The following is a 61,733-nucleotide window of genomic DNA, read 5'->3' as shown; positions in this document are numbered from 1 at the left end:
GAAAGAATGTAATTTCACATGATTGAATTTGACAAAAACATGTAAAATTGTTGGTTATATGAATAGTCTAATTTACATTATCTGTTCTCTAGGTGATAATGAGCATGATAAATGTGTGTGTGTTAAAAAAAGAGGTTGTATGTACAGTATGAGGAATGAAAGATAAACTTCTGAACTGATCATGGGTCCATTCTGACTTTTCAAGACAACGGTATAACTACATATCACACTAAAGTGTAAAAAAAATTAATCTAGTTAAGGCATTAGGCTTGCTCTTTCACATTTGACCATTTTCCTAACACCAGAGTGACTGCTTAAGCTTAACCTAGAGGTCTCGTAAAGCCTGTCAGCTGGTTAATTGCTTTCCTGTACATGTTTTCACAGTTTGGTTTTTGCGCAGTGTAACACTGATATCTTCACAGATATAAAGATACCTTTCGGCCACGGCTTTACATAAAAAAAAAGGGTGTGGAAGTTCATCATCACTATCTCAGACACTGGTGTCTTTAGTGCCTAAAGTCTCTGTATGAATCTGCTTTGCATGCTATTTATTTTCTCTCTAATTGTGATTGCTATCATTTTTCTTCTTCTTTCTATTATTATTATTATTATTATTATTATTATTATTATTATTATTATTATTATGTTATGTTCCTTCCAATGGCTGCATGGTTGTACAAAATAACTTTAATGTTCACAGTTTTTACAATAGGCATACAGTTTCAGATTTAAATAATGCATTAACAGATTTTATTTCTCATGTCATTTTTTTTATAATAATAATAATAATAATAATAATAATAATATTTTTTTTACATTAGGCTGACAGCTGAATTGACACAATACTGTAGTCCATGTGAGCAACATATCAGGAGTATGGAAGAGGGTGGGCTGGTCCCATTTTTTCCCCTTTGAAAGCGCTCAATTTTTCTACGTTTTTTTTTTTTTAAGTGTCCCAAACAATTTGAAAGGGTATTCATTAGAGAAAATAACTTTACCCCAGCCCGCAGCAGTCCAATCCCTGTATCTTTGGCAGGATATCAGTGTGTCAATGTGTTTTCCATGGAGAGAAGCGGCTTCTTTGCTGCCCTTCTTGAAATCTATAAAAGTGAGCGCTACTGTACCATCAGTATTGTGTCATGCCAACTGGAAAGCATCCTGAGATTATTCATGTGTGCGGTTGCTTCTCAGCCAAGGAAGTGGACTTACTTACAATTTTGCCTAAAACACAGCCATGAATAAAGAATGGTACAAAAACATTCTTAGAGAACAACCTTTCCCAACCATCCAAGAACACAGTTCGGTGACGAACTGTCAGCAGTTCCAGCATGGGGGAACACCTTGCCATAAGGCAAAAGTGGTAACTAAGGGGAAACAAAACATCAAAGTTTTGGGTTCACGGCCAGGAAACTCCCCAGACCTTAATCCCATTGAGAGCTTCCTCAAAAGACTGCTGGACAAACAAAAACACACAACTTCTGACAAACTCCAAGCATTGATTATGCAAGAATGGGCTGCCACCAGTCAGGATGTGGCACAGAAGTTGATTGACAGCATGTTGGGGCAAATTGCAGAGGAGTTGAAAAAGAAGGGTATTGACTAAACTTAATGTGATTGTCATTAAAAGTCCTTTGTCACTTATGAGATGCTTCTACTTGTACCCTAGTAACATCAGATAAAAAGATCTGAAGCTGAAAATGAATATTGGTATCAGTCTTAAATCTGGACATGATAAAGCGGTATAGATGATGATGATGGTGATGATGGTGATGATGAATGTGGTGTTAAGATTTTAAAGTCAGATAGCACAGCACACCTCCAGGTGACACAACGTACAGGATCAGACAGCTGGTCTTAATGTTATGGCTGGTTTACAATGCACCAGCTGAGTGCTGATAAAAATCCCAAATAATTCCAACGAACCAAGATAAAAACACACGTGTTCTGTTTGAAGTCAAACAATGAGGAGAAAAACAAAACAAAACAAAACAAAACAAACGCAGCGACTGAACACTGGTTAAGTACACATGCGTCAGTGGAGATTTGCGGAAATGGGCGGGAACGGGTATTTCCATGGTTGCGCAACATGTATACGGTGCCAAAGTCGGACTGTTTTACACACACACACACACACATGAAGCGGGATCTCACCGCGACTGTCAGCGCTTTGTGGAAAACATGTCCGGCAAACTGGAGCCGTCCACGTATCTCTTCGACGTGCCGCCGCTGATCATGGAGACGTTTTGTAAAGTGATGGACAGCGGCTTCGACAGCCTGGGATGGAGAGGTTTGGGTGAGAGAGCCGCTCAGGCACTGTGATGTGATGTCTGATGCAGTTCATATGCTCTAACATCTCTCTCTCTCTCTCTCTCTGTCTGTCTCTCTGTCTGTCCTTTTCTCCAGCGGCTCGTATTCTGCCCACATGGCTGGAGGTCAGGTGCTCAGAGACACACGCAGCTGCTGGGAAGAGCCCAACTCATGAGCTGCTCTGGTCCTGGGCTCAGCAGAACAAAACTGTAGCGGATCTGATGAGGGTTCTGGAGGATATGGGACACTACCGAGCTCTCGATCTGTTCCGCTGTGACGGTGGGTACACTGTATGAGACATGATCAGCACTGACAGGTGACGTGAATACTATTGATCACAATACTTTACCCCCAGTGGCATCTTGAAGTGGGTAGGATATGTTAGGAAGCATGTGTGTCTCTGAAGTTGACGTGTTGAAAGACACACACACAAAAAAATGGGCAAGTGTAAAGATTTGAGCGACTTTGACACAGGGTCAAATTGTGATGTCTAGACGACCGGCTCAGAGCAAGCCCGCAACTGCAGCTCTGGTGGGATGTTCCCAGTCTGTGATCAGTGATCAGGACCTGATTTAAAAGTCATCCAGTGACAGGGTCATGGGCGGACAAGGCTTACTGATGCATATGGGGATTGAATTCTGGCCCGTGTATGCAACGCAAGAAGTCAAAGCAAGTCAAGTCAAATTTATTTTTAAAGCACATTCAAAACAACCCGGTTGACTATACAATCCTAAAATAGCTGTAGACATAGACTAGAAAAGCAGACAATAATACGCAAATAAAATGAAATTAAATCCGAATCCACATAAAACAATAAACAACAATAAAAAGTCCACACTAATTGCATAAAACAAACAAATAAAACAATAAAAAAAACAGAGAATAATAACTCATTAATAGAAGACCTACTGGAGCTCAATTTGCCGAAAAAGTTTCTGATAGAAACATGTCAGAATACACAGTGTATCACACTTTGCTGCATATGGGGCTTCAAACAGCGTGGCCATACTCATACACCCACCACAGAAAGCTCTTACAAAGGACACAGTTGAATCAGAACTGAACCATGAAGCAATGGAAGAAGGTGGCCTGGTCTAATGAATTATGTTTTTTTTTTTTAACATCATGAGAATAGTCAGGTGTGTGTGTGTCACTTAGCTGGAGATGAGATGGCACCAGGATGCACTATGAGAAGAAGGCAAGCCAGCAGAAGGAGTGTGATGCTTTGAGCAATGTTCTGCTGGGAAACCTTGTGTCCTACCATTCAAGTAGATATTAATTATGGGAGATGGTATATATACAGCCGAGTCACTGGTAATCTTCAAGCCATACCTCTATGTTTCTTAAATAAAAAAAAACCTTCCCAACCTGGTTAGACTTATGGTACTTAGTTAGTAATCTTTTAACCAGTTTAAGGATCTGTCCAGTGAACTGGAAACTTCAAAGCACTTTTCTAAGTCTCTCTGGATACGAGTGTGTGCCAAAGGCCTGAATGTATCTCAGTGTATTTTGACATGTATCACCCACCTAAACATTGTTGCTGATCAAGTACATCACTTCATGGAAACAGAATTCAGTGATGGCAGTGGCTTTCTTTCAGCAGCATAAAATGGGCTGCACTGGATAGCAATGATTTTTAGGTGTTGACTTGGACAACAAGTTCTCCAGATCTCAGTTCAACTGAGTATCTGTGGGAAGAGTTAAAAAAAAAGAAAAAAAAGTCTGATTTATGAAGACCACACCTTGCAACTTACAGGACTTTAAGAATCTGCTACTGACAGCTTGGGAAAAGAACCACAGCACACACTAGAACAGAGGACTAGTGAAGTCCTTACCTTGATGGGTCAGGGCTGTTTTGGCAGGACTTACCCAATATTAGGTGGGGATCATAATGTAATATATATATATACTTCTATATATATACACTATATATATGTTATATATATACTTCTCTTATTTTCTGTAGCAGCATTATTATTAAAAGCTTAATATCTAATGATTTAATGTCTAACATTCATATGTTTTTCAAAGTCATTTCAGGATGATCAGATAATAAATAAAATATATATTACCAAGTAGACAGCAATAATAATTAGAAAGCCATAGAATAAATAATAAAAAAAAATTTGACTGATAAATTTGAAGGAAGTTGTCTGTGAAAAAGGACAAAACAAACCACTAAGTGTTCCTGTGTTCTTTATATTTAAAGTAGAGGCCAGTCTGTCATGTGATAGAGATCAGAGTTATGCGTACCACATCTGGTGTTGTGAGGTTACGCCACACTTCAACACTAACGCTTTAACAAAAGGACATCACTATAATAGAACAGAGTTTTTTTTTTATTTCGGTGAACTTATTTCCATTAACACTATAAGCACAGATTTGTTTTACAAACATTAAATACATGCTCAAATATTTATCATTTGAGTCATCATTTGAAAGTGTATAATAAAAAAAAGATATTTATTGAAGTCATAAAAGAGATTTTTATTAAAAGATTTTTATTCATTATCTTAAACTGTAAAAGCACATTAGGCCCATGTTGATATTTTATATAAACCCATATGGTTGAGTTAGTGAGCTTTAAAATTTAATTTGATTCAATCCAAGTGACCAGTCAAACAGGCTAGATTTGCATTTACAGACTAATAAATTTAAGACCTGAGTAATAAATATAATGTCTTAAATATATTTCTACCAATAAACACAATGCAAAAATATTTTTTTTCACCTATCTACACTAATTATGTTTGTAATCAGCCCTGCTGTACTAGGGGGAGTACTGGGCCTTGAGGGATCTCAGGACATTAACTAGTGTATACAGTGTAGTGAATCACTCTTTCAAAATTTGAGTCCTGGAATATGCCTGTGCCATCAGGGAAGAAAAACTCCATAGATGTGATACTCTGGTCATTCAGTACTGTACATTCAGCTCATTAGCTGACCTCATTTTATTGCCACATAACGTTATTGAATCTAAACATGACCAACTGAAGCAACCCCAGATCATAATACTTCATCCAGAGGCTTGTATAGTGGGTGCTTGATGGCTGCATTGCTTCATATGCATCCCGTCTTACCCTCACACACCCATCGCTCTGAAATAAGATCAATCTGGACTCATCAAACCACATGACCTTGCTCCGAAGTCAAATCTTTTTTGCTCTCTACCAAACTGAAGGTCTCACTAACAAGTGGTTTTCATATGGCCACATAGCTGTTTAGTCCCAATCCTGTGAGTTCCCATCACATTGATGCTTAGCCCTAACATTCCAACTTATGATATGTTGTATGGTTCTTATCCCAATTCCAGTACGGATTCACTGACTTTTTCGTCATAACATCTACTAGGTGCGATTTTCATCGATTGAAAAGGGTAAATGATGTCTGACATATTATGTGCATAGTCGAATCGAAAATTTCACACCTGCGGAGTGACGCAAATAATCGGAATATTTAAAGAAATGATTATAATGTTAAAATAAACATGTGTCAATGTGTCATAGGGAGGAAAGGAACTTTTTCTGTTTCCTTCGCCCCATCTTGTCATGGCAACACTTTCATTCTTTGTGTTTCACTTCCATGTTGTGTCTATATCTAAATTTCCTCTTCCTGTTTTTACTATTATAACTTTCAGTATGTCAAAATGTTAGCAGTCATACTTGACCTGCTGTGTTTGCTGTAGCAGCATTATTCCTGCCAAGTGTCACTAAATAGATTGAAGGTCACCTGAGCCTTAGCGTAAAAATTTCTCAGCGGGAATCCCATGCTGACTCATCATTAGCTCAGCTAAAGTGCAGTGGAAAAAAGAGATATCTTGTTCACTTGCGTTCATGTGACTGATATTGTCATATTTACATAACCCTCACAAAAAGATAGGAATTAGCATTATTGGAGCACACCAGAGCTGTATTTTTACCCATATGAAAACGGCATAGTGATACCGCACTGACATGCTTGTATATTCTTTTCTTTAGACTCATATGAAAACGCATCTTGTCCTTCTTCGATCCAGAACATTTCTAAGGTAGTGACAATTTCAAAATTTGCAGTATATTTATTTCAGGAATGTGCAGCTCAGATTTAAAACCTGTTAACGCCAACATGCCAGAATGTGCTTAAAATGTGTCGTCAGTGATGTACGTTGTCTTATGTCATTCAGCCTCGACGTCACAATGAAGAACCAATGCCGAGTTCAGATCCTTGCCACAAGTGTGTGTTGGGTGAAGGTAATACTCATATTCAGCATTTCTTTTAATAACACTTTATTAAATGCACCATCTTCTGAAAAGTTGCTTATAATTTCTCTGTGTATTACTTTAAAAAGCTACTGCAATTAAACATATTAATGTGCTCAGATGAAGAGTACTGATAAACTAGTGATGGGAAGTTTGGAGCATTTTAGTTACTCGTGTCTTTGAATCTCCTTCATCAAATTGAACAAATCTTTTTTTGAGTAATTTAGTTCATAATCAGAACAGTTCGTTCTTTTGATCAGAAATAAATTAAAATGTTAATGTTAGTTTTCAATAAACAGACCTGCAACACGTCTACATACACACATATTGGCTCTAGCTCCAGTAATGAAAATATTACAATGCAGCTAAGGACATATGATAAACGGAATGATCAGCTCACCTCTCATATCTTCTGGTCCGAATCGTTCGTTCTTTTAAATCTATTGCACTGCATAGCGTCTATGGGAGTCACGTGACAAAAGAACAAACGATTTGGACCAAAGACTTAAAGGTAACTACTAATTTCTTTTTCTGATACTTTGCGCATGCACGCCCAGTAGAAAACTAATGAATCACTCTCTGAGACTAGCGTTCTTTTGAGTCAAAAAGAACTAATCATTCATGAACGACCCATCACTATGATGAAGTCAAAGCTAGACCTGCTGACAATCTCTGGAAGTTTAAGGTTGAAGAATCAGAAGAGTTTAAACCCTAGCTCTTTCTTTATCTTCTCATCATAGGCAGATGCAAGAAGACTGCAATCACTTACTCCGAGGTCAAAGTGGGAACCAGGAACTTCCATCAGGATTTGAAAATAGGAGAAAGCACATTTGCAGAGGTTTACCAGGGAAGACGTGGAAATGAAAGCTTCGCTGTAAAGGTTTTCAAGCAGGTGCTGTGGACAAATCTACATCTGAGGATATCTTGGTATTTTTGTCTAGATACTCAATGATTAGAGGAAGCTGATTGTCTTGATTTTATTTCATTCAGTGGTGTTATGTCATAATAATTATGTAGTGATGCAATGAAGTAAGAACGCCATTTATTGACATATCTTTTAAGTAAGATGAAGTATTCAAGGAAACATAATAGATATCCTGCATGGGAAAAACACTAGTTCCGTTATTGCATAAAGAAGAATATGAAAATAAAGGAAGTAATATTATGCGTCTTATTTTGAATACAGGGAAACAAGAAGTCTTGGAAGGATCTGTGGGAAAAGTTTAAAACAGAAATCGAAGTGCTACAGTTGTAAGTTCAGCCAGATTTAACGTACAGTACTAGACATCATAAACATTGTACATTGCAATATAATTTGGTTAAAATTATTATATTAAATATGTTGCAATGATTTTTTGTTTTTATTTTATCTCAGCTATGAACATCCCAACATCATGGAACTTTGGGGTAGTTTTTCACAAGATGGGTGCTATTGTTTGGTCTATCCATTCATGTCTAATGGTTCCTTGTTTCATAAACTACATAACGAGGTAAATCAACTGTTTTTATTCATGTGATCCATGAGTTTTAAAAGTGAAATTTAAAACTTAAATGGGTAAAACCAACATTAAGACCAAATATCTGTCTATGGGACAAGGGCAAGTTGCTCAAGCATTGGACATATCCAGTAAAACATGAAAAATACAAAAATACGGGTGTACTATTGTGGTAACCAGACAGGGAACTGGTCACCCAAGAAAAGAACTACAGTTAAGGACAGACATTTGAAAGCTGTGAAAAAAGCCAGTGACAAAGAAACCTGAAGGTGATGAAATTTCTCATGAATAAAGGCTTCAAGCTCAGTATGGTGACGAGATTCTTAGTAAAGCATTTTAAAGAAGGCCATATGTCTGTGAATGATGAGTCTGGCTGACGTGAACATTGCGAAAAAGACACATCTGTCTGTGGGAACTGTGCATACAATCAATCACGCACACCACTTGCACATTTCGGGAACTCAGCTGGGAGTTCTCACCACATCTCCAGTTTACTTCTCAACTTGCTCTAAGCCATTTCCACATGTTTGGGCTGACATGAAGCAGGCAGACCAATCATGGCTCTGGTGTACTGAGAAAAAAATTCTACCTTGATGGTATTTGAGCACTGGTGAAATACTCTGTTAAATGCGTTAATGTAGGAGAGGATTATATAGAGAAATAAGCGGAGTTTTTACTCTCATTGTTATTCTGTACAACCAAAAGTCTCACTCACTTGAATGCCCCTTAATAAACCACTCAAGGATGTGGGGCCTCAGTGACCTGCTTTAGTACCATTTAAATGTTTTTTATTTTTTATTTTTTTTTACATGACCACATTGACTTCCCTTCTCGATTCGGAAGCGTAACGCCCATGCCACAACATTGACAAAGAAAGATAGGAGGGGCCAGCAAGGCGCACACTTGAGACTAGTAAAATCCTTGGTACTAAGCAGAAACTAGCATGAATCGATTTTCTAAGTGGCGTACATTAGCTAGCTCCATAAATCCTAGTTTGAACACAGTAAATCCAATGCATATGAAATATTTTACACATATTAATTATTTCAAAATAGTCGCTTACAATTATAAATGAAATTTATGTAAGCTTACACTGATGTGGTTCTGAAGTCTTCGTCATTAGATGGGTCAACTAGTAAAGTTTAAATGAGTCAATACAGAAATGAAACCGGCTCTAAGATGGCATCCAGGGTTCCAAAAGAGGAAATTGTCAGGGCGAGTGAGCCAAGGCATGCTAAAAACTGTACTGAAACAGGGTAAAGGTTAAGTTAAGTCTTTATTAGTCACATATCCATTACAGCACAGTGAAATTCCTTCTTCGTAATTGAGGTTAGAGCACAGGGTCAGGCATGATACAGCGCCCTGGAGCATATAGGGTTAAGGGCCTTGCTCAAGGGACCAACACTGGCAACCTGGTGGAGCTGGGGATTAAACCGCCGATCTTCCAATCAGTAACTTAGCCCTCTGAGCCACCATTGCCACTTATGGGTAACCTCTTGCTTTAAACTAAAACGCTGCGCTACAGTGACATTTTCAAGTGTGATATGCAAAAGTATAAAGTACATTACTTTTTATCTTATTGTGCATTGCTTTTCACATGTAGCCAGCATTCCAACAGTACATTGCTTGTAGTGTAGTGCTTTTGACTCGTTCCAGAAAAACAGGGGACCTCAAAGGTTGGGTGATTTAATGATCATAAATGCCTTATATCACACAGCAGAGTGAGACACCTCTTACGTGGCAGGAGAGACTCAACATTATCAAAGGCACAGCAAAAGCTGTACATTACCTGCACACTGCCCAGCCTTGCATGGTTATCTGTGGAAACATAACAAGGTATTATTCAATGGCTATTACACCACCATTGAGTAACATACAGTACACAGCTTCAGCTGTTATACCAAGTTACGAGTTCCGTTTTTAACCCTGCGCTTGTGTTCTGCAGTTCAAACATTCTCCTGGATGAACGTTTGCAGCCCAAGCTGTCTGAGTTTGGAATGGCTCGTCTCAGACCTCATACTGTTAACCAGAGCTGCACCATCACCATGGACACGGGTCCCCGCAGCAACCTGGCCTACTTACCAGAGGAGTATATACGTGATGGAAAACTATCTGTCAAATTAGACATTTACAGCCTTGGGATGGTGAGTTGGTGATTCCCTCTTCCCACGCATACACACCTTTGTCTTACTACACTTAGACCGAGCAGCTATGTAATGCTTCGCCTATATCTAATACTAACCCTTAGTAACTCCATAAACAGGTCATTCTGGAGACCTGCACAGGCAAGAAAGTGATCCAGGAGACACCCAAGCAAACATTACTGGTAAGGCAAAAATGTTACCACCCTTGATACACCCTTTGTGAAATGAGCATAAAAGAATAAAATGATATTTTGAGCTTGGATTGGATTTTGTACTCATATTGTTGTAGAACTTTTTTTTTTTTGTCTCCGCAAACCACTGGCCTTAAACGATCTTCCTGTTATGTCTAATGAGGTTAGAGACATTTTCAGCTGATTGCGAAACATTTTAAGCTCCATTATATTGTTTTTATGTGCATGTGCAGTTCAGTTATTTCAAAAATAGATTCTCAAATCTGGAGTGCAAGATTGCCATTGTAAAACACTGATTTGTGTTGGGATGCAATTGTCGCCAAAAAAAGCTTAAAACGTGAGGAATGTACCACCATAATTTATCATGGATTTACAGGATTTATATTGTAATCTCATAAATATTCTCATCTGTATGTAGCTATTGTGATACAGTTGTGTGAGAAGACTTGTGCCTTATTTTAATAGGACGAAATAATAACTCTAGATTTTTCATTGCATTGTCTTAGAGGGACGTGTTGAGTTTAGCGGCAGAAGAGAAGGGCTGTATAGATGCCTGCCTGTGCTTTTTGGACTCCAGAGCAGGACCGTGCTCCACTTCAGCTGCCCTCTCTCTGCTGCGCCTGGGCCTGGAGTGTACAAGCAGCCGAGCCCGAGCCAGGCCAAGCATGGACAATGTGAATACCTCATTTGTGAAAAATGCATGCTACACTTTTCAATACAATTTTACACATACAGTACTAACAATAAGCTGTTTTTTTGTCTTAGGTCTTAGAGAAGCTTAATGCACTTCTCCCTTTGCCTTGTGACTTGGATGAGCAGCCACGGACCTTGAATGACATGACATCACCATCCATACCTCTCCCTGATCATGGGCTGCACTCCAGCCTGCCTGAAGAGGATGATGAAATCATAAAGCCTAAGCTCCTTGAACTGTCCGAACCTCGAGAGTGCAGTCAGTCAGAGGTCATTTTCGTGGGTAAGAAGGAAAATGGCTTGTGCCCGACCAGTGGATCTGTCCTGAAGGGTAGGAGAGATGATGCAGCCGTGCAGTGCCTTCAGACAGAGTTTGCTCCTGCACTGGATTTATACAGCAGCTGGCCTGTTGAGTGCAGCTGTGCAGCCGGAGCAGAAATGGGCTGCGAGGACTGCTGTGCCAATGGCTTTAGCCACAATCCCTCATTCATCCCTCAAGGCATGTAATAAATTAACTAATCTGTTTAGAAATATATATATTCTTTCTACGGTATATTTTTGCAAGTAGAAAAATCGTATGTGTGTTTTGGGGATGAAAGCCATTTAAACATAACGTTTCATGTTGCACCACTACTCAACACGCCTACATTTTCTGTGTCATACAATGCTTCAATTGGTTTAAAATGAGACGCTGTTTCTTTTCTTATGCTTTCTAGATGACAGAAGACAGACTTGTGAAAGTACAGTTGAAAATCCTGCTAAAACACGACTCCGGTATAAAATCCAGTTGTACAATCAAGGTTTACTCAAGACAGAGGAACTTCTTTCAATGACATCGGACTGATTCACTTTGTATTGTACATATCTGGAATTGTAAATATTTCAGCAATACCTCAATGACTCAATGTCAAGGATTTACGTAAATCACAATTTCACCTATTTAAGTCAAGTTTTAAAACACTGCCATAATAATTTATAGAAAATATTATTTTCTAGGTCATGGAGGATCATAAATATATATATGATAGATTATTATGCTCAGCCCTTTTTTGTAGAACAGAATGTCTATAAATCATATTTTAATTTAATTTTAAGTGATTTTATTTGATGTAACTTCAACTGCCTTAACAATGTATAGACAGTTGTCACTCATCCAACCCATATTACTAATTTATATTTATAAAGCATTTTCAAAAATGTATGAATATTTGTTAGCTTGTTTGTAGCCTTTTTTGTGACAAATATTATTATTATTATAATTATTATTGTCTTTTTATTCTCATGACTGAACTGCAATAAACTAAATGTATTGATGTTAACGAATTTGCTAATTTCAAAAGAAAAATATAGTAAATCCAGTTATTGTAGGGAAAGCAGGTGCTTAGCGGTTAAGGAGCTGGATTACAGATGCTCAAAAGATTCAAAGCCCAGCACCACTAAATTGCTACTGTTGGGACTTGATCAAGGCCTTTAACCCTCAGATGTGTAATGACATAAAATCTTAGTCACTCTGGATAAGTGACTTTGGACTGTGTTTTGGATGTTTTATAGAAGTAAAAAATAATAATAATAAAAAAAAATAAATATATATATATATATATCGTTTTTTCAAACTGTCCCAACTCATAGATTGTTAAGAGATTAATAAGGTTTCATATGTACAAGTCTTATGGCTTAATTGGAAAGCTGGAGCAAGTACAAAAACATTCACATACTACAACATCTCAATGTTATAGTAAGGACTGTTTAGGCTGAGAGAGCTACACTACACATACGAATAACAGCAAGTCATGATCTGCAGGCTCACCTTCACCTTCTTGTTCCTAAAAATTGAAAATGTACCATAGACATCTGGATTCAACCCTAAAGTAATTTGCTCATCAATTCAAACAAGGTGAACCTATAGCCAGAAGAAGTAGTTTACTGTTCCCCAGAGGAATTGCACAGAAAGGACTCCATCCTGGAGAAAGTAAATCAAGCTCAGGATTGAACTCAGCTGTGAGGTAGAAACACAACCCACTGTGCACTGTTACTACCCATATCTGTTTGTTGTGTCAGTTGAAGTAACTAGCTGGAGGGATTGCTGACAGTTTCAAGCTTTTAATAACATGCAAACCCTGTGCACACAGACCCAAGGTGGGAATCGAACCCTTGGCCCTAGAGGCTACAGTACTACCTCACCAGAATTCTAGTTCAATAAAGTAATACTACTACTAGTAATACTGCTCTGTGCGTGTCTGTACAGCATAGGATCTTTGGCTAGATAAGATTAGAGAAGAAGTCACCTTTGAGATTAGGTACGATTACTTTGGAGTGTTTTTTTCGATCAGATTTCAATCAAATTTTTCAAACAGTGCTACCTACTATGCCCCTGTATTATTACAAATATTACAAAAATTCAATTAAAGTATGCATTAGACAGAAATAACACCTAAGAATAGGAATGATGTACACATTTACACAATGATGTACTTTCCACCTTTAGTTATTTGGTACGAGGGATAATGTAATAAATGTTTGCCCAAAATTTTTTAAAAATTGAAAAGAGAAATGAAGCAAGATTTAAAAAGAGGAAATGAAGATTTGCTGTTTTAAATAATTCTCCACGGACGTGTCTTGAATTTGTGTGAGAAATGTGAGAAACCCTTACTCTCTTCCCCTTTCCAGTGCTGTTTTTGTCTCAGACTGTAATTCACACTCCGCACCAGCTGGTGGCGCAAAAGCGTTTACCAACACGGAAAAAAAGAAGGAGAAGAAGTAGCATGTCACGTGACTTCTCGAGCCGTTGAAGATGAACCGCGAATGAGTCAGCTGTATGTTTTCACTGCTGAGTGTAATAGAGTCACAACAGTATGAAGGGCAGTAGATCCGTTAAGCTGGTGGGTTACATTTTACCAACAAAGACAGATAACGCTGATGAAGTGTCCGAGAATGAAGAAGAGGAGGAAGAGCCAGTGCCAGAGTTCCTGGACATGAAGGAAATGGATTCTGTGTCCTCTGGAGGAGTCATATTCCAGCAGGCTGTCCCTCCCGCGGGTGAAGGTAGAATGTTTGTTATTTGGGAATAAATCAACGTGTTAGTGTTGAATAAATTCCAAACGCATCCTGTCTCTGTGTGCATGGAGTTTGCATGTTCTTTCCGTGCATGGTGGGTTTCCTTCCTCTTCCACAGTCCTAAGATATGCAGGTTAGGCATGTCATTGGCGTTCCCAAATTGCCCGTAGTGTGTTAATAAGTGTGTATGTGTGTGTGCCCTGCGATGGATTGGCACCCAACGTCCAGGGTGTACCCTCCTGCCTCGTGCCCTAAGCATCCTGGGATAGGCTCCAGGTCCTCGCCACCCTGAATACAGGATAAAGTGGTGTAGAAGATGAGTGAGTGAGTAGTGTCTTTCTAGCTATGTGAAAGTGAAAGTAATAGCATTTACACACACACACACACACACACACACACACACACACTCACAATGTGATGGGAACTCTCAGGATTGAGACTTTAAACAGCTGTGTGACCATAAGGAAACTATTTGTTATTGAGACTAATCAGAAAAAAAAACTTGTATTTTCTAGTATGCGTAATGATTGAATTTTGTACCAGTAGAAAATATCATGTGGTGTTATGAGTTCAGATTGACCCTGTTCCAAAGCGATGGACTCATCAGGGTATGAAGAGGGAATGCACATAAAGTAAGCACCTATCATGTATAGTGCCCACAGTACAAGCCTCTGAAGGCAGTGTTATGTGTACCTGAGGTGTTTTAGTTGGTCAGGTTTAGGCTCGGCAACGTTATATCTTTTATCTTCAGCCCTTTTCGAGGTCACTCAAATTCTTATTTTTGCCCGTTTTTTAAATTTTGTAATGGTAGCATGCAGCAGTCAGGATCTGCACGTAGGTAATTCCGTTTGGCTGGCAGTGTTCGCACAGTTAGTTCCATCACAGGCGTGACACAGGTGTTCCAGTAACAGTAGGCAGCGTCACCAGTGGAGAAAACAGGTACGTCAGGCTGAGCTCATAGCTACTAAAACTCCAAATCAGACCATCAGGGAAAACCTTTGTGGTCGTGGGATTTGAACCTTGGACCTTCCGAACCGTAGTACAATGCCTTAACCACTGAACTACCCCTGACCCAGGACTGGCCAACACATTAAGTGCTGTATTTAAAGCTAAGTATATCTTAGTCTACCACATCTTACTTTGTCCCTTCAACCTTCTGCATGTCCACCCTCACCACATTCATAAACCTCCTCTTGGGGCTTCCTCTTTTATCCCTGCCCGGCAGCTCCATCCCTAACATTCTCTTCCAGATATCTCATCCCTTCTCTGCACATGTCTAAACCATCTTAAACTGGCCTCTTTAACTTCGTCCTCAATCTGTCCTACCTGCACTAATATACTCATTTCTAATACTGTCCATTCTTGTTACTCTCTTTTTCACTTCAGTGTGACCACACTCCCCATTTCTTTTTAAGTCTTTCTTTTAAATATTTCATCTCCATTCAACTGCACCTTTTCCCCTTCCATTTAAAGTATACACACACATGTGCTCCAAATATTAAACAAAACAAATACGAAATATGCATTGCATATTCACAATTCAAATAAGACCATAATTTATAAATATGAAAAATGAATAAGGAAAATTTACATTTACCAAAAAAATGCTCAAGGATGAGGTGTGTTGATGCATATAATACGCATCTACACTTTCCTGTAAAAACAAATGCACAAACGCACACATCCGATAACAAATGATGCACATATTGCATTGTTTTGTTGACAAAAATATGACAAGAGATCTGTGCGTATTACAAGTTTGATGATTCCAATCAATTACCACCTTCTGTGTTGATTTACTTTGCTTAAAATTTCTGGTTTAATAGTTTTTTTCCGAATGCTCTTAAGTTTTAAATCCTTCTGCATTGCTTTGTGTCCAGTGGATTTCATGTTCCGTGGGAAAAAAGTATGTGTGAAAGGCCGATTCCCTCTCAGGAACCCATGGTGGGAGATCTCCTGCAATGCCCAGCAATACAGTCGTAAGCTGGTGGTCAACGGCTACCCATCCTACACACTCCGGACAAACCTGAAAAACGACTCGCACACTTTAGTGTCTCTCTTCCTCAAGGAGTGTGATGTGGCGCCTGATTTTGTCACTCGTTTCATGGAATGGCTTCCAAAAGACAGATATGTGGAGCTCATGAATGTTGAGGAAGCTCTGTGTGATTTTGGAAAGAGCATCAACAGCAAGGAGAATGAAACAGATTATGTAAAATCTCAGATTTCTTTATCAGGTATTGGGAGAATGTTATTGAAATGCTTGTTATCTAATACAATGCAATACTTTTTTTCCCCCACTGTACTTTTGTTAAAAAATGTTTTTAGTTTTCTTCAATTATAACACTTTTTAGTGATTACGGATTGCATGTAAAATTTAAAACTCATATCCACTTTGTCAAAAAAAAAAAAACTCCTGGTATCACTTGTGTAGTAGCAGCCATAAAGAGATATTTCATCAATTTCTCATAAAGTTAAAGATGCAACAATGTTCTAATATTGTTTTTTTTTGTCATCAAATAGATGCAGGTTTTCATGTAAGAGCTGCTGCTGTTTATCCTTGTATCATGAAATACCTAACAACGTTGCTGCCTGCGCAGTTTATCAGTCTGCTGGAAAAAGGGAAAGAGGAAGATAAGAAACAGCATTCTGAAAATAATGAAGATAACATGGAGACTTCTCCACAGAAATGTAAAAAGGTTTCCTTATTAGCCAGACTGGAAGACCTCATCAAGAATGATGTGTGGAAGTTTGGCTTTGGCTATGTAAGTAAGACTAAGTACTTGGGGCGGGGGGGGGGAAGAGATAACATACGGTAAAACAATTTATTATTTTTTAACGGCACCACACACAATGTCAACTTTTTGCCAGGCACATCGTAGATATTTTTTAACTGTTTTTATGAAAGATTTTTAAGCTGTTCAAGTGTAACATAATATACTTAAGTAGCTCTAGTACTATATACTTGGATAAAATAAATAATTATTAGATAAATAATTAGCTCTAATTACTAGAGATGGACAAAATTGATTCACATTTGTGCTTGAAGTTAGTTTGTATTTTTTAAATGCAGCCTTAGCTTTTAAGTAAGAAAACTAATACAGTAGAACTTTGGATTGAGAGCATAATTTGTTCTGGAAGTGTGCTTGTATATCAAAACACTTGTATATTAAAGCATATTTTCCCCATAAGAAATAATGAAAATTCTGGCAATTTGTTCCACAACCCAACAATGTTCATATAAAAATAGTTAATAAAGAATATAAAACAAAATAAAACAAATTAACCTGCACTTTAGCTTCAAAAAGAATCGTGGCTGGTGTGATTGAGACCAAAGAGAGGAAAGGAGAAAGGAGGTGTTATAGAAAACAGTACACGTGTGCATGGGTGTTGACTATACAACCGACGCACACGCACTGAGACCGAGCATGCGAGACGATTACCCACAATTCCACACCGCGTGAGTTAGAGAATAACCATTGGCTTGAGTGTGATGCTCGGCGTCAAAACAAGAAGTGAATGTGTGTCACATGAAACGCCATGATATCATATCGGGTGGTGGCTGGTGCAAAACAAAGCATCCACTGTTGATCGTGAAATGCTTTTAAATTTTAAACTAATTTGTTTTCTTTCATTGTGTAGAAATTCAGCAAGGGTGTAGAAAACTGTCTGTAGGCATGTGTGATGGTAGTAGACTCTCTCCCCTGTTAATTAAAGTGACACTAACCAGTCATGTGTGCAGAATAGGGCGCTTAATGCTGCCCTCAGTACTACAGCATGAACAACAGTTTAAAAACAAGCAACGACTGGCTTTATATGTCTTGTTTGGAACACATGCTAACCCTAATCTTTCTTGGGTCGAGGTTATGATGTTGAAAACATGGAGCTAGCTAGAAAAGACTTGCTATATAAAAACAAATGCAGTAAGTTAATACATAAAAGACAAACACCATTGTTGTTTATTATAATAAGTATTTTTTTCCACTCTTTTCCATAAAATTGCAGGCACTTTATTGCATTTTACATCTAAATAATACTGTCTCTCTCCATTAAATGTTTCATTTATTCATTTTCTTAATTTATCAACAGATCATGTATAACGAGTTTCATTTAGTCAGATGTGAGACCAAACTGAGGGACTTTAAGTCATGTGACTTATTCAGCAAAATGTCTTCTGAGCAGCAAAATGCCCTTGAGGTGTACAACGAAATTAAAATCTACTGTAGTCGTTCTGGGCACACCTACATCCCCATGAAGGTTCTGGAAGAGAGGATGAAGATACCAGAAGTGAGCATTTGGGAAGCTGTGGTCTTCCTACGAAAGCATGGAGTACTGGTTAGAGAAAAGGATAAGATTGCTCTGAGGAGCCTCTATGAGTATGAGAGGGACATTGTTGAATGTCTTCATCAGATTATTGTCGGAGACCAATGGAAAATTGATCTGGATGTGAAGGAGGTTCTTCGCTCTATGGCGCGTGAGAGAATAAAAACAAAAAAGCCTGCCACCAAATCAAGTTCTACTGCCTCAGGAACAAATGAAGAAGATGATGAGTTTGGTCAAAACATAGAGTCAGATGACTCCATGGATAAAGAACCAGAGACCACTTCTATAACTTTGGACCTAGACCAAGTGCGAGCAGCAGAGATGATGTGTGCTAATGCCGTGACAGTGATCAGTGGAAAGGGGGGCTGTGGCAAGACTACCGTCGTCAGTAGCATCTTTAAAGCTGCCATGGATCAACAGCAGAATAACAGAAAGGATAATGACGGCATCGGGGAGGAGGGTGAGGAGGAGGAGGAGGAGGAGGATAACAAAAAGCCCTTGGAGGTTCTCCTTACTGCTCCCACAGGTAGAGCTGCAGCATTACTGACAGCGAGAACCCGCTTTACAGCTTATACCATGCATCAGGTTTGTTGTGTCTTAGTTTATCTCACTATGGCTAACCTCACACTGCTGGCCTAAAGTGGCCTAAAACTGTTTATTATTTATTTATTTACTGTATTTATTTTTTTATATGTGACTCAGATCTGGGCCCGTATTCACGAAGCATCTTAAGCCTTAAAGTTGCTCCTAGTAACGTAATTCTAAGAAAATTCTTACAATTATATAATTTTCTAGGAATTTCCCCTTAAATGTAGAACTAAATCTTAGTAAAGATAAAAATGATTCACGAAACATCTTACCCCTATAAACTAAGGTAAAAATTAAGTGTAGAGAGGAGGACTTTTACGAGTCTTAAAAGTTTCTATAGCAGAGGACAAATTGGCAGAAAGAAGAAATATTCTCCAAATACTGACTGTAAAGCTAAAAGTAAACACTACTTATCCAATTTGGTTTTCTTGTTCTTTTACTTCCTTCCATCTCTTTTGGATTGTTGGCTACATACCATCCAAAAGATGCAACTTAAATAGACTTTCCTTCAATCTTGTAACTTGGTAAAAGCTAAGCCATTTTGCTCCCATCAATCTGAAATGGATTACAAATAATAAAATCAGTAAATAAATGTAAGAACTTAAATATAGTAACTACTGTACTGTGTGGAAATCATTCCATTTTCATGATTGACGCTGTTTTAATAAACTTATATTTAGATAAGATATTTAGCCTATAACAGAAACTTTGCATAAAGTAGCATGTAGTCATGTTTATACAATTTCTTTGTATACAAACATTATGATTTCAATGTCTATTTATTATCATATATCGTATTTTCACAAAGCACATTTTAAGACCTTTACAGTTTTTTTTTTTATCAACCAATCACAGTCCTTGAATTGTTGCATCAACCCTAGCAAGGGGGTCATTCATTCTTTGTTAGTACGGGCCCTGATCTTTTAAATTCTGATCTGGGCTACTTTCATATGTAGTCCTTAAATCAGATACAGATTTAATTTTTTGAAGTGTAACCTCAATCTGAACAAAATTTCACACTAATAATTACAAATAACTTTTCCGTCTGTCCTTTAAAACGGCAGGCATACGTACATCGATACATCCTTGCTTGGGCCATCTGGACTAAAAGACTTCATTAGTTGCTATTTTAGTTGAAAAAAAATCTGCTTTTGATTTTGCCTCAGAGGACAGCAAGCAGTTAGTCTGCTGTCTTTGTATGGGTCCAGAACAAGGAAGGAAGCCACATGCCTCACTTGACTCACTAGTTTAAGCAGCTATTGCATTTACATTTACATTTACATTTTCGGCATTTGGCAGACGCTCTTATCCAAAGCGACTTACATTTTTATCTCATTACATTAGTTGAGGGTTAAGGGCCTTGCTCAAGGGCCCAACAGTGGCAACTTGGTGGTTGTGGGGTTTGAACCTGGGATCTTCCGAACCGTTGTCCAATGCCTTAACCACTGAGCTACCCCTGGCCCATTTGCGTTCAATGCTGTGAAAGCCCCACACTGCCGGTGCTGACTGATGTCTGCGAGCACCCCACGCATGTGCAGAGAGGAAAAAAAGTTACATAAATTCCATTTTAACCATTCCCATTCAAGTATCATTATTGCATATCAATTAAATATATAATCTAAGACTACAAATGAAAAGTATCAAGTTGCTGCTGTTAGACAGCCATAAAAATAAGATCACTTTCACATTAGGAGAAAAAATGGAATTAAGTAAATTCAGGAAAATTAGAAGTAGGGCTCCAACAACAAATCGATAAAATCGCTTACTAAAAGCAGTGGCAACGAATTTAATAATCGATTCGTCGTGTCGCGGAGATATTTGATTATTTAAAACAAAAACTTTAGTTGAGCGGAGCGGAGTGGACACACTTGGTCTCGCGCACTGATGCTAGCAGAGTTCGACGCCTTATAGACAGGGCGGAGCAAAAAAAAAACGAGCGGAAGTGGAGGAAAGATACAGAGCGGAGGCTGCTGGGTCTTAGTGCGCGTCTCTCCGTGGTATAATCAACATTCTTGCACGCGTGTACTGTTTACTATAACACTGTGACCACGTGTGTCTGCGTAAAACATAGCGTGTATGTAAAGCAAAAGCAAGTCTTATTAGAGACGTTAAAAATCCATGTTCTCTCTCTGCTCAAGGCTTACCCTGCTCTTTGGCCTTCACACACACACACACACACACACACACACACACACACACACACACACACACACACACACACACATTCTTTCTCTCTGCTTTACACAGTAACATTGCTCTGTCGCGATTCTTTTTAAAGGTAAAGTGCAGGTTGATTTGTTAAGTGTGTTTTTGAAAATTTAATTTGGTTTTCGAGTATGCGAGCCACTTCCGGAACGAATTATCCAAGGTTCCACTGTATATATTTGGCAGATGTAAAGCATACATGTCTATGTTTTTTGTGTTAGTCTATTTTTATTTTATTATTATAACAGCTCAAGGAGCAACATGTTTGTGCATTTTCTAAAGATTTTAGTTCTGTTTTTGAATAAAGGGTTGGAAATGAATGCTTTTCTTAGATTTCTGGTTTATCCAATTAATCAGTAAAAATAATCGGCAGATTAATCGATTATTAAAATAATCGTTAGTTGCAGCCCTAATTAGAAGGCACAAATTGCAACTACTCCACGTTCGATAAGATCTTAAAAAATGGTTGATCACAGCCACAGGAGTTAAGCTAAGCGGTTAAAGGCGGAACCAAGTAAAAAAAACAAGGATGTGAACCAAAAATGGCAGGATTTTTACAGCAATCTTGAGCACATCCTGTGACAGAATGTTTCTTTGCGAATGTGAGTCAGATTAGGAGCCTGATCTTGATCAGATTAGAGCTAGCAGATCCATTACGCATATCACCTCCTACATTATTCGTACAAACCATTTGTCAAATCTTGTGTCGAGTTCAGATTATCATATATATCTTGTCTGGCAAAACATTCATCACGAGCCTTCCTCTTGTACATACATGACGTAGTTACAAGCAGTTTAAACATTTACATTTTTTTTTTGTCTTGTTGAACTTAATGCACGACTACATGTAAATTGATCTCCTTAAGTTGTGCTTAAAACAAAAACTAAGCAAATAAATATATTCTGGTAGGAACCTAGGCAATAAAACTAACATGTTGCATGATCTCGTTCTTGGTTTTTAGAACCGTGCCAATGGTTTTTCAACCATTGGCACAGTTCTAAAAAACAAGGAATGCCAGTGATTGCAGCCATGTTAAAAGAACGAGCAATGTTGAGCAATTTCTCCATCGTTACCGCTTGGCGCTTCTCAGTAGTACCAGCTTCATCGTCGCTGTTTTCACGCATGCTTCCAGACATCCTGGAATGTACGCTGAGCACACTTGCCAGTGAATGCATTCTCATATCTTTGAAAGTTTGTAACTCGAATGTTTGTATGTAGGGGACTTTATTCAGACCCTTGTCTAAGGATTTAGGGGACTGTATTCAGACCCTTGTCTAAGGATTTAAGAATTTTTAAATCAAATTTAGGACTTACATAGATTGTCCTTGTCTCTGCACTGCTTTTAGGTCTTGTGGAGTTACAAGCTTACAAAGAAAAGTCCAAGTGGTGAGCCACTGAACTGGACGTTTGAAAAAGTTCGAGTGCTGGTGGTGGATGAGGGCAGTCTGGTGTGTGTCCAGATTCTTTCTTCTATCCTGTCAATGCTCACCAAACATGCTCAGCTTCAAAAGTTCATCATTCTGGGTGAGACCAGAGTAACTGTATCTGTGCCTACAGTATCGGACAATCTTTTTCAGTGATTTCACTGTAGAGATGTGTTTGATGCCCATATTGATTGTTTTGCTTTTGTGTGATAACAGGTGATCAAAAAACCCATTATGTACTTATTGGATTAATTAGAAAAAGATACAGTGTGTAGTAGTAGTAGTAATTGACTGTTATCAATCTTATTATTTAAGAGTGCACTGTATATCATCATATTATGTTTGTTCTTTTTTTGGGGAAAGGGGATATAAGGCAGTTACCCAGCATTGAACCAGGAAATGTCCTCAATGACCTCTTTACCAGTCTAAAGAAGGTGAACTGGGCCATCGAAATGCGTACCAACCACCGTGCTGAATCAGAGCTCATAGTCCAAAATGCTGGATTGTAAGCTGTTTTGTTTTATCTAAAATTTAATATAAAAAAAAAATTCTTGCTTTTTTTTTCTTTAGTAAATTAATGTAATCTTTGCAGGTCATTTTAAATTCTTGTCTTTTGCTCTTTTAGAATAGCAGATATGGGTGTAACTAAAAGGTTTCGTTCTCTAAACTATGATGCTACTGTGGAAATGGGCAAGAATTTTACACTACCATTACCTGAAAAGAGCTTTATTGAGATCCTTCTCCCAGAACGGCAAAAAGATGATGGTATGTACATTAAAATTATCTCATCCTTCAAAGGTATTAAAACATTCTCTATGGCTTGTGTTCCACATAAAGTACTGTAGATGGACAATAGAAGATCAGATGTGAGTGGTTCAGTAGGAAGTGAATAATTTCTTCTTTACAAATCACCCAAGATTTATTTAAATTTTTTTTTTTTTTTGCAATTAAAATAAATCCCAGATCTACAGACTTCCATAAAAGATTTGCTGAAAGGCCCAGCTGCAGGACTTAAGGATGATTCATCTTCACAATTTGTTGCCTTCAAGAGGTAAAAATGTCTTGCAGAAAATAGACAGAAAATCTTTAAAAACACCACACTGCTCAACTGATAATTATATTATTGTCTATGTACAGTGTCTTGCAAAAGTATTGATACCCTTTGAACTTTTCCACATTTTGGTTTTCAAACGTTTTTACAAATACATTTTTTAAATGTGTGATGTATATTTGTATGCAGCCCTCCTGAGTCAATACTTTGTTTAACCACCATTCACTGCAATTACAAAAAAAATTTTTTTGGGGGGGTATGTCTCTACCAGCTTTGCACTTTTAGATAGAGAAATTTTTGCCCATCCTTCTTTGCAAAATAGTGGGCTATAAAAGGAGTAAAGGGGGCTAAATACAAATGTGAATGTACTTTTCAGATTTTTATATAAAAATAAATAAAATGTTTATAATGTTCCTTCTACTTTACAGTAATGTGCCACTTTGTGTTGGTCTGTCACATAAGATCCCAAAAAAATAAATTTGTGGTTGTAACGTGAAAAAAATGTGAAAAAGCTCAAGGGGTAAAAATACTTTTGCAAGACACTGTAATATATGGACACAGTGCTTGGTTAAATTTAGTGCACTAGAATTGTAGCATTAGTACAGTTGATGCTGTGACTGTAATGTCTGTTCTCACATGTGTTCTTATTAATAGGACTGAATGTGCTCTGATTAATGAGATTTGCTGCAAGCATTACTCAGGCCACATCACTAAGTAAGTTTAGCAATAGTCACTGTTTGTATTATTGCGTATTGTTAATAAAATATTGCATTTTTACTGTTACCGTACTATAATTGCATTATGTCAGTGTGTAATTTTATTTTATTTCAGGAATCATAAAAACAAAATGGACTTTCAGATTGGTGATAAAGTATGTTGCACGAGGAATGGCTACGTGAGAGATCTAGACAAAGAAGATGATGAACCCAAAGACAAGAAGGATGATAAGAATAAAAGCCCAGTTAAAAAAGAACGATTGTGCAATGGGGAGATTTTCTTTATTAAACAGGTATTGTGGAAAAACTGACAAAGAAATTTTTTTTGTACAAAATTGTTTGTAGTAGATACATGTAAAGTTAGTGTTTTTTTTTGTTTTTTTTTAATAGAAAAAATTTGAACAAACCTCTGCGTCAGTACTAGTGATGATTTATGCTGGATTATAAATCACCTAAGCTACAAGTGTGACCTCTTGTGGTGTATACATTTATGGATGTATTAGAGAAATATAGTGCAAGATGATTATATCATGATGATTACATTATGATTATATCATGATTTCTCCAAATTCTACGCAAATGGCCCCTTTGAATTACTATAGTTTTAGAATTATTAAAATAAATTTTTTACACAAATTTGTAAATCAGGTGTTGTCTCACACACAGTTTAGGTGCCTCATGTATACAAGTCATTTAGAAAACTCATCAACTACCTGAACTTTTTAGAGGTTAGTTGTTTGAGATGTTTGACTGCATGTTTGAGAAATACAGGCTAAGTTAAGAGAGTTGTCCACATAGTTAAGAGCCTTGCACAAACAAGGACAAGGATATAAAAAATATTGCAACGGTACTAAATGTTCCTAGAAATACAGCAGAAAGCCTATTTCATGAGTTCAAAGGTAAAGGAACAGTGGCTACACTTCCTGGATGTGGCAGAAGAAGAAGCTATCACCTGCTGTTACCAGATTCCTGAGGAGCCCAGTATTAAAAACACATGATTGACTGCAGAGGACCAACAGAAAGATTTGGTGGCAGCAGGTGCTGAAGTTTCACTCTGCACTATAAGGCGCATACTGAACAGGCCGTCACCCGAGGACGTACCTCGCTAAACATATGCAGAAAAGTGCACGCTTTATTTTTGTGTTTCACATAACTAAGTTGTTGGAATTCTAGCTGAGACTTACTTTAAGGACAAATGTGTGTCTTATTACTGATGCTTAATTGATTATCGATTCTTAATGTTGTAAACTATCAGGCAAAAAACGTAAAAAAAAAACATTTGTTTATATCTAGAAATAGAGGGGTTTTGGTCATTTTTGAAGTTTGCTCATTATGCGAGGAATTGTGCATGTGGATTCTAATTACAGGATGTGACCATAAAGGAAGACACTGCGAAGAAGGGCAAAAAAATGAGACGTCTGACTCTGGATAACAATCACGGCAAGATCCTTACTGTTGATTACAGGGAACTAATGAGAGAGTGTAAACTGCAGCATGCCTGGGCTCGAACTATTCACACTTTTCAGGTACTCGTCACTTTTATAAACTCTTACCCTCAATCACTTTACTCATGCTTCCTCCATGCTGTTTACAAATGTTGTGACTTTCAATGATTCTTTCCTGTCTTCAAACTTTTTATGTTGTGACCTCAATGAATTTCTTCATTTAGGGCTCAGAGGAAAAGACCATCGTGTATGTCCTTGACAGTGGCATCCCTCAAACTTGGAAACATGTTTATACCGCGGTCACACGTGGTCAGAGCCGTGTGTATGTCATAACACAAAAAGATGGGCTTGAGAACGCCATCCGAAGATACGTCATCAAACGCAACACGCGACTAGAAGGCCTTGTTTCGGAATTGATCCACAACTTAGGAATAGCAAAGAATGATTTTCTCAGTCAGCTGAGCCAGTCTCAATTGAACACGCCAAAGCGAGGTTCTGGATGTCAGCATTTTAAATCTGAGCATGAGGCATCATCAAGCCCTGGTCCATTCCAAACTTACTCTGGATTTGGTGACCTCGGTTCGCCCAAGTCTGCAACTCCAAGTCCATGTAAGCGAGAGAGAACCGTGGATGACTGCACTACACCACCCAAGCAAATGAAGGTGAAAATACTGTAGACATTTTACACATACACATCTCATTAAACCACTAAAATCATAGTGAATGTTGCCTGTTGTTTCCAGGATGGTGCAAGGATACTCCACTGTTTATTAGCTTGACAGTTTGATCATATCTGTAAGCTCAAATATACAGAAAATGGCAGTTACTAGTTTCCTCACAGCCAGTGTACAGTATCCAAACTACACTTGCATGCTTAGCCCTTACATGTGGCATATGCTTTTAGGGGGAAAAGAAGATGTGAATGATATGTGAAAATGTGAAAATAATGAGGAAAAAAATGAATTCACTATGAACAAAAGTATCGACACCAGGCCATCACAACTACATGAGCTCATAGATTTAGTCATGTCTGTGCTGTTACAATAACTTCGTATCTCCATGGAAGGCAAAAATGTTTAATAGGGTTTAGGTACTGTATGTGCCATGTGTGAGTTCTTCTTCGCCATCCTTTCCAAGTTTTGTCTTCATCGTCCACTCTTGGTGCAAGACTGGAACAGGTTTGGCCTTTAAGACTCAGTGGAGATTTTTTTTTTTTCATTTATGGTACAGAATACAAAGACCTGCTACTAGGTTTAAAACAAACTGTTTAGTAGAATCAGTTCACAAAAGTCTCACATAATCGTGTTAAATAGTCAGGTGTCCATATACTTTAAGCCACATGGTGTAAATAAAAAAATAAAAAAAATTTTTTTAATTCTGCATTATATTAACATCATGCTGTAATGTGACCTGATCTATGTAATAATCTTTAGCATACTGTAATCTACAATTGTGATGACAGTACCATTCATCTATATTTATAATTCTTTGCCATTTTTGCAGGTGGAAACTCCTTTAGAGTGTTCCCAGCTACAGTCTCTCTCTCTTACCACCATGTCTCCTAGACAGCTCTTCCCAAACGATCCTCAGTCGAACCACAACCAGTGATAGTAAGAGCAAGAAACAGCAGACTGAGCCTGCCAAACACCAAACTACAAACACCTGGTGGAGGGGAATTGTGTGTACGTTGCTTTATTTTAAGTGATTCAACTTTAAACTAGATATCGATCCAGCAAAGTACAGATTGTGTATTTTTATAGATTTCGGTTTGTTTACTTATGGAGTTTCATAAACAGCAACCTTTCATATTTATGGTGACTTTAGTGCATAGTAATGAATATTTTAAATGTTTTAGGGTCTGTATTTCAGTTGTTTTCATCCAAATATTAACTACTGCATTACTATGTGAAGTGAACAAATCATGGCAGAAGCTAGCATACAGTATATATACACAACTTGTTTTCATAAAACTGCATCAAGTGGGGAGACGAGAATTTGGTTATAAATTTTTCTGGCCTATAAGTATTTCAATTTCTGTATTTTCTGCTTGTGCTCATTGCATGTGTCAATCAATGCTAGTGCACATTAAACATGAATTATTTCATTATGTCATTAATTCACACAGAAAGGCTATGTTAAATCTGTTTAAAATTAGTTTAAGCATTACCATTATTGTTTTTCGTGTGCACAACGTTCTTTATTTTATTTATTTATTTTTTTTATCTACCACATCACTGTCAGCATTTATTCATTAAACATTCTATATTTCTCAGTAACAATTAACGCTGGCTGTGCCAAAAAGAAATTCCTAGTAGTAAAATATGGTTCTTTGTGGAAGTCACTGCTCTCAGACGTGTGCTTAAAATTCCACTTGCATTAAAAAAGAAGTAAGTAACCACAACCCGCACTTTAGATGACTGTTACATTGTCAGCCTTCTTAAGAAGGCTTTTTTCTTAAGGTTCTTAACCTCAATAGAATTGCCTCCCCATAGTCATCGTCATCATCATCACTGATGAACATTCTCCATCCTACTGTGTTAGCTTGTCTAGTGTAAGCGCAATAATTAATGATACTGTATCATTATTGCAATTAATCAACTTCGCACAACAGGCAGTGATGTTGCACTGAATATTAGCAAGGCTGTGATGTGGTCGTAGGGACGTGGGTGTAGCCTAAGGTACCTCGAGAGTGATATTGGTTTCATACAAGTCCTACAACAGCCTTTATTAACAAATTATCATTTATTGGTTTATTTAATCAGTTATTTTGTTTTACCAACACAACAAATTCTGTGACAGGTGGAAACGACAGTTACTGTAATTAACCCAGATGAAAGTAGTTTTAAATTCTTTTGGTACTATGTAGCCAAAAGTTGAGACTATGAAGGTGGTGGACAGTCCTGAGAAATTTAAAATTTTTACTTTATATCATTAATTCCAAAGTGGAATATCTTCGGACTTCTGCTTCCTTGGGTAGAATCTCAAATAGTGTTAAATGGAAAGCTAGGGCTCTAGGGTGTACAGTCTCCTCTTTCACACACAGAATGGTGCCCTTAATCAGTGTTTAGAAGAAGAATCAAATTTTTGTCATTATACTGTACAGTGTACAATGAAATTATGAGTGCAATTTCTGTGTAAAAACTGCATTAAGCATTAAATAAAACAGACAGACTATGGTACGAGAATGATACTGGACATGTGTACAGTAATTAAATGATGGAGAGTCGGACATTATTGCACAAGCCAAACACTGTAAACGAGTTGCTTATTTGAGGTATGTAGAGGTAGATAAGTAAGGGATGGTTGTAGAGACAGATTAATTTACCAGCCATGACATATTGACCTTATCATGAAGTAAAATTATGATTAACCTGTTTGATTGCACTGGCTCATGTAGTGATAACGTAATAGGAATAATGGTAATAAATAGACAGACAATTTATTGCACTAGGTCATACAGCTGTAACAGGTCTATAACAATTGCACTATTTTTTTTTTTTTTGGTGGAGCGCAAGAGGCGTACCACACTGAGATACAGTACACCAGAACGCTTTTAATAGTGGAATGGTAGAGTAGTGCTGGTTTTTCCTCTGTACTCTCAGGAAGTGTAGTCACTGATGTGCCTTTTTTCTATGACTGTAGTAGTGTTGGGTGAGCAGCCTGGATCCTTAATAATCTGCCTTACACCTCCAGGGTCCTGCTTTGATTCCCGCATCGGATTTGTGTTAAAGTTTGCATATTTCCCTTGGCATACATACTGATGTACTCTGGTTTTCTTTAACGGTCCAAAGACATGCAGATTAGACTTATTGCTCGTAGTGTGAATGAGTGTAATCCTGTGATGGATAGACACCCTGTCCAGGCTGTAGCCTGCCTTGGGCCCTAAGGGCCCCCACAATCCTGTTACAGGATAAAGCATTATAGACCATTAGTAAGTGAGTCTTTAAGGTGCCTTATGCATTTCTGCTCATAATTAATTTAAATACAAGTACTGGCTCACTTTATACTATAAATATTTTGACCTTTTTTTTTTTTTTTATAAAAAATGTCTATGAATGTATGTTCAATTTATTTGTCATTTATTTTACCCTTTTATAAAATTATTTGCATTTATTGCATATTTTGGTAATCCTACTATCACAGATAAACCCACATGTGTAATGAATTTGTTGCTGATACTGCTGTGGTCATGTTAATTGTTTTAACTTCTGTTGTTCTGCTGGTTTTGGGTCTTTTTTATATTGACTTTACGATATGAAAAACTTTTTCCTCTTCCTTACTATCCTGGGGCAAAAAGGGGTATATGACAGTCTTAAAACTACAACAACAAAAAAAAACAACCACTATTTTGTGATTGTAATGTTTACTTTATACTAATCTATTTTTGTATTATGACTCAAGAGTTTACTAAGAGCATACTGGTTTGCAATAAAACATTATGTGAAACAGTTGGTGTAATTTTCATTTGTATTTGGAGTGAGTCTGATGACTTTGAAGAGGGTTGAATACTTTTACAAGATAAAGTATATACGGTGCCTTGCAAAAGTCTTTACTCCCCTTGACATTTTTCATGTTTTGTTGCCTCACAACCTGGAAATAAAATGAATTGTTAAAAGGTTTGCATCCTTTTATTTACAGAAAATGCCTAAAACTTTAAAGATGCAATTTCAAAATACATATTTATTGTAAACCAAACAACAAATAGGATCACATAAAACTTTAGTGTGCATAACTATTCATCCCCTTAAAGTCAATACTTTGTAGAGCCACGTTGTGCCACAACAATTACAGTTGCGAGTTGCTTTGGATAAGTCTGAGCTTTGCCCATTTCACAAGGCAAAACCGCTTTAGCCCCTTCACGTTGGATGGCTTCCGCTTGTATCCTTGTATTCAGCACCATCCATCTTTCCCCAAGCATGATGCTGCCCTCTTTGCCCATTCTGTGAGTTTTGGTGGACAGCCCTCTCTTGGCAGATTTGTTGTGGTTCCATGTTCTTTCCATTTAAAGATGATGGATTTGATGGTTGTCCAGGGGATCATCAAACATTTGGATATTTCTTTTATAACCCAACCCTGACTTGTACTTCTCAAAAACCATTGTACCTGACTTGTTTGGAGCGCTCCTTGATGTGCTGCCTCTGAGAACTTTCAGAAAAGGTGTGTTTATACTGACAGGTCATGTGACACTTAGATTGCACAAGGGTGGACTTGATTTCACTAATTATGTAACTTCTGAAGGTGGTTGCTTTATAGCAAATAATGTGAATACATATGCACATGCCAATTTTTAGACACACACACACACACATATATATATATATATATATATATATATATATATATATAGTTTTTTTCTCATTTCACTTCAACTTTTTTGTGCATATGTATCACAAAATTTAAATTGAAAGTTTCATTTACAGGTTATAATGAAGCAAACCATGTAAAATCACAAGGGTCGAATACTTTTGCAAGGTACTGTAGCACACAAAAAAGTGTGGTAAAAATGGACTAGCCGGGTAAAAACCTCCAGTCTTTCAAAGGTGAAAGGTAAATTTAATTTATGACTTCTCTTTCTCTCTGTATTCTTAAGCAATATATTTGCTTTGGGTTTGTCCACCGCTTTTGAAAAACAAGCAAATGTGTTAAAATAAATATTTCAAACTTTCAACCTTTCTATATTTTCTTGTTAATGTGTGTTTCTATATGTTGGGCACAAAATTGCAGTCATGACTTTCTGAGCTGGAATTCTTGCATGTGCGGCTCTCCAGATGTTGTCCTTCTGCTAATTCTTCATGGTAGTTTGAGATCACTGTAATTTCCCAACTGCCTTACCATCACACAAACTACATTGAAATATGCCTGCTGACTGCAGTGTGATACATCAAAGTTTCACACAGTAGTATTTTTAATACTTTGATGTTTTTTTGCAAATTAGAACATAAAGAAATTAAAGAAAAGAAGGTACAGTAGCTTGCCTTGGAGTTTTTCACCTCCATGATTTTTTTTAATGGAATTTAACAACACAATTTATTTTGTTTTTTTATCTTAACACCACATTTCTTAAAATGAGATACAGGAACTCCCATGGATCCATTATGCATGGGTGGAAATCATTACTAAAGTCATTATGCCTAGATAATGTCAACCCAAGTCTAATAATTAAATAATGTGCCTAATGGTTGAATAATAAGATAGAAAATTTGGCCAGTAGTTGCTGATAAGGAAAACCAGTGAAACAAAACTTCTATTTTTCCACACAACTGTAAATGAAACACATTTGACCCTCTTACTCTCTGAATATTCTTTATTATTATTAAAAAGTAATAAAAATGTATAATAAAATAAATTTGCTCAGAATAAAACAGAATCCCAAATTATTTAAAAACAAACCCCCCCCTGTTCTCTTTACTACAGTTAAACTGTGTACATTAGCTCTGAAAGGCCGCTCTCTAAACACGTGACTCTTTCCGCCCGTGGAAAGCTATGATGTGATTGGTCCATCGTCTCGTGACGTAATATTATCGACCCGGAAGTAGCTTTTGGTGCGAGCGACCAGTGTACAGTAACAGTTCTTAAAAAAAAAAGGATTTATGAATCATTTCTTGTTGTTTTTTGCGGTTTTATAGTTGTTAATTATGTCCGACAGAAATCCCGGGATGGATCTGGGTGAGTGTTTTAATCAGTCTAAGAGTTTTTCTTCCCTATAATTAAAGTAAATCTGATCTGTCACACGTGACTGTATTATTTTGTAAAGTGATGAATAATAAAGCAGCAATGTTTTGGTGATAAGAGTAATAACAGTATACATTTTAATTTATTATGTATACTCATTATTGGGTGAAGATGATGATGTAGTTTGTATTTTAATAAGTAAACACATGATCTGCAAACCAGATGCACTCTATGACTTTTGCTAAGGTGACTAAACTAATACAAATCATATATCGACTTATTTAATTAATTTTAAATGTCTTAATGTTTTTTTTCAATTCTTCTTCTTTTTTTTTATTTATTTTTTTTACATATATTCTCAACATTAAATACACCCCCAATTTATTTACAGCACATCAGAACGAAGGCAGTACATTGAGATTGGATCAGAAGTGATTGTTGTTATCAGATATTTGCTTAGTAAATCCATATATTTTTCTCTTTAACAGATCTGGAGTGGGTGTCGAAGGTCAGAGTGAACACCCAGGCTGTGCTTAAAAGGGCCCAACAGGTTCAAGGACGCAAGGTGGCCAAGAAAGAGTGGCAGGTAGTTGAATGCTAACAGACTGCATGACCTAAACTAAGCCTGTGCTCATGAGAAGCATGTGACTCTAAATAATCATCCTTTACAGGCGGCCTGGCTTCTGAAGGCTGCGACGTGCATCGACCTGACGACGCTCTCTGGTGACGACACGCCATCTAACGTACACCGACTGTGCATGAAGGCCATGCAGCCAGTCCGCTACGACCTGCTTCAGAGCATGGGCATGCATGACAAAGGTTTATTTTCATGATATTAGTGTTTATACAATATAAATACATTCATTAAAAAAAGAAAGACAGATTCCATGCTAGGTTGCTTAGTGGTTAGCACTGTCACCTTGCACCTCCAAGGTCCTTGGGTCTGTGTGCATGGAGTTTGCATGTTCTCCTTATTACTTGGTGGGTTTCCTTCATGTACTCTGGTATCCTTTCACAGTGCAGAGACGTGCAGAGTAGGCTAATTGGCATTCCCCAAAAAATTATTCATTATTCAGCTATTCATGACAAGGAGCCATATTTTCTTGACTGTCAATCATGTTGTCTGACAAATCAGAAGCAATGTTAAATATGTATGTAATGTTATTTATGTTACAACATAATGTGTAAAAATTTGTATAGACAAACAAATGTAATATAGTGATCAGTTTATTGAGTAAAATGAATGCACTGGAAACTACAGTAATACATGTAATTTTGATGTACATCTTGTTCACAGAGCAGTTTACTGGTAGCAGTTGAAAAACATGTTTAGTGTTGCTTTCTTTATACATTTAGAGATCATTAAAATTTAATTGTGTGTTTCTTTTTTATGTGTGAGACCCCAATCTTTATATGTGCATATGTTTATATGTGCAGTTATACTATTGCTCACAAGAGGGAGACAAAGCACTTGTGAGAAAGGCATCACTGCCTGATCAGCTCCACATTACCACATTACCATTCACTACATCATATTGCAAAAATTATTGGCTCGTCTGCCTTATATATGTGTATACAGTATATGGAGCGTTACCTGAATATACATTTGTGGATATGTGTTGTTGCAGGTATTACAACAGCTGCGGTGTGTGTTTATCCATCTCGTGTGGCTGATGCAGTAAAATCTTTAAAAGCAGCCAACTCCTGCATACCTGTTGCCTCTGGTAAGATCTTAACAATTGAAATTACTCCATAAAGTGCATGTTGTTGTGTTTTATTGCAGCATATAAACCCTCAAAGTGCCCAAATGTAACTTTTGGTCTATTTCAATCTAGTGGCTACTGGGTTTCCTGCTGGTCAGACCCCGCTAAAGACGCGTCTGGAGGAGGTGCGTATGGCTGTAGAAGACGGGGCAACCGAAATTGACATCGTCATCAATCGGACGTTGGCTCTTACTGGACGGTGGGCAGGTGTGTGTTTTTTTTTGTGCGTTAACTTTAATATGCCATCAAGCCCATGTTCTTGTTTACTTTTTGATTTTTATATCTAAAAATAAAATTACCCAAATTTTTAGACTTTTTTTGATAAAATTATAATTATATTATATATTTAGGGATATATATATATATATATATATATATATATATATATATATATATATATATAAGTGATAGGGATGGAAATCTCCACCTGTTGATACGATATTATTACTATAGCTAGGTGCCAATTCAATTTATACTGCTTTTCAATATAAATAGATTTTTATTCAGTATCATTCATCCAGTATTAACATTTTTAGAATTTCTTTCAATTCTAAGCAAACTCACCAAATGATTTACTCCTGCCACACAGGATGCTGAGATTAGAGTGCGCCACCTGTAGGATCATAATAGAACACAAACGTTTCACCACCACAAACGCAAAATTGTATAACTTTAAAAATTATTTAAAAAATTTAATTGGGGTCCGATAGATGACTTGCCACACAAAAGAATTATAATACGAACCTTTTTCCCATTTCTAATATTTTTATTTGATTTTCCACTCATTAAGCAAAAGCTACAGTGTGCTCTCCAGTCGCATGCAAAGCCTTCAAATGTAACATCTATTTAATGTTAAATTTATATATTCTATAATATTATTTAACAATTACTGTCTGTAAACATTTTTATGTTCTAATAAATTACCCAGATAAAAGACAAGTTTTAAATTACTTATGTATAAAATAAACCAAGCAAAGTTTCTAAAACAAAATGTGTTTGCTGCTTATAATTCATCCAACTTTGCTGCAGTGAGCCAAAACCTGTAGTTAGCATTATCTTTAAGATAGCAGGTTAGCATACACTATTCAAGCCAGTTGGCCCTGACACTGTATTTATTAGTTATACATGAACTAGCAAGCATACCTTACACAGAGGAGATTAAGTTCAGCAAGGTAGTTAATCAGAGCAGCATCATAGCAAAACTGCTAGTTCTGTACACACGTTTGTCTCTGATCTACCACGATGTAAAGGTCGGCTTTGGTATAGCCACAGTACTAAACTTTTGAATGTTATTAGGTGGTAATAGATTAAAAAAAATAATAATAATAATAAATTGGCCTGGTGTGTACACGCGTAGGGGGGCATTGTTGGTATGGAAACCCATCATGCCTATACTATTATAAGGGAGACACTGTTGTCGTATGTTTAACTACAGTGTAATGTGATTAAATAACTTTGCTGGTGGTTGAATATACTTCTCTGCTTGGCAACTACAAAAATTTAGGAAAATGAAAACTAAATGCATAAAAAAAAAAAAAATCTTCCCCAGAGTTATATGATGAGATCCGGCAGTTCCGAGAGGCATGTGGTGATGCACACATGAAGACCATCTTGGCCGTAGGAGAGCTGGGGACTTTCACTAACGTCTACAAAGCCAGTCTTGTGTCAATGATGGCAGGTAAAGACCTAATCATTCTACATAAAAGTGACAAAAACGCTGTCTCTGAATAGTTTCTGTACCTGTAACGTGTCTTTCATTTAGATCTATAATTGAATGATTTAAGCTACAAATTTGTGCCTTTTTAACTTAATTTATAGTAAAGCTTTGCAAATGCATGTCAGGTATTTCAAGGTAAAAGATGCATAGAAAAGGTAAAAAAAAAAGGCCTCAGCAACAATAAAACATAAAGATTAGTCCAGATCCTTTTTCAAAGTGTGTAATACTTTCCCTTATGAAACGCTGCATACTGTACCTTGTGAAGGGGCTCAATAATTAGGTTTACAGTTTGGTTGTGTATTTTAAAAGTATAACAAACACAACACGTGGCGCTTCACCACTGGATATTTATCTCAAAGCAGAGGAATAAAAAAAGGCCTAAAGTTGATATTTGAGGGTCTGAAGAGTCTAGCATTGAGCCATGCATACCAGTTCATACCAGATCTCTTCATCAGCGGCGTCTCCTAGATCTGAGCACTGTTAATGCCAGTTTTCTATCAAGCATCTTACAATACAACTAAGAGTCAACAAAACCTTGGCCATGTGTTGAAAGTGTTGTAGACTCAGAAGATCAGTGTACGCTTTCACCAAACAGTGCAAAGACCATTGACCTTGGTGCTATGACTAGACTTTCCAACATGGTAAATTCTGCCTGTGGGCGGGTTTCATTCCGGGAGCACATTAATAAGTCGGATTTGTTCTTAAATCCAACAAAGTGAGTCTTGTACGTCAAAAAATTTTACGAAAATACAATGTAAAGCCTACCAATCCACTTGACTAAATCTCTGTCCTCTTTCCCCACACTGCCATCATGTGACTAAAAACCGTAACAGGGCCTAAGGAAATTAATCTCACGTGTCAAATGTAACAGTGTTGTCTCTGCACATTTAAATAACGAGGGGAATCCCAGACAACGTTTTGTTCAGAGCTGTTTTCCAATGTATAGGACTGTGAACTGTGTTTTATTGAGGATTTTATGAAATTAGGATTAATTAAAAAAAAGAATATTTCCATCTGGGGCCTTACAGTGTTTATTTTTAATACAATACACATGATTTGTTCTCATCAACAAATGTTTGTAGATCCGCGGTCTTTTCATAACTGCAGAAATTTGTAACTCAAATGTAACTGTATAGGATTTTAGTTTTTTTTTTTTTATAATGGCTTTTTTTTCCTTCTTTTGGGAGAGTTACAGTTTTCTGCATCAGGATACCTAGTTTTGCCCTGATTGATACTTTTTCCAAAACTTTGTTCCAGTCTTGTTTTGAGTCTTCATGAAACTGTCTGTCTAGGTATGTTCATTTACAACGTCTGAAGCCTCTGGAGCCTGCATTAATATTTCAATGTGCTATAATGTGTCATGTTCATTACACACTGATGGACTCCATTTCTGTAATTATGTGACCTCTGATGGCAGCTGGTTATACCAAAACTAATTGAGAGTTTTTACAGGAACAAGCATAAATACTTTTGGATTTTTTTAAATTTATTTTATTTAAACAAAATTCTTAATTAAAAATTAGGAAGGAAATGTGTCTTAAAGTTGTAAACAACTAAGCAGGAGATAAATCCAGGGATAAATATCAACCATGAAGATGACGGATAATTACATTAAATCGGCCTTTTCCATATTTCCATAATATGAGCCAAAAGACATGCAGAAGTTGTGTATACAGATTATGTTGATAATGTTTGTTAATGTTGAACTGTTTCGTAACTATTCTGTGTAGACGTTTCACAGATGATCTTGAACTGAAATAGATTCAACCTTAGAAAATGTGAAAATTTCAAGGAGGTGAAAACTTATGCAAGGCTCTGTGTACTGTAATGAGGTACACTGCCCACTGCAGGGTGCTGTTGGTTAGCTGCTGCTTACCTTCCTTTTCTCCAGATGGCCAATCATAATGTCCAATATACCGTACGCACACACAGAGCGAGCCAGTGACTGTGTGCTTAAATAGCCATCGCCCGTTAAGCCGATTACTGTACCCAATTGTCAGTGGTGCTGATAGGGATCATTATTAAAATGCATTGCTTTTGTCGCAGTGCTCACTCCTTAATCTCTCCTTGTTCCTATGAATTGCGTATGAGGTTTCTGAAATTGAATGATAATTTCGCCTATTAATCTGCGAACGGCGAGGCTATTTTACTCCCTCGCTCGCCGGCATTGTACCCCCGCACCGCTGCAAATGAATAGAGCTTCATTACTGTCGGCTCCGTTTAATAACCGTTATCCATTATGGTGTAATTAAGACTCCCCCGAACGAATCTCAAGGATTACGCCAGTCTGATAGAAAAGGGGGGGAAAGAGAGAGAGAGAGAGAGAGAGAGAGAGAAAGAAAGAAAGAAAGAGTGTAGAGAGTGAAAAGGAAGTAAAGAGAGGAAGGAAGAGGAAAACAGAGTTGAAAAACACATAGCGCGTATCCCTAATGAACTGAAAAATATTCATCTTGTCCTGTTTGGTAATGAACAGTCATTAGACATACGGCAGGGCAGAAGGGTGGGGGGTTCAAAACCGGTTCACAGTTTGTGGTTCATCTATTAAAATCGTCATTTTATCTTCTATTTTTATCAGATCACTGATAAACCATAATAGGCTGAGAAGGAGAGGAAGGGGGAAAAAATGAGTGTTCTTATTGATGAACATGCTCACGCCCTGTGCACTGTGCCGACGGGAGCATATGTTCTTGTCTGGCCCGGCGTGCTTTCAGGACTAATGTCCTGTCTGGGTGCAGAACCAGACGGCCCTATAAAATGCCGAAATAGAACAAGTTCTAAAACTGTGCATCCTCACTTCAGGTTTTTCTATTTCTGTAGCTCATTCGAGCCTGCCGCAAGATCCTTGAAGTAGCCTTCGCTCCTTTTTACTGCACGGTGATGAACCCAATAGCCACAAGAGAGGAACTAGGATCCCAGACCATATGGTCAGAGAAAATTTAAATTTTAGCTCATGGGCTTCTCATTACTGCAGAATGAACCAACTATGATGTTCATCCAGACCAATAAAGCTTGTTTGTGCAATAGTTATCATTGAATTTTATGTCGTAAAAAGAAATAACTGAGGAATAAACAAACTGGTTCGGATTAATAACTTTATAGACAACAGGAACCAGGCCGTGATCATTCTTTTGAAAATGACTTCTTGAGAAAGCCTCGATTTGTAACATATACATTACAGCACAATAAAATTCTTTCTTCACATATCCCAGCTTGTTAGGAGGCTGTTGTCAGAGCGCAGGGTCAGCCATGATACAGAGCCCCTGGAGCAGAGCGGGTTAAGGGCCTTGCTCAAGGGTCTAACAGTGTTGTCTTGAACCCCTGACCTTCTAATCAATAACCCAGAGCCTTAACCACTAAGCCTGCACTGCCGCATACAAGTGTACTCAACAGCGCGCTGAATAAATTCTTAGTTAAATACTGGGAATAAAATGTGTTCCTATATAAAAAGTTCTTATAGCAATTTGTAACAAGGAGCAGGAGATAATTCTAGGAGTAAATCTTAAGCATGAACAATGACACTATAAATACAGAATAATATCAGATCAATCTACCATAATACAATCCAACTTGTGAAGTATCTATGAATCATATTTAATTTAATAATATTAATATTACCAATAATAATATATATATCACAGCATTTAAAAAGACACAATAGCTACATTAATAATCTATGAAAGGCAATAATGCTGCTGCTAGTTGGGGGGAAGACAGGCAGGGAACAGAGGCTTATTTACAATGCTTTATACATGAGAAGCGTTTTACAGTACATGAGATGAAATGAACAGAGGAAGCAAATGACCACATGCTGCATCCTAAATGATTCTTTCAGTAATACGATTGTTGCATCATATTTGTTTACTGGTTAAATCTTTGATTAAATAACAGGATAACTGCATGTTCATGGCCTGCTATGTCTTGAGCTCTGCATCATCAATCAATTGCAGTATTTCTTTCAGTGCACAGATAAGTGCATGGGTGCATATAGAGCCTATAAAGGGTATGAACTGAGCGGCCCAGCTGAGAACATATACTGTACACTGCAAGTCAAACATTTTCGACACATCTTTTAATTTCATGGTCTTTCCTGATTTTTATTTCTTTCTGCATTGTAAAGCAATGCTAAAGGCATCCAAAATATGCAATAATCTCCTCTGAACAATTGTTATTGAGATGTATCTGCTACTTATGCTCTGTAAATCCTTCATAAGGGCTCTAATCTGAGGTTCTGTTTGTTAATTGGTGATTTCCGAGGCTGGTAACTCTAAATGAACTTCTTTTTTGCAGCAGATAGAAGTTTGGGTCTTGCTTTTCTGGGATGGTTTTTCATGAGAGCCAGTTTCATCATGGTGCTCGATGGGTTTTGCAAATGCACTTGACAAATTGTTTAATTCAATATTTTGGAAAAAATAAGTATTATTTTAGAAAAACTTGTGCCCAAATTTTTAATTGGTATTGCATGTATAGTGGTCACTCTTCTTAACACTGCTGTAATGATAAAATGGTGTCAATATCAAGTTATGTGAAGTCATAAATATATATGACTTTTCATTAATAAAATTGCAACCTAGGTTTTCGAAGAGATTTTTAATTAGAGACTGCCTGTCAGTGCTTATGCTTTTATCATTAATTTATGACTACGGCCATGAGGCCAGGTAAAACAACCAATATGAGATGCTAGATGTTCTAGCAAAGGACAACATGCACACCTACATTATTACCTAAGGGCAAATAATTCTCAACTCTCATGTTTTTGTGAGGTGTGAAAAACAAGAGACCTTAGAAAAATCTTAGAGGACCATTTGGAGAACATGCACAGAAACTCCACATGAACGGTACCATGAGTTGTCAGTGTCCATCACACTGCCCTTTAATCCAGACTGCATGTTTTAATCAAAGAATATCACACCAGATGAAGTTCTGCACATGATGATTGATATTCACCACGAAAGCTTAACCTCGAGTTAGATATTGCTTTTATATAGCAGTTCTACAAACATCATTTATAACCAAAAAATTCTTACCTGTATTATTTGGCCAACAGGTGGGGAGAGTAAACTATGGAGGTGATGGACACTTCTGTAAATATCTTTATATTTCCACTTATTCTGGGTTAGAATATCAGCTACATTAACGTTTGGGCTCCAGGGTTGAATCCTAAATGGCGTTAATGGAAAGCTAGTGTGCTAGGGTGTTCCACAGGCCAAGTAGTGCCCTTGATCAAGAGTTCGAGAGGGATTTGAGATTCAGCCTTGCACTAGTAGCACACCTTTGGCATAAATAAGACAATACGGACTAGGGCTGCACGATACATCGTTTCAGCATTGTCATCGCGATGTACGCATGCGCGGTAGTCACATTGCGGCAGTCACAATGCAGGGCAAAATAAAAAAAATTGTGTGTGTCTGATTTAAAAATTTACTTTCTATATTTCTAAACTTTCTATTCACGGATCTATATTTGTCTAATAGAAAATTATTAACTCATATTTAAGGGTTCTTTAAAAAATACAAAGCACACGTTGTTCGTCATGCATAAAGTCCCTGCGTGGGCATGGCAAAATGAGCGCGGGACGGGAGAAAAGCGCCGAAATGGGAGATTTGGTCGCAAAAAGAAACGCAACGTCGGTCGGTCATATGGAAGTATTTTGGATACAAAAAGGATGATGCTGACCAAAAACATTACTTTGTCGGGAGTGCCTGGCAGTTGTTGCCACAACCCTAAACACTACAAATTTGTTTGACCATTTAAGTCAAACATCAAGTCCCCATCAGAGAGGGTTTTCAGTGCAAGCGGCAACATAATCACATGTCAGCGTTCAAGTCTCAAGCCTGCAATGGTGGATAGACTGGTGTTCTTAGCTAAAAACCTCTAAGCTTCAATGAGTAAGTTAATGCATACAGAAGCACCAAATTAGTGTATTTAAATATTTATATTTACTTTATGCTACAGGTCTGAGAAAAAAAAACAAATTCTTTTATAGGGTTGTTGAAAAGTTTAATTTAATATTTTTTGTTAGCTGATGACCAACACTTGTTTTACTTTGGCTAAACAAAGTATGCAAAAAAAAATATATATATAATAATAATCTTCTGACATATAATTTTATTTACTGTAAAATAATTATTGTTAACAACACTTGTTATTGTCATTACAACAAGTTTAGCTTATTACAATTTATTTACCACTCAGTTTTTTTTCTAATTTTGTGACAAAATATATTAACTAATCTGTTTTCAAAAAAGAAGTAGTTGAATAAAATGTTAAATTACTTATTTTGTCACTCATGTTAATTCCTTAATGTGAACGAGTTCCCTTTCATCAGGATAAAAGCTACATTCATTATTAATTTCATAACATATTAGAGCCTTGTTTTTTGACAGTGAATAAGGTGAGTCAAAACGTTTATGAAACAACCCAAAATAAGCTTAAAAAATTATTTTATTTCATGGTTTTGATTATTTACTCTTTGAAAATGCTTACAAAATTATTCCAATTATTCTTAAATTATTATTTGATTTTTAAGCAGTTCAAAACACGTGATGAACATAAATAAATTTGTACACATCGCAATATATATCGCAGAAAAAAAATATATCGCATATATAATTATATATAATTATATATATATAATATAAAAATATATATATAATTTTTTTCCAATATCGTGCAGCCCTAATACGGACAGTACAGTGGCAACTCAGAACGTCAGAGAAGTATTATTAAGGGGATGTTGTTGTTTAAGAGGACATAACATTATCAGTTGTGTGTTTTATGCTGGAAGTGTTTCTGTGACTGGTTTTAAACATGAGTTTTGCCTGGTTGCTGCTCTCTCCCCAATCCTGTGGAACTCAGTCCTACTTTCACCCATGACCAACAGTTGATGTGGACATCCTAATGCTGTTACCATCTATAATCACCACTCATGGAATGCCTCTATTATATCACTGCACTGTTGAATTCCCTACTATAACCAGTCAGACTGCATTGATAAATCTTTTTTGAAAGTAGTGCTAATTTTTATTATAGCACTATTATTGTACTGTTTTAATAACAGGGACTTGTTTTGTGGATGTTCTACATATTCTAAGACTAATAAGAAACATTACAAAAAAAAATTTTTACAGTAAAAAATTTTTTTACAAATAAAAACATAATTGTTGATCTAGTGGTGCTTTCTGTAAGTTGTTTATTATAAGTTGTTTACCATTTTTTAAGGAGTCTGCAGTGTCAGAACTTTGTAACAGTGTTCCGTCACTGGAGACTCCTCAATGCTACAGTAGGTGTTTTCATGGTAACGCCACAAGGCTGTGCGTTTTTGTTTGTCTCATTACCTTTACATTACAGTAAGCTGTATAGGGAACTTTCTGTTTGATGAAATGTGAATGCTTTGGGTCATACCACAGTCATTTTTTTCAACTCCTAACTCACTATAATGTCTCAAGATTCAATATATTTATTCTTATATGCACAGTAAAAACACAACAGTTGCACCATGCAATGAAATTCTTACTTTGCCAGTCTCCCAAGACAACTATAAGAGCTACAGTATAAAAAAATAAATAAAAGCCTAACAATAAATATAAATATGCATCTGTATAAAAAAAGAAAGAAAGAAAGTGTATGTTAAGTGGATTGTAAAATTTAAATCTGTTTTGTTTTAGAGTGATGGGATGAGGGAAGAGTTTAACTGAGTTATTTAAGAAGCTGATGGCTTGGGGATGTTGTTCTTGATTTCACATTCCTGTATCATCTCCCTGATTGGTAGAAGAATATAGAGGATGTTCTGGGGATGTGTACTGTCCCTGATGATGTTTTGACTCTAGTATTGCAAACGATCCTGAATGATGGGTAGAACCCCCCCCCCCCAGAAATTAAGTGTGCTGTTTTGAGTACGCACTGGAGAAATTTGTTTAGCCTTCATAACACACTGTGAAGTTCTCCTATTTAAAAAGATGAGAGAGGCCTGTAATTTTCATAGGTAGACCTCAACTATGAGAGACAAAATAAGAAAAAAAAATCCAGAAAATCACATTGTAGGATTTTTAAAGAATTTATTTGCAAATTTTGGTGGAAAATAAGTATTAGGTCACCTACAAACAAGCAAGATTTCTGGCTCTCACAGACCTGTAACTTCTTCCTTAAGAGGCTCCTCTGTCCTCCACTCGTTACCTGTATTAATGGCATCTGTTATCAGTATAAAAAACCACCTGTCCACAACCTCAAACAGTCACACTCCAAACTCCACTATGGCCAAGACCAAAGAGCTGTCAAAGGACACCAGAAACAAAACTGTAGTAGACCTGTACCAGGCTGGAAAGACAATCTGCAATAGGTTATCAGCTTGGTGTGAAGAAATTAACTGTAGGAGCAATTATTAGAAAATGGAAGATATACAAGACCACTGATAATCTCCCTCGATCTGGTGCTCCACGCAAGATCTGAATGACCTGCAGAGAGCTAGGACCAAAGTAGTGTAACAAGGGCTACCATCAAATCCTGCAGTGCCAGACGTGTCTCCCTGCTTAAGCCAGTACATGTCCAGGCCCATCGGAACTTTTGCTAGAGAGCATTTGGATGATCCAGATCCAGAGGATTGGGAGAATGTCATATGGTCAGATAAAACCAAAATAGAACTTCGTGTTTGGAGGAAAAAGAATGCTGAGTTGCAACCAAAAAACAAAATATCTACTGTGAAGCATGGGGGTGGAAACATCATGCTTTGGGGCTGTTTTTCTGCAAAGGAACCAGGACGAATGATCTGTATAAAGAAAAAAATGAATGGGGCCATGTATCATGAGATTTTGAGTAAAAACCTCCTTCCATCAGCAAGGGCATTGAAAATGAAACGTGGCTGGGTCTTTCAGCATGACAATGATCCCAAACAAAAAAAGTTGACTTTGACTTTGAAATACCAGCAACGGTGTGTAAAAACCTTGTGGAGACGTTCAGAAAACGTTTGACCTCCGTTATTGCCTACAAAAGGTATATAACAAAGTATTGAGATGAAATTTTGTTATTGACCAAATACTTATTTTCCACCATAATTTGCAAATAAACTCTTTAAAAATCATACAATGTGATTTTCTGGATTTTTTTTCTTATTATTATTTTGTCTAGTTGAGGTCTATCTATGAAAATGACAGGCCTCTCATCTTTTTAAATGAGAGAACTTGCACAATTGGTGGCCGACTAAATACTTTTTGCCCCACTTTATAGTGGTGTGTTCAGATCCTTCCTCCTTCAAGGATCTATAATCATCATCTCCTTGGTCTTGTCTACATATAGGGAGAGATTATATATATAGCCCTAGACCACCAGCTCTGCCACCTTTTTCCTGTATGTTGTCTCATGTTCCCCAGTGATCAGTCCCATGACTCTCAACAACAAGCTCCAGTTATGAGCACTCTTATGTATCAGAAATGTTGATCAGTACGTGTAGAGCCATACTTCATCTGATCTCAGAATTATTGATGAGTTATTACATATTTCCTACACTGAGAGGTGGGATAAATGCTACCTCTGGGATGATACACATGTCATTCTGGGTAAAAAGAACCTTATGTGGATGTTGTATTCTAAATTGCTCCAGGATATACTGTATATAAATGTGTGTGCGTGTGTACTAATACAAAGTTGCACTGGCAGGATACAAGCCTCACTCAGGTCTTCTCATTGTTCACTAGGATCTGACTTCATTAAAACTTCTACTGGCAAAGAATCTGTTAATGCCACCTACCCAGTTGCCATTGTGATGGTGCGGGCTATTCGAGACTACTATCTGAAGACTGGTCACAAGGTAGAGTCAATGTGCCATGGATATCCAAAGTATTTCACCTGTACTAGAAAGCCGAAAGAACAAGATTGATCATTACCCATGCGGTGTGTGTGGTGCAGGTTGGGTTTAAGCCAGCGGGGGGTATTCGCACAGCGGAGGAGGCCCTGGTGTGGCTGGTACTGATGAAAGTCGAGCTGGGTGACCAGTGGCTCACTCCTCACCTGTTCCGCCTGGGAGCCAGCAGTCTGCTCGGAGACATCGAACGGCAGGTAGATATTCCAATATACATTAATTACAGTAGCTCATAAACTCCTGTTTAGCAGGTTGATAATCAGTGACCATTACTATTTAGAGCAGCAGTCTGCTAACTTTTGTGTGACTCATATTTAATACAGAATGATTATATAGATACAAATATAGAGTTTACTTGAATGGTACTTCCAGTGATTTTTTTTTTTTTTCTTTCTTCTGGTTACATGGGAGCTTTAAGCCACATCTACATGCTTTAAATACATAGCTATTATCACTATAAATGTAAAAAGAAGTCATGCTGTTTAATATGGGAAAAAGTATGTCTGTGTGAACTTTTCTGCCTGATGTTTTTCTCCATTTTCCAGCCACTGTAATTTTTCATAAATTGCTCATAAATGCACTGTTTGCTGTCTTTTTCTTCTGACTTCAACAGCGCTGACTGTTTCTAGAAGTTTGTATGCCTCTTTGTGAATTGTGTCACTCAGTGGTGCACATAAAAGATGACATAAATTAGTTTCAGAAGTTTGCAAAAACCGAAGAGGGAAAGTCAGGTGCTTTTTTAGGTATGAAAACATGAGGTTATTCGATTTCTGTTGGTGTCGCAGCTACTAAAAAAAAAACAAAAAAACATTGAAGGTGGTGTGTGAGAAACGGTCCTCCACAGCCATAGACACTGTATATGCAAATCCAGTAATGTTTGCATAATACATAATATTGTGTGCTTTTATATCTCAAAGTTTGAGTACAACAGTGCTGTCTTTATGATTTGCTCACCTGAAATTGTGACTTTTTGTCAGATGTCAGTAAACCTAGGTAGTTGGTTTGAACAGTTGTTTAGAGATTTTTGATCAGATCACTAAATTGCTCAATTTCTATTTAGATTTAAAAACAACTCCTCTAACCAAGGCATTTTTTTGCACTCCACAGATTTATCATTACGTAACGGGACGCTATCCAGCTTATCATGAGCTGCCTATGGCCTGATTTCCTCAGATCCTGTCCATGTGACCAATGATGGTCAGGACCTGTTCTGATCAGCCCATCACACCACAAAGAAAAGCCTCAGTTGAAGTCCTTGGGAAAACGGCTACCTGCTGACAAACATTAAGTGTGAATTTTACAGATATGAAGATAATGACCTCCCACTGTCCTGGCCTGAATTTTGTAAATGAATCATTTCATTCAAGACTCGTTTCAAAATTGTATTTAATGGTCATTGATCATAATGATAACTTTATCAGAAGAAAAAAAGATTATTTAATAAAGACCACAATGTATTTCAATTTCAATCTTCTTTCAGTCGATCAGATTTCACTTTCTTTCCTCTTCAACTGCACACCACTCTTCTGTTTCAAATGTTCAATCCCGCTGATAGCTAACCTCCTTGAGCATCGCTCATTCTGCTCTCAGGGTCGCAGCATCACTCGCAAAGGGATATATTATTTGACTTCAACTGAGCTGATTTCATTAACTCCGCGCAGATCGTGTGAAGTGTGTGTTGGGGATTAATTAAGAGGGTTAAGTGAGTTTAAATGATCGGATCGAGCCGCGCACCAATTTGGGCTTCATTTGAAGACGAAGGAACGAACTTTCTTCTCTTCGCTCTTTCTTCTTTAATTAAGAGATCTCGGGCCGTGCCCTTGACTGGAACAGAGGATAAATGAGTGAATTAATTGTGGAATGGAGAATGAGCTGGGAGATGGGTTGAAGCGAGGTAAAACTTCAGGAGATGGAAGTATATTCAGGCCGGCATGACCCCAGAAAGGAGGAGAACATATTAAGGTTTGAATGTGCATACATACTGTACATGTGAGGCATCAAAAATGTCTCTGAGGTTGTTTCTGTAAGCAAAGAGCAGTTAATATGATTAAACGTTGACGGTGAATAGATAACAGCTTGGAGGACATGAAAATGTAGTATGAGAGGTGTTTGGTTAAACAAAAAGAATTATAATACTTTGTATTAAGCATTATAAGTATTATAAACACATTTGCAGTAGAAGGCTTATTTATTTCTTTATTTCTTTATTTATTCATTTATAGACTCCGTCCTACATTTGTTCTAAGCCCTGCGCAGTAGAAATAAGACATTTTCCTACCACACACAAAATACTGTATGTGCACAAAACAAATCCTAAAAAAAGGCAAAATATTTTTGCTCTTCAATACCTTTTTTAGTAATTCCTCAGAGCTGTAGTGCAGAGGTCAGTTTATTGTTAGATAGCTCATGTAGTTTGTCTGTATGCAACTTTCCTACAGTGTTTTGTCTATTATACGCTTTATCTAAAGCTATAAAAAGAAAAACATTTGTGTGTTTGAAAGATTTTTTAATTCTTTTATAATATTTTGAGCATTCACAACTAAAATCCTTCCTGCTTATAGCCTTAAACAATTCCTTCAATTTTATTTACATGTTGATTAGTAAATGAAGTAATAGCTCTATAGACATGTCTCATTTACTGTAGACTCTGCTATGTAGTGTGTATGGCCTGAGGAAAAAGCTGCACCAGGTTGATGAAGCACCACAGCACTATGCGTCTGCTCTCCACCTCCCAGAAGCCGTGACAGATTAGCTGCACTTACATAAAGGCATGTAGATCATCTGCAATCTGGAGCCGTGGCCCGCACCAGCACGCCAGATAAGACTGAGAGATTGAGTCGGCCTCCAGATTGATTCCACCCTCCGTGGAGAAAGCACTTTCTGTCTATTCTCTTTCTCTGCCCCTGCTTCTCGGCTTCTCTTCCTGTCAGTCGTCGTCTTCGAGGCCTTCTATCATTCTATCACAGGACTTGCATGGCTTGTGGTTATGTGTTTTTATAAGCTAATGATTCTCTCCGGACACATCCACAGAAGAAGAAAAGTATAATAACTGGTTTTTCACCCGAGTGTATTGGCCACAATGTTGATATCATCTTTTTAAAGACTACAACGCCACTGCACGATCCAGGATACCGTACAAAAGAAAGAAGGCATATACAAGGTTGAAATGTTTCCAATTCCAAATCGGAAAAAAAAAACTGACTAAGAGATTTTCTTCCACAGAAAGGCACAAGATTAATACTTTTACTGATGTGTTCATTTGTCATATAAGTCTAATTTGATTATGGGGTCACATAGTGAATGAAATGTAAATTAATTAAGCTTCCAGGAAACAGATGCCATGGGGAATAGCTGAATTACAGTTGAATTATTCATTAGAATATGGAGCTCTGATGCTTGGGGCACAATTTTGCATTTGATATAAATCATTACATTTGACACATAATCTAGCAAAATCTTAAAAATGTTGTGCTCCGCTATTTTATATATCATTTAGAATATTATTACAAGATGGTCAAGTATTACCTAAAATGATTATACCTAATCAAGTCAGAAACTCAGCCCTAGCTACTTTTTAATCTGGTTTTCCAAGTGGAAATAATGTAGCAGGTACATGCCTCTGTACTATATTATTACAAACTACGTGGTAGCATCATGCTCTTTTTAACAGAGTGTCTGGATCTGTCAACTGACCTGCGTGGCTCTCACTCACTCTCTGACACATCCCTTTGCTCAGACTGATTGCTTTCCTGTTGTTTTATTCATCAATGTTTTTTAGCCAGAGAACGGACGTGAAAAATGGTGCGGTCCGGGAGGTGTTTCCACACCAAAAAGCTGTTTGTAATGAGACACTAGTCACATGTCAACTACACTCATTACACACCAGGACAAAGATTTGTCATCCGGAGGCTCGGAAGACGATATGGGAAGGCATGCGAGATGTCAACTTTCCATCGGTTCTAGCCAGTCCACTAGCTAATTTTTCTTGGACAGACACACTGTGGTCCTTGATATGAATGATGAAGGGCACACATCATATATTTAACACATGTTTGAAAATAGGTCCAATAACACTGAGAGGCTTAAAAAAGGAAAGGCGATATTTCAGACCGAGGACATGGTATAAAATATGTAGGACTAGTCTAACTTGTATATTCTTGAGAGGATGTCATTCTTTTCCCGCTGACAGGCCAAATCATTAAAATACCACAAGATGTTGATAAATAGTATAAAATGACAAATGTGTGAAACAAAGTGAACAAAAAAAATGTCATGAGTGCACTTCAAAATGGTGTCAGACTACGTGCTAGAATCTATGCATAATTGGTAACATGATGTGACACAGCCAGTGTGACGTCTTTGACAATACGTCCTGACAGTAAGAGTTGGGATTTGATGCATGGTGACACATGCCAGTTTGCAGACTAAATATGGGAGCGTGATTTAAGCTAATTCGAAGAGACGTGTTAAGGCGTAAAGTCCCAAAATGCTGTATATCATCTATCCTACTACATAAAAAACCTATTTAATATTATATAATAATATTATACATCCTATTATACATCCTATAAAGCAATTTTTTATTTGGTGTTTGAAATCTGTACTGTGACATTTTGGCTCAATTGCAGGACTTTGGAGCTGAATTAAGGTGATTTTTATTTGTTTTTATTTTTGCCAGAGAAAAAGAAAGTCTTGGTAAGAAAACTGCAAAGCAGACACACGTTAAAAAAAAAAAGAAAAAGAAAAAAAGAAAATGTGCAAATATTGACTGAGGCATTGTGCACAAAAGCCAACAAGAGCAGCCTTAAGGTTTTACGTCTGACTGTTTTCTCCCCGGCAGCAGTCGGATGACACTGGAGGTTTGACCTTAGCCCTCAGTCAGGGTGAATTTCACCTCACCAGAAAGGTCACACAGAGTCATGCTTTGTCTAACGAACACAAAGCCCAGGTGAAAAGCAAAGGCGATAATTGGCTCTTCAGCTGTAATGATATTAATGATGCAATTAAAACAAGAGCTTGCTTCTCTAGGAGATGGAGAAACAGGTAGTGATGGCTGCTACCCAGGGACTTCACTAGTGTCAGTCTAGTGCTTCTGATGCTGCCATGATGTGCACAAAAGCAAAGGGCCGGAGCAAGCGCGTGCGATGGCTCGCCGCCGAGCGTCTCCCGCCGTGCACACTTGTCTTTGAGTTCTGACCTTGACGCCTAGTTCCCCAGTGACAGAGAAGAGATGGAATACATGTATTCGAGATCAAACCGTCTGCTCGGGAATTCACCTGGCTCTGAAGTCTCTCCCTCCGACGGGCTGCGCCGCAGCTGTCCTCGTCAAGCACACTGCTGCAAATTAAGGATAAATGTTAATTAGCTTCGATTTCTCTCAAATCTAAGGCAGATAAATTATTTGTCATTGAAAGATTGGTGGAGTATTTATTGTCCATTAGATCCTGGCATGCATGCATTGAAGAGATTTTTAGCTCCTTTTGTTCACCAAGAAACAAGCAAACATGGCCTTATCAGAAAAAAAATACAATTCTTTCGAAATTCTTTTGTATTTCATCAGACATGACCAGAAAACAGGAAAAGATCTGCTGCACATATCATATACTGCTGCACATACGGCTCCTTCTGTATTTGCTTGTTTGGACAGTCAGTGTAATCTAGCTAAAGGTCCTTAGCACATTTTCTTCAAACATCTTCACCGCACCAGTAGAATGGACATCTCTGATATTGCTGATCTGCACCACTTGCATTTGCAAGGTTGCACTTTACACACCAATTGAGTTTCCAAAGCACAAAATGCCACAATCACAGAGCAATCGATACAGAAATATCCCACTATGCTCACAATAAATGAAATGCTACCGCTTGAGGATGGGTGGGGTAGGGGCTGGCGGTGGAGGCGGTGTCCGAGCCACACTCCCAGATTACGACATTTGATGGATGCCCCAAAAACACAGCAGTGATCCTTATTGATCCTCCTTTTTCAATCAGGGCGAACATAATTATCGGTTTGGCTTCCGTCTCCTATGGGGTGATGAGAGTAATCCTGAAAATTCTTTAAAAAAGAAAAAATCCAAGGTTAAATACCACAACTCAAACCAACAAACTATGGTGAACTTACTGAATAGATTATAAGACTTTACGTTCATATAAGAGCAATGAAAATGGCCAGACTTTATAGATTGCTAGAAAGAGAACATTGGCATCTGGAGATCCTCACAGACCTCAGTCTTTCTGTCAGCAAATACTCTTCCCTTTGCATATGGACACCTGATTAAACATTCTTGTGATTTTGTGTGTACACAATATTCAAGATTTAACCCCCCTTTGGTGGTATAATTCGACTCTCATGGGAAGGCTTTTCACGCGTTTTTGGAGTGTTGCTGTGGGGTTTCGTCCTCATTCAGGCACCGATGTTGAGCACGGAGGCCGGAGTCAGGTTTCACATTCTTCCCTAAAGTGATTGGGGGGGGTTGAATTACAAACAAGTCTCACGTGCAGACAATCAAGTTGTTCAAGTCTAAACTTGGCGAACCATGTCACTTTCTTCACACGGGCCATGTCAGGCTAGAGCATGTTTGGGCTTCTTAGTTTTTGTCAAGGCAATCCTTTCAAGTTGTGAAAATACTATAGTGAAGGCTGACATAAGGGAGTAATGGTCATGGAGTGATGTCCATAAACATTGGGTAATATACAGTAGTGTATTCAAGGTGGGGATAGTACATGGATTAACATGGAATGAACCTCTAGTAGCTCTAGTCTCTTCTAGAGATTCACCAAGAACAAATTGTCCTGTTATGTAAATTGCCTCTAGGTGTTAATGTGAGGATATGGTGTAGAGTTTCTTTATGTGTCAAAAATTTTTTTTTTTGCACAATACTGTATCTGTTATATAAAACATTATTCTTAAGCCAGTGATTTTTGTTTGATTCCTAGTATAATTTGAGAGAAAATTTTTGATTCATTATGTGCAATGTTTATTTTCCCAATAGTATTTGGCAATTCTTTTGAAAGATGCCAATACATTTGAAGTTTTGTGCATGTTAAAATATTTCTAAAACAACGTTGTGACAATTAGAAGCAGGCGTTTGTAGTGAGCATTGGTTGGAGGAGCCTTTTAATTGTAATGCAATCAAAGTGTGAGGGATCTGCCAGTTAGTGGGAGATATAATAATTGTTTGGAATAGGGATTCTCAGCGGACTCCTCTGAGCGTGTTGGCAGGCGTTTGAAGTTTGAAGTTTGCCCTGACATTGGAAAAACTCAAGGGCAGGGGGGGATGGGGAAGAAACAGAGCCTCTCAAATGAGACAAGAATAGAAAAATAGTGAAAGTGAAAAAGAAAAACACAAAAAAAAAACAGAGATGGAGGCAAGTCAACTTCAGAAGTCATAAGTGCCATTTTACTTTGAAGTCAAAGGAAGATATGAGTGGTTTGGTGCACTGAGCATGCTCTTTGTGTGTGTGTGTGTGTGTGTGTGTGTGTTTGTTTGTACAAGCTCAGGACTGGGCTGCTTCGAAACTCACAGCTCTCATTAACTATTAGAGCCCACTGTTGTCCTGAGAGACTCCAGCAAGGCTCAAAAAGCCTGCGAAGCTCAAGGACCCTGGGTATGACCTTGAGCATCTCTTAAAAAAATCAACTTAAAAAAACCCTCAGTGCTCGTCACCTTGAGAATCGTTCTACAAGAAACAGAAGCGAGGAGGCGAGGGACACCTCTCCCTGGCTACACACAGGTGCATTGCCCTTCATCCTATATGAAGAAAAGACCACATATGAATTCGGTGTAGCTTTAACTACACTGAAAGCGATATCAAATGGCGTAATGCCTGCGAGCCTGCCCTCCAGCGAGCGGCATGCGCATGTGAGGATGATTGCCTTGTTGTGTCCGCTAACTGCTAGAACATGCTGAGCCTAAGCTGCAGGGATGCTGATTAAGGCTGGATTGCCCTTAAGCTTCAAGTGGCCGATTCTTAGCTCCATTCACTTTAAATTGGTTATATGTAGCAAAGACTCACCGTCTGACAAGAAAGACATACTTCTTTTATGTAACATGAGGCACAATTAGTCCAAGTTTGAGAGCTTGAGTGCAAAATAACGGAAGCCGCTGCTGACTTGAAAATGACAAAAAAAGTAAAAATATGTAGGATTATTTGTGACAGGAGATGAAACATCAAAATAGTCACTATTTGAAATTCCAGTCCGGTCAATGGGCCGAAATTAATAATACACTGATTGTACATGTAAGGAAAGGAAGGACTTTGGAGAATTTACATTAGGCCTTCCTGATACCATGTCCACTAAGAGTGGGAGTCATTAATTATTTCATGCAGTGGTTTAAATTTACTCTCCTACTCAGATCGTTATAATCTGTTCATGCTGAACATCTTTTCAACATAGTACTGTTTCCCCTTACTCTTCCACACCTGTATACTGTAATAATTTATAATGCCACTATGTGGTGTCACCCAGAAGAGCCTGAGCTCCCTTTTGATTCTGGTCCCTCTCATGGTTTCCTCTTCATGTCATCTCAATGAGTTTCCTTACCACTGTCACCTCTGCCTTGCTTATTAGGGATGTGGGTCTAGACCTGGATCTCAGGTTTGTAAAGCTGCTTTGAGAAAATGTCTATTGTTAAAAAAACATTGCGCAAATAAAATTTTTAAGTAATGACTGCATGTTTAGTTCATGAGCATCTTGTATTCTACTCTTACAGACAAACACACGTAGACTAGCCTAGTTAACAGCAAAACTGTAAAGATTCCACCCAGAAACAAGGGGATAAATTACGGCAAAATCTAAAAGTCATGTGAAGTCTCCTTGTGCATCCTTGTGACAGGCAGCCAGCGTGGCGGGGAAAATGTCACACGCTGAAAAGGAGGCCAACCCACCAGACAGTCAAATGAAGAAAGGCAACCGTCGTGAAGGAAACACGAGACCTTTTCATTTTCCTCCCCAACTTGTATTAAAACTGAGTCAAACTGTAAACTATTAAACAATCAGACGTCAAGAGGGGGAATATAGGGGTATGATATGGCAAACTATTTTTTTTCTATCAATCACAGCTGGCAGAATTGTCTCTGAATCTTTTTGAAGATGGTGGTGGGAAACTTCCGGGGACCTCGCGAGCGAGTAAATAAAACATGGCCCTTTTTGTTTTTTACTTTTATTTGCCTCTGTAGTTTAACAGGGAAGATCCTACTGATCAAAAACACATTAGCATAAACTAATCAATCAATGCTTCAGTTCGCCAGCTCACTCCTTTTCATCACTCAATGGATGGAGGTCAGCGTTGTGTGTGAGTGAGCAAGGTCCCACCAAGCAGCTTGGTGCCAAAAAATTCTTGCCTTTCTTTTTCATGCTGTGCTCTGTCTGCTCAAATCATCCCACATTTTTTTTCTTTTCACTTTTTTCTAGTCCACGTTCTGCTAAATTCCTCCTTTTGAGCTTTATTTATTTTCAGAAGAAAAAAAAAAGAAAAATTCATCCATTGTGAGCTTTTTTTTTTCCTGTAAATGGATGTGAAGGCTGAATTACTGGTGACCTTTTAAAATTGAAGGTGAGTCATGTGAATAGCTGGCTCATGGATGAAGAACATGTGAGTGAGTTAAGTGTTTTTCTTTAGTCTATTCCAACCTTGATTTGAATGCCCCCTCTTTTTATTCTAAAGCACAGATTCAGATAGTCTTAATAGGCAGTCTTCATAATGTGCCATATCTATTGCCATCATTCATGGGTCTACAGCATGGAAAGTACAGTGCTGTTAGAATGTATTTGGTTTTCTGCATTTTTGTACATCTTTTATACACGTTCTTGTACACTTTGGTATGAAAAAGATTATGCTTGTGGTGATGGCTTGTTTGTTGCACGTTTAACACCGAGTGTGAAATGAAGTGACCCTCCAGTGTCCACTCTTACTTCAGAAAAAGAACTGCAGGAATATTCTTATGAATGTTTCAGTCTGAAGTAGAGCAGTGCTGCGCAGTATAAACCTGATTCTGAAGGCAGAAAATGGCATATTTCAAAAATATGATTATAAACAACTGCTGGAGTGGTCTTGAAATTGGGACATTACAAATGCTTTAAATTTCCACTGAAGCACAGGTTCAGTAGATCTTTTCAGTCTATGATTGTAATGGATAATTTCACACAAAATATGGCTAAACTACACTAGAATTCGCACTATAACTTGTCAAGTAAGCTTTAAATGGTTTGCAGTTATGATGGTTAAGATGTCAATGACGTCATAGCAAGTGAAAATATTCTTAATAAAAAGTTACAACAAACCAGATATAAGATTACTGAACCTATTTCTAGACATGCAGTACTGTGCAAACATCTTGCAAATTTTATTTAATTAATGAGAACAAATGTTTTACTGCGACAGGCTGCAAAGTGCCTAAAGAGACCATTTAAAAAACATTTTGTTCATGTAACAACCTAAGCAGCAACCTCATTTCCCCTCTCATCTGTTTCAACCACTAAAAAAGGTAAAAAATAAAAGCCCTTTAGGAAGCCTGAAGAACTATTCCCCAGGACTACATAAAAAAAAATAATAGACAATCTCTTTGGAAGCAAAATGTGTGGGCACCGTACTGTATATTACAAAATTTCTCAAAAATTTCATTCTCTTGTGGCAGATTTAAAATTTTAATTGTAAGCATTTATTTCTTAAAAGAAGCGGAATGATCTGTCAATAGAACAAGAATTTTACACTTGAAAATAGTATACTATATATCTAGAAATATGCTTTGCACTTATAGATTTGGTTTATTGCAGTCTTGTATAAAAAAAAAGAGACAGAAAGAAAGAGAGATCAATTTGTCTTGATTCCAGACACTCTACGTAGATGTATAGATGTCCTTTTTTAGCTGCTCTTGCAAGCTTACAAGTACCACTAACACTTATTTAACATGACAGACAACCTCTAAAGGTGGTTTATGTATTCTACACATATCACTAATTTAATTTATCACTAATTCGGAACGATTCAGAAAATTCATGAAGCCATGGGTTCCTGTTCCACTTTAGCCTAGTCCGAGTAGCTACCTGAACTAGCTTAGAATTAGCTACCTTAGTTAGCTTACCAACACCAATAGTTGAATTTATTTACCATGACAGACAACCTACTGTATGAAGGTCAGCTTTTCCAAATTGCTATACTTAGTTAGCTGAATAAGTAATAAAACTGTATTCTTTCTGTTTTATTTCTTCTTGTGTATTTTTTTTCTCTTTAAAGGCATTACATTACAAACACAATAGTAAGTCACAGACCTTCATTCCCCCCCTCCCCCACTATTCTCAGGCATTCGGTATACACATGCTTTGATCACGTCTAACAAAATATCTTATTCAGTACTCTGCATATATTTTCCTACTATTTGTAATAGCAAAGTCAGTTTGAATTGAGTAAACATCAAGCCAAGTTGCTATGGGGTAGTGTGTTGACAGACAATCTGCCTCCCTAAATTGATGTTGGCAAAGACTAGACAACTGTGTGGGCAGAGGTTAGCTTTATTTAGCAACATTAAATTCTGTAGAGTCCATTTTTGCTCTCTTATCTTATTTCCAAGCGCCATTTTGTTATTCTCTCTCCATGTGGCCTGTCTCTCTTTGCAAAAATGCAAATGAATGTAATGTCGAATGACAGGGAAAGTTAACTTTCTTGTTTGTGTGTGAGTGTGTGTGTGTGTGTGTGCGTGCATGGCGGTTCCCCCTTCGGGAGAATGGCGAGCTGTGTAAGCCGTGCTCTAATTCTGTCATTGTCAAAAGTTTTGACATAATAAGCGATTGTTTGCGTGCCTTTGTTCAGTGGTGATTTACAAAGAGAAGTAGCATGGCTTCTATTCCTTTAAGGCATGATTGGCACTCCTTATGCTAAATATCATAACTTTTACTGTCGCTGTGTGTTTTTGAGCACCTCTTTCATCTGCCGTGGATCCGCAGGTGTTTACCTTAGCGAAGTGGCCCGTTTCGATAGCTGAGAGAATTCTTTCAGCGATCAAAGCCTCTGCGTAGCACTCAACATTGACTCTCTTGCTTCCTGCATGATGATCAAGCACTGTGTTTTGTTAAAGGGCCGTCCCTGACTTTCCCAGCGTTTGCCCATAACGTTCATCATGTCTGCATATTTACTGCCAGACACATGTATGTGTGTACAGCAAATGAACTGCCAAGTTGACTGGCACATGCTGCTACTGAGCAGGATTCCATAATTTCACCGCGTTATCGATATGAACTGGTCATTTCTCTTTTTGGCTAAAGCTATGTATATATAGGCAAAGGAATCCAAAGTAAAATACCATACTTTTTGCCAGCTACCGTTTCCATAGTGTAGAGAATATGTGACTAAGACAGGTTTTTATTTTTTATTTTTTCTTAAGACTCACTTTCTAAAGCGGGGCTTTCATTATGAGGAGAAAAATGATGGTATTTGACTACCGTTCACACTTCACAGCTCTTGACGCAATGCTGAAAATCACATCACAGAGTTGTTCACACTGTACAAAACCTCACGATGCAGGTGCTTACACCTGTTCTAAAGTTAAATGCCAGTGATGCCACTAGTGATCTCAGTCTGAAAATGTTGCCAAGCAGGCACTGTTTAGCTGCGCAGTTTTACACACTCGAATTTCTAAAGAACACTTAGGACGCTGTCACCACTGTTCAATTAGCACCGCTTCCATCACCTGGATGTTTTTGTGATCTTTTCCTCTCAGTTTGCCTTTGGATTCAACTTGTGCAACCTAGACCATGTGACTACGGTTACCAAGCAACCAGACCACTCAGATTCTCTGTAGAATACTTTTAGTCAAAGGTACTTGGAAATTAAGCCATTGCCTTTTTACAAAAATCACCAATATGCCACAGATTTAATGGGTAGAGATTCGATTGTAAATGCTGCAGCACACTTTTAAGCTACAGTATGTCCTGCTTCAGAGAACAAAAACTCTATTTTAATTTCTAATATCAGAATAATAGCACCAAATGTTGATTTCATCAACCAGTAAACAAATTTCTCAATCCATCTTGGTCCGAACTCTTAACTCTTCGATTTATTTGTTGTTGCATATTTGTTACACTTAAATGATTGAGATGATCAAACAAATTTTAATATTACACAAAGATAACACAAATAAATAAAAAATGTGTTTTTTAAATGATGATTTTATTTATTAAGGAAAAAAGCTACAAACCTACGTGACCCAATGTGAAAAGGTGATACCCACCACCTTGCTAAATAATGAATAAACTGTGATGTTTGGAATGCTGAGTTAAATTTCACTTTCCACACCCAGGCCTGATTAACGATCACTGGCCTGTTGTAAGAATAATTAAACAGAAACTGTTTGACAAAGTAAAACATGCTAAAAGATAAAAAAAAAAAAAAAAAAAAAAAACCCAATACAGAATAGATGAGAAACAAAGTAAATGACATGTATTAGTCTGGAAAGGGTTACCATGCCATTTTTAAGGCTTTAGTAGTCCAGCAAATCATGGGGAACCTTCCTAGGTGTGTCCGGCCTACCAAAATTACTCAGAGAGCACAACTATCCCTCATCTAGGAGCTCATAAAATAACCCAGAACAACATCTAAAGAACTGCATGCCTTACTTGCCTCAGTTAAGGTCAGTGTTCATGATTCAATAATAAGAAAGAGACTGGGCAAAAATGGCATCCATGGGAGAGTTCTAAGGCGAAACCACTGCTGACCAAAAAGAACACAAAGTCTCGTCTCACATTTGCCAAAAAATATCTTATCCTCAAGACTTTTGGGCAAATATTCTTTGAACTGATCAGACAAAAGTTGAACTTTTTGGAAAGTGTGAGTCCCATTACATCTGGCATAGAACTAACATGGCATTTCATAAAAAGAACATCATAAAACAGTCAAACATGGTGGTGGTGCTAATGTGATCTGCTTTGCAGCTTTAGGAACTGGACGACTTGCTATAATTGATTAAACCATGTATTCTGTGCTGTATGCAGAAAATTCCTTGTTTGCAACCAGTATGCTGGTTTATGCTCACTAACAGCAACCGACCCTAAAAATTTGTTTCCCAGCTTCCCCTTTAATCAGAGAATAACTGGTGGATCCTTTTTAACTGGTGCATGTACAGTATAAAGTAACTATAAGGTAAGATAAAGTAATAAAATAAAAAGTTTAGTACAGGATAATACTGTAGCAATGGTTCATAATACATTAACCAATTTTCTTTCCAATGGAAATCATATTATAACATAAAACAGTAACTAAATGAAATTTGATGAAGAAGTGGGTGTTAGCCCAACCTTTAAACCAACCTTAAGCAAGTCATTAACAGTTTCCATCTAGGATTAATAAACTTCTTTGACTCTTGAAGTTCATGAGATGCTTCACATTGCTTTCACTCCTCTTTCAGCAGAAGGTCAGATAGAAAAGTTTCCCTGTTTACTTTTTAATACTTTTTCGTACTTTCCTGTTTTTCTTCCTCAGCAGCTAAAACCTATAGGGATTTTCCCCCCTTTTTATCTGAGAACTTTTCCAGTTTCCATCAACGCTCCTGACTGACAAGCATCATTACAGATAAAATTATCTCGGTAATTATCCTGCTGAAAAGAAATGTTTCTTCCTTTGTGAGGAGGAGGATGAGGAGATGGAGCTGCATCAGGGAGACGCTTGGCTAGAATAAAGCACCCTAATGAGCGCACGGCCTCCTGCAGAGCACTGTAGCTCTCGAGCAAAGTGTGCATTTTTCTTTTTTCGCGCGCGGTAAATGGAAACGAAACAGCCGTCTGCTTATGCCAGCCACTTAATGGGGGACCTTGCCAGCTGCAATTATCTTAATTTGTAGCCCCCGGGCCATGTCCAATATGAGGTCCTCCACTCAAGTCTAAGCCTCATAAGCTTGTACATACAGTAGTAATGCTGTAGAAGAAATTAAAACTTCTTTTTACCACCAAAGTTGCAGATACTTTATTCGCCTTAGCATAGCTGCTTGATGTAAGTGTATAGCTCCAACATAGAATACAAATAGAATAACCTGTTATATCTTATTATTATTATTATTATTATTATTACCTGGCTGATGGTTCCTTGGTCAACAAAAAAAATAATTCCTGAATTATACATCCCAAAGTGTAGTCTAAAACTGTCTGGATTTAGTTTTGGTTTGTTATAATGGCTCAAAACCCAAATACTACAAAATACTCCCACAAATGTGGGCCATTGATTGGAAAAAATATTAGCTAATTTGCACACAGCAAATTATTTTTCCTAACAAATTCATTCAAAATCATGCTGAAAAAATGAATACACCCCAATGAAAGTCTTAGAAGACCAGCTACATTTTAGACAACAAAATCCTAATTAACAAGAATTCAACTACAGGTGAGTCTAATTATTCAGTAAACAGTTGTCTAGCAGACAGTTGATTATAAAAGGAAGTCACTTAACAAAGAATACCCCTTCCCATATCATGCTGTTAACATGGAAGAGAAATGTCACGAGATTTAAGAAGGACAATCATTTCTTTACACAAGAAAGGTGAAGGCTACTGTACAGGAAGATCAGCGAAGCTTTACTTATCAGTCAGAATATTGTAGCAAAAGTCATACAAAAATTTTACAAAGATGGAAATGCAACCATCTTACAGAGACGTCCAGGTCGACCACGGCAGTTAACACAGCGACAGGAGTATCTTCTGATGAGGAGGCATCGCCATGCAAGTTCACTGCAGTTGGCTAAAGAAGAATTTGCCAGGGCCAAAAAAAAAAAAAGAAGACTATTGGTATGGCGTCGCAAAGGTAAGGAGTACAAAGAAAAATGCATGGTGCCTACAGTGAAACATGGTGGTGGCAGTGTTCTTCTGTGGGGCTGC

At 37.5% G+C, this 61,733-nt stretch overlaps 3 protein-coding genes across 4 annotated transcripts; all 3 read left to right on the top strand.

The window, feature by feature from the left end:
* Positions 1-2,106: 2,106 nt before the first annotated feature.
* irak3 (interleukin-1 receptor-associated kinase 3) lies at positions 2,107-12,370 on the top strand. Of its 2 annotated transcripts, none has more exons than XM_053508775.1 (13): positions 2,107-2,293; positions 2,404-2,586; positions 6,285-6,334; positions 6,470-6,536; positions 7,286-7,437; positions 7,732-7,796; positions 7,921-8,035; positions 9,762-9,877; positions 9,987-10,185; positions 10,305-10,367; positions 10,883-11,050; positions 11,142-11,568; positions 11,786-12,370. In XM_053508775.1, the coding sequence occupies exons 1-13, from the start codon at positions 2,179-2,181 to the stop codon at positions 11,911-11,913; spliced, it is 1,848 nt and encodes a 615-aa protein (XP_053364750.1). In that variant the 5' UTR covers positions 2,107-2,178; the 3' UTR covers positions 11,914-12,370. The 2 variants fall into 2 exon arrangements, with proteins under 2 accessions (XP_053364750.1, XP_053364749.1); XM_053508774.1 differs by having other exon boundaries at positions 9,759-9,877; positions 11,786-12,369.
* Positions 12,371-13,851: 1,481 nt separating this feature from the next.
* helb (helicase (DNA) B) lies at positions 13,852-28,079 on the top strand. Its single transcript, XM_053508194.1, has 13 exons — positions 13,852-14,111; positions 16,004-16,357; positions 16,644-16,885; positions 18,210-19,028; positions 22,584-22,761; positions 23,025-23,166; positions 23,287-23,426; positions 23,625-23,712; positions 24,367-24,426; positions 24,544-24,721; positions 25,796-25,954; positions 26,098-26,535; positions 27,377-28,079. Exons 1-13 carry the CDS (start codon positions 13,922-13,924, stop codon positions 27,479-27,481), a joined length of 3,093 nt encoding a protein of 1,030 aa, XP_053364169.1. The 5' UTR covers positions 13,852-13,921; the 3' UTR covers positions 27,482-28,079.
* Positions 28,080-32,406: 4,327 nt separating this feature from the next.
* dera (deoxyribose-phosphate aldolase (putative)) lies at positions 32,407-47,338 on the top strand. Its single transcript, XM_053508726.1, has 9 exons — positions 32,407-32,539; positions 33,034-33,131; positions 33,217-33,364; positions 34,174-34,269; positions 34,381-34,515; positions 35,858-35,986; positions 45,712-45,824; positions 45,923-46,072; positions 46,983-47,338. The coding sequence occupies exons 1-9, from the start codon at positions 32,509-32,511 to the stop codon at positions 47,037-47,039; spliced, it is 957 nt and encodes a 318-aa protein (XP_053364701.1). The 5' UTR covers positions 32,407-32,508; the 3' UTR covers positions 47,040-47,338.
* The last annotated feature ends 14,395 nt before the right edge of the window (positions 47,339-61,733 follow it).

Source organism: Clarias gariepinus, chromosome 12 (genome assembly GCF_024256425.1).
Source record: "Clarias gariepinus isolate MV-2021 ecotype Netherlands chromosome 12, CGAR_prim_01v2, whole genome shotgun sequence".
NCBI classification, from domain to species: domain Eukaryota; kingdom Metazoa; phylum Chordata; class Actinopteri; order Siluriformes; family Clariidae; genus Clarias; species Clarias gariepinus.
The sequence above is the reverse complement of the archived record's forward strand: the minus strand, read 5'-3'. Positions and strand labels throughout refer to the sequence as shown.

Excerpts from the sequence above, each read along its gene's own strand:
- irak3 (XM_053508774.1), top strand. The coding sequence starts at position 2,179 with ATGTCCGGCAAACTGGAGCCGTCCACGTATCTCTTCGACGTGCCGCCG. Across the intron at positions 10,186-10,304 it reads ACATTTACAGCCTTGGGATG|GTCATTCTGGAGACCTGCAC; the intron begins GTGAGTTGGTGA and ends CTCCATAAACAG. Across the intron at positions 10,368-10,882 it reads CACCCAAGCAAACATTACTG|AGGGACGTGTTGAGTTTAGC; the intron begins GTAAGGCAAAAA and ends GCATTGTCTTAG.
- helb (XM_053508194.1), top strand. The coding sequence starts at position 13,922 with ATGAAGGGCAGTAGATCCGTTAAGCTGGTGGGTTACATTTTACCAACA. Across the intron at positions 14,112-16,003 it reads TGTCCCTCCCGCGGGTGAAG|TGGATTTCATGTTCCGTGGG; the intron begins GTAGAATGTTTG and ends CTTTGTGTCCAG. Across the intron at positions 23,167-23,286 it reads ATAGTCCAAAATGCTGGATT|AATAGCAGATATGGGTGTAA; the intron begins GTAAGCTGTTTT and ends TTGCTCTTTTAG.
- dera (XM_053508726.1), top strand. The coding sequence starts at position 32,509 with ATGTCCGACAGAAATCCCGGGATGGATCTGG. Across the intron at positions 32,540-33,033 it reads AAATCCCGGGATGGATCTGG|ATCTGGAGTGGGTGTCGAAG; the intron begins GTGAGTGTTTTA and ends TCTCTTTAACAG. Across the intron at positions 46,073-46,982 it reads TCGGAGACATCGAACGGCAG|ATTTATCATTACGTAACGGG; the intron begins GTAGATATTCCA and ends TGCACTCCACAG.